General features: G+C 41.0%; 1 protein-coding gene across 1 annotated transcript; it reads left to right on the top strand.

Annotated features, from left to right (window-relative positions):
- Positions 1-14,267: 14,267 nt before the first annotated feature.
- Positions 14,268-54,413, top strand: FAM241A (family with sequence similarity 241 member A). Its single transcript, XM_056116757.1, has 2 exons — positions 14,268-14,493; positions 51,971-54,413. Exons 1-2 carry the CDS (start codon positions 14,338-14,340, stop codon positions 52,214-52,216), a joined length of 402 nt encoding a protein of 133 aa, XP_055972732.1. The 5' UTR covers positions 14,268-14,337; the 3' UTR covers positions 52,217-54,413.
- Positions 54,414-72,089: the final 17,676 nt, after the last annotated feature.

Below are 72,089 nucleotides of genomic sequence, written 5' to 3'. Positions count from 1 at the left end.
GTGACAGCCCACAGGAGCCAGGCGGCTGCGTGTGACGGCAGAGGAAAGCCAGGGTCTGCTTCTCTCGGGATTGTTAGGAACGTGGCAGAGACTCAGCGGCCCACGGAGCAGATGGCAAGGCATGGAGAGTTTTGAAGAGTGGGGTGAAGAGGTACATTTCCTTGGGAAAGGAGACTTGGGGTAAGAAGGAAGGGAGTTTTCTGAATAATAAGAGAAGAACAGAGCAAATGAAGTCAAGGAGGCGAACACCCAGGGCAGGCTGATATGAGAAATCTATTTCAGAGGAGTTGAAAGAAAAATAAATGGAATGCTGTCAACAAAAATGGGAACTGTATCTCTCCAGTCTCGCTGGGGAATGAATTATTGTGGCGTGGGGTTTTTCTAAGCACTGGAAATTCATCCTTTAGTTGGTACACAATTAAAAATAAATGTGACCAACCAACACAGAAACAATTCCTAATCTATCGCATGTTACTCTGACTTCTTGTCTTTGTGACAAGTAACTGTCCTTCCCTTTGTTGTATTTGGGCTGCTGCAATGACCCAGGGTTGTACATACTTTATCTCACCGTTTGTGCTGGGTGCTTGCCAGGGTCCCTGCTCTTGGCTGCAGTACTCGTCCAGGGAAGCGGGAGGGGAGGTCACACTCAAGGTTTGGGTCAATCTGGAAATCCAGTGCTTTGTTGTGACACTGGAGATCACAAACCGTAGTACTGCAGGGATTGCGCTTGGCAACTGCGACCAGGGACTAAACTCTACCTCACGCCTGCAAGGCAGGCTCTGTACCACTCTACCACCCTGGGTTCTATGCTGACTTTTCTTAAATGTGATCATTCTATACTTCATGTGAAAACAACAGAAAAAAAAAAAACCCACCAGTGCACAATAGTTTACAAACATCAGCCTGAGATCAGGTGTTAGGTGGATTCAAAAGTCACCTGGGAAATCTCACAAAAATGCAGAAAAAAATTCCAATTCATGAAGGCCGGAGCAAAGTCCAGAAATCCTGTCTGGTTTAAACCTTCTCAGGTGACGCTGACTCATAGCCACTTTCACAAACCATTAGTTATCATGCTGTTCCATTTCTGTTAGTTCTACAGGAATTTCACATAATGGTCCTAATACTAAGCAGACATGAACAAAACACGGCGTGTTGACGAGTTTGTACTCAGATACAGAGGTCAAATACATCACGATGACACAATGCGTCCATCCAATAATAGGACATTATGAAAATCTATCACTGGACCTCATTCATGGGTCTTACCTTAGTCTGGACTTTCAGGAGGAGATCTGGCACCGATGTAAGTCCTAAAAGCTGAGATATTAGCCTAGCGGGAGAGGGAATGAGGAGAGAGGAAATAGGCAGCTCCTCCATCCCACCCCCAACTCCATAGACACTAAGAATCAGGAGTCGCTGACAGAGAGCAGCGGGGTCTGGCTAGGGGTGTGCCACTGTCCATGTGGTCAGGGGAAAGCTGCCACCACTCAGCATGGAGTGCACATCAGATTGGCATGGAGGTCAGACATCTGACTACAAGTGACCTAGAGACCCAGAAGGATAAGAAAGGAAAGAGGGGGCTGGAGAGGAGGGCATTTGCCTTACATGCAGCCGACCAGATTTGATTACCAGCATCTCATATGGTCCCCCGAGCACCACCAGGAGTAATTCCTGAGTACAGAGCCAGGAGTAACCCCTTTGAATTGCTGGGTATGATCCAAAAAGCAAATAAATAAATAAATAAATAAATAGAAGAATAAGGGAAAGAGGAAAGGTAATTTAGGGATCCATGGAAGAGTTCTTGGCAAGACCTACAGAAGTGCTGAAAATTGAAATGGAAACAGGAAAATAAATTAGAGGAAATGGAAGTCAAGAAGACAATGTGGATAATTAGATGGAAATGGAATATAGGGAAAATGGAAAGCGGATTAAAAAAAAAAGAGGAAAGGAGTTAAAGAAAACTCCCCTCCAGACCACCTAAAGTCAGTAATTTATCTTTTTAAAAGATCATTAATAAAACACCTTTAAGAGAAGCAAAAGCAAAAGAAATTAGAAGGCACACTGTGAAACTAAAAAGCTCCTGCACCGCTAAAGAAATTCTGTTGAAAGGAAAAAGCAACCTACAGAGTGAGATGTCTGGAAATCATTTCTCTGACAAGAGGTTAAAAGGGTTATACAATGCAACAACAAAGAACCCAATTGCATAATAGAATGTTATTCAATTGAAAAAAAGAGAATGTAGAAAAATGAGTATGTAGTTGGCTAGTAGAGCAAATGTCTCCCATTGTTTTGTTCCCAAAAACAATATGGGGCTTAGATGAACTTTAAATGAACCTCAATGGGGCTGAGTGATAATACAGCGGGGCGGGCCTTTGCCTTGCACGCGGACCCAGGTTCAATCCTTGGCATCCCATGTGGTCTCCCAAGCACCACCAGGAGTAATTCCTGAGTGCAGAGCCAGAAGTAACCCCATGAGCATTGCTGGGTGTGACCCAAAAAGAAAAAATAATTAAAACCTCAAAGGGCTGGAGAGATTGCACCGCAGATAGGAAGATAGGGCATCTGCCTTGTACGCAGCCAATCCGAGTTCAATCCCCTACATCCCATATTTTTTCTTGACCACTTCCAGGAGTAATTCCCAAGTAAGCCAAACCAAAAAGAAAGGGGAAACTAAAAAGAAAGGGGGGAGGAGGAGGGAAGAAGGAGGGAAGGGGGATGGAAAGGGAAGGGAAGGGGAAGAGGAGGGAGAGGGAGGGAAGGGGAGGGAAGATGAGAGGGGAGGGGAGGTGAGGAGAGGGAAGGGGAAGGATGCTGAGAGGAGAGGGGAGGGGAGGAGAGGGGAGAGAAAGGGGAGGGGAGGGGAGGAAAATCTCAAATTCTAAGTTTATGAACAGTTGTAATACTGACTCCACAACGATTCAAAGTTTGTCCTTATGCTGAGTGACTCCAGGACACTTCAAATTCATGTAACCGTGCTGTATCTAGGATATTGCTAAGTTTTCTCTTTTGATGTTAACTTACCAGCTGTAATAGCAGCTGCTAACAGAACTACAGCAGTTCTTCCTGCTTCTAAATTTGCTACATCCGATGTTTACTGAAAGTATGGGAGTTAGGTAACCAAATAGTTTCCCTCTCTTCTGAACTCCACAGCACGCCATCTGTAATTCCCTGTGACACCTTCCTCGTTCCACCCAGCTTACTCTTGGTTTAACCACCTGAGAATCAGAAGCTCTCAGTACTTATTGTTCTTGCCCCTTCACATACATCACACAATCACCTTGCAAACAGAAAGTAAACAATACAGAGGTATCCTTTTGCACCAAGATCTCTAGAAGTGTCAGCTGATTATGAATAAACAGACTCAGAGGATCGGAGCAACTTTTCTAAGTAGAGGATATAAAGCTCAGTCCTTCAGAAGACCTTTTGCGTGGTTCCTTGCTCTTAACTGACTAGATAAGATTATTCAGGGGTACAGATATGAAAGAATAAGAGAATATTAAGACAGGGAAAACTGAATATATCCAAGAAAAATTAAACAAAAGAGACCCCTGCTATGATTTGGGGGTAAGGGAAGCAACCGTCAAGGAAAATAAATATAGATAGTCCCTAGGTTCTATATACAATGAATTTCTGAAAAATTTCACAGTTACATGTGAATGTTCTCAGAAGGGTAAAAAAAAAAAAACTTCAAGACGTTTAGATACATCTTACATAACTTAAAGACATGTCTCAACTCTTCATTTTCCTCTTCTCTGATTATTGGGTCTCATAGATGAACAAGTTAAAGCTAATAATAGCATGGTGGTAATGCCAAAATTGTGCCTTTAAGAGACATATTTATGATTTTGGCCTTTGCTTAATTGCAATAAAGTTTATGAGGCTATATTTCTTATACATGCTTTAACAGAACTCAAAGATTTTCTAGCATATTGCCTCTTATGATTGTAAATTTTTTGGTTTTTTGGGGGGGAGGGCCACACCCGGAGATATTCGAGGCTTACACCTGGTTCTTCACTCACTCAGGGATCACTCCCAGCAAGGCAAGAGGAAACACATGTGGTGCTGGGGATTAAACCAGGTTGGCCACATGCTGGGCAAGTGCCATCCCCTCTTCACTATCATTCCGGCACTGTTTATAATAATTGTATAGAAAATTCAATTTAATGATTAAATTGATACTATTTTTCAGCAAAACAAGGCAATTCTTCCTCTATTGGCCCTGAGTAATTATTCTCTGTTGGCTGAACAAAGTGAATATTTTATTTAGGAGTGTGAATGATGTGGAAAGTGAAAATTTGGGGCTGGAATGATAGCACAGCTGGTAGGGTGTTTGCCTTACATGCAGCCAACCCAGGTTCGATTCCAGCATCCCATATGGTTTCCTGAGCACTGCTAGGGGTAATTTCTGAGTTCAGAGCCAGGAGTAACCCCTGTGCATCGCCAGGTGGAACCAAAAAAAAAAGTGAAAACTGGACAAAATTTCAGAAACTCTTGTGTTAAAGGCTGTCTATTGCTTTAATATTTAAGAAGACATCAAATTTTTGTTTTAGTTATTTAAGGGAAACTCTAATGGGTTAGAGAAGCAGAAAGGAGCTGATTAGTCCTCACAATGCCCTAAGATGGGTGTCACCGGGTCTTTGTTCTCTTCCTTCTTTCTGTGCTACATGAATTCTGAAAACAGACTAAACAATCACTATTTCACTGTATCACTGTCATCTTGTTGTTCATTGATTTCCTTGAGCATGCACCAGTAATGTCTCCTTTTGTCCTAGCCCTGAGATTTTAGCAACTACCATATTGGAGGCTCTTTCAGGGTCAGGGGAATCAAACTCATCATTGTTACTGGGTTTTGGTATATTGAATACGCCACAGGGAGCTTGCCAGACTCTGCTGTGTGGGCAGGATACTCTCGGTAGCCTGCCATGTTCTCCGAGAGTGAGAACTAGACAATAAGAGGTCGCACAGTTGCGAATGTTGAGACTAAACAATAATGAATTAATTGCCCCTTCTCTAAAGTAATTTAATTTGGATGAACATCTTTTGTTCTTAGTTTACTTGATACAAGATGAGAATTTTTTTCAGAGTTCATTTTGATAAGAAATGAAGCAGAGCAGGAGAACTCTGAATAGAAATGTAGTGCATTTTCCAGAGTACAAACTGTTGACCCAATCCAATCAATTTAGATGTGACTTGGTCAGCTCAGACACTGATTATGTACTTCACTGCATAGTCAGTCTTTATTAAACAGCAAGTTTAACAGTAGATCTCCCTTCTGGAGACTTAGAATCTAATTGCAGAGAGGATGGTATGAACAAAGTAGTTACTTCACTGTGGTAAGTGCCTGAGCCCCAACGTAAACACGTATTGTCAATTTAATAACAAGCTTGATAAAATATATCACTTCAATCTATCAATTTTTGTCTCTTTCCTTAGCCTTCACAGTATTTGCTAGCCAGCTGACAAGTTCTCTCTCTATTCCTAAAACTTGCCTTGTTTGTCTCTCATGTCAAGATCAGTGATGGCAAATACATGATACTTGTACATCACTTTAGTTCACAAGTCATGCACCCTTTCAAAGAAAAGTTCCCATAAACCATTCCTGGGGATGTTGCTTAGTGGAAGAATGCATGCCTCAGATGTGTAAAAGCTTGGGTTCAACCACGGCACCCCCAAATAATAAAGTTATCACAACCCGTCTTATACACTGTACTAAGAAGCCACTAAAAGTCATTGGCATGTGAAATGAAACCCATCTGCACACCCAGATCTAGGTTTACTTCTTCTAGTCCTGCATTGGCAGATGCAGTTAGAAACTTTCAGCATGGGGTCTAATTACTTCACAGCCAGAAACATATATTCCTTAAGGTCTGCTTTTTCTTCTCTTCTCCCTTCCTCTTCTTTTCTTCTTTTTGTCCTTGTTTGTTTTTGGTTTTTTGTCTTATTCCTGACTCTATGCTCAGGGATCACTCAGGATCAAACCTAGGTTAGTCACATATACAAGACAGGTGCCTTACCCACTGTTATGTCTTTGCTCCCTACTCTTCTTAAAGCTCTCTTAACAACTTTCAAATAGACAATGTACAACTATAACAACCACACTGTCCATGATATCCCCAAAACTTACATAGAGCTGGAAGTTTCTATTTTTGACTGCTATTATCCAATTTAATGACCCCCAACCTTTTACCTGGCAATCTCCAATCTGTTCTCTGTCCCTATGATTTTAGTGAGGTTTGTTAGAATCCACATGTGAGACTGTACATTATGCCTGACTTATGTGACAGCATAATGCCTTCAAAGTCTGTCCTTTTTGTTACAAAAGACAAAATGTCCTTCTTTTTAATAGCTGAAATATTTAAAAATTCTTTCCAGTAAGAACCAATTAGAATATAAATCCATAAAGTAGCAGTCAAGACACTCAGATTAGAACTGGAGGCAAAGTCTAGAAATCACAGAAGTATAAAACAGGAAGAACTTGTTCTGTATTTGCTATTTTCCCTTTATATGGCCATACTCAGAAGTGCTGAGGTTGTGGGGGTGGGGGGGTTGGAGGATTAATTGGGGGTGGGGGGTGGGGGGGGATACAGGCCCATCTCTGGCAGGATTCAGCCTGTCTCTCCTAGAGGGCCACTGGGATCAAATCAGGCAGGGGTCGGAACATGCAGTTCTGGGAACTGACCTCGGGACCCTGCACGTGGTACATAAGTCTCTCCTATTAGAGCTATTCCCTCAGTCCCAGGAAGACATTAAATTGTCTAGTTCTTTTGGAATGATCACTTTGAACAAGAACTGAGTGTTGAAAGTAGGTAAAGAGATATACAGGAGAACCTTTCAGTATCTGTATTGCAAACCATAAAGTCCATAAGGAGAGAGAGAGAGAGAGAGAGAGAGAGAGAGAGAGAGAGAGAGAGAGAGAGAGAGAAGAAAATGCCTGCCACAGAAGCAGGTGGGGGTTGGGGGGAAGGTGGTAGGAGGGAGACTGGGGACATTGGTGGTGGGAAATATACACTGGTGAAGGGACGAAGGGATGGGTGTTGGAACATTATATAACGCAAACCCAATCCTGACAACCTTGTAATTGTGTATCTCACTATGATTCAATAAAATAAATAAATATAATATATAAGCAGTAAAATCTGATAACTTGCTTAGAATTTCAATTAAAATTTATTGTATAGAAATAGATAAATAGATAAATAAATACATTTAAATTGTCTAGTTCTAACTGATCATGAAATTCAGTGCCAGAGATTTCAAAAAAGCTATCCAAATTTCTGCACTCCTAGTAGCAGAAATTTTTGTTTCTCCTTATACTTCAATTTAGAGCTTGTATCATTCTAACTCCTTTAGTGAGTGATTTTTTTAAAATGCCAAGGTGGTTTATGAAGACCAAAGGTAGGCACTGCATAATGGTGAAAATCTTTTGGCTAACACAACTGAAAAGGCCATGCAAAAGCAGCTTACTCTGAGGAGTGACAGCTGAAAATGTCCACCTCTCAGTTAGGTTTCTGTCATATATTCTGTTGGCTCAATGGCATTCTTAGACTTCAAGATGGTCCTCCTATAGTTCCAAGCTTATACCATCACACACCAATCCTACGGACAGGGCTTCTTCTTCTTCTTCTTCTTCTTCTTCTTATTATTATTATTATTATTATTTTATTACAAGGCAAACATTGATTTGTCTAACTTGGTTAAGGCCTTCCTGGTGCCAATTGATCAGTATGGCCATGGGATGTAAAAAAGTTGAAATTTGCTTTATTTCCTTTGCAAAGAAGATATTTTCCACTCTGGAATACGGACTAGAGTCATATTTACTAAACTCGCAAACTGAGAGTAGGAGACAGCGGAATAAAAAAAAAAAAGAAAAATGGGAAGGGGTTGTGGAGCTAGAAGTAGGAACAATAAGAAAAGACAAAAATTTATAAATCTACAATGTATCCATAAACAACTTTTGAAAGAAGAAAGGCTAAAAGAAGACAAAATGCTTTCTAAAAAACATACAAGACACACTCTCTCTCTCCTTCTCTGTCTCTCTCTAATAATCTTTTCTTTTCTAGAAAGAATTAGGGCTAACAGAAGAGATAAGGATCCAGATACATCTCAGTACATGGAAAGAACTTTCTAGCAATTAGAGCTCTGTAGTAGTTGAACAGGTGTCATCATGGAGCAATGACCTTCCTTCCAATCGCTGGGAAAACTTCAAGTAGAGCAAGGGTGTCCATCTGTCAAAAATGTTATGGAAAGGCTCCCTACATGTGGTGGGAAGCTGTACTAAACTCTCTCATATTCCTTCCAACACGGAGATTCTAAATTATTGAGAACAGCATGAATAAAAGATCCAAACCCACTCAAGAACTAAATTATTCAACAAAAGGTAATAGAACTTTCAGTTATGAAGTCAAATCAACCAGACCTTGGGTGCCAGTTATTCCATTTTACAAGGAAAATAGATACAGATCTTTATAAACAATGTCTTTAATTACACTGTTTAAATTCATTTTATAAAAACTACAAACCCAAGAAATAATTTTTTTAACATTCACCTTGCAGGTTTGACCTATATGTCACATAATTTCACTTCTGCCATACATGTTCTTTAAGTTAACAAAACTAGATTCTATATTACTCTTTTTTAGCTTCCAGTTTCTGGGATGTACGGTAACTGAGTAGACTGTTTCTACCAGCCAGACCTTAACATGATAATATGTCTGTATCCTTTAAACAAAATCTTCAATGCTATCACTTTAAAATCATTCACATTTGCATTGGTAAACCATCATGTATACTCAGTCATTTCCCTATTGGACTTCTTTCAACTTTTCATTGAAGTTCTACCTTGAATATTTTTATACAAATATTTTTATTTTCCTCTTTTGAAATATTTCCTGGCTTGGGGTTATGATTCAAAGGGTATGGATATTTTCATGTTTTTTAATGTAGGCACTGTCAAAAGAATTCTATCAATCTGCAGACTACAAATAAGAACTAACCATCTCCCTGAGGCACTGTCTACATTAGAGTTATTTAACATTTTAAAAATTGCTTTACTCATTTCAATTTTGTTCTTTAACAGCAGGAGAATAGAAATTAACTCCAGGGCTTAGGATGTAGTTCAGTAGTAGAGCAAATGATTCACATGTATGAAGGAAGCCCCGTGCATGATCACTGGCACCCACACAAAAAGAATCTGTCTCCAAGAAGGGCAAATGTCTCTTCCTTATTATCTCAGTCAGATGGACTCTGGGAAAGCTAGGGAAAGGTGAGGAATCACTGGTTCCTCACATCTCTCTGACAACTTCTGTAAAGTGAAAGGACAGTAAAGGAAATGAATATTCTCTTTCATTCCCCTTTTATATTTACATGAGTCACTCAGAAGCCAAAGTTTTCCCTAGAATTATTTTAAGATCCCAAATATCTTTTTTAAAAAAGGATTACCTATACCATGAGCTCTACTAAACAGAAAGGAACCAGAACTACCCCCTACAATCAGATGAGAGGCAAAAATCAAAGCACAGGAAATACAAAATTATATATATGTATATATATATATGATGTCAAAAATCCAACTGAAACATTGAATTTGGCCTGGTTTCCACAAATAATATTTGTTTTTCTTGGATTACACTACCAAATGTGTGCAGATCTTTCTGATTTGTTTTTTCTCTCGGGAGAGACGTAGAAATAAGGATGGAAATATATGATATCACAAGGCAAACACCATAACCACTGTCCTATCAGTCTGGCTCCAAACAGCTTTTTAAGGGTCTATCTCACAGTGATTCAATACAAAAGTTTTTAAAAAAATGATATAAAGGCCAAAGATGTGACTAAACAGTAGAGCACATGAATCTTGTATTTGTGAGGCCAGGGTTTGATCTCCACTACATTATAAAGTGTGTGTGTATGTGTGTGTGTGTGTGTGTGTGTGTGTGTGTGTGCGTGTGTGCGTGTGTGTGTGTGCGCATGTGCGTATTAAAGGTGTGAAAGTGAGGGATTTAAAAGTCTTATTCCCATAGCAACTGCACAAGACACATTCACACTACACAGGCCCCTCCTGAGACAGGCATCTGCCTCTTGCCATTTAACAACTCTTGGTAAAATACAAGATAAATAAAACCATATAAACGATACCCATTCTGAAATAAACATGCTATGTTGCCAAGATAATAACTATCTTATACTTCACTTGGGAAACTGGCAGCAATGGTTTCATATATATTTACACGCACATACACATCGAAATCATATTTTGCAATAGTTTGAAATCTCCCCTTCCCATAAGATGTGCTGTGTTATCTGTGATACAATCATAATTATGCCTTTTGAGTAAAATGCTATTAGAACTTATTAGAGAAATAATTCCCTGAACCTCCAGGAAAGATCAAGGATTCTGGCAGTTCAAAGAGATATTCATTCACTAAATGAAAAGCAGACAATGCTAAGAGAAAGGAAAGGTTCTGATCTCTATCTTAGGTGGTGGTCAGGGGATTCTGGCAGCGCTGCAAAAGTCCTCAAGCTCAGAAACAGACCATAATCCAAAAGAATGAAATAGAGGCATCGTGAGCATAGGAACCTAACCTGAGCCTAATGCCTACTAGTGTCCAGTAAATACCTGCAAACTATCTGAGTGATTACACTTCTCAAAGAATCAAAAGATACCTGACTCTCCAAAAAGCCAGAGAGTATACTCCAAAGGACTTCCAGAGTTGAACAAAGCTAAGCTCTAAATTACTTTTTCCCGTATCACTATGTATCTATTCAGTGCCACCTGAAATCTTATGCATATAAAAAATTTCTGTTCTCTCTTAGCTTGATTGAAGAATGTGTAGATGATGAATTTATAAGTTATCAGAATAAGACAACGGAGGGACACGTTAAAAATGTGTCAGTGTGGGGCTGGAGCAATGGCACAGCGGGTAGGGCATTTGCCTTGCAGGCAGCCAACCCGGGTTCAATTCCCAGCATCCCATATGGTCCCCCAAGCACCGCCAGGAGTAATTCCTCAGTGCATGAGCCAGGAGTAACCTCTGTCCACCGCTGGAGTGTGACCCAAAAAGCAAAAAAAAAAAAAGTGTCAGTGAAAGGCCAGTATTCTCTGTGCTATTATATAACTCTGTGCTATTATATATATAATATATATTATAATTATATATTATAAAGTTTTTCTTTAAAAGCAGGTAAGAGCCAAAGCAAAATTTCAAGAATGGAAATATCATTAGAGGAAAAATAATAAGAATTCGAATAATGTTTTGGGATCCCCATGGAAACATTTGTTATTGACTATACTACTTTTCTCTGTACTAAATATTTTACTCTGGGGTTTTAACGACTTTTAAGAAAGGGGGGATTCATTTTACACTAATTGTATATGTAGAGGCATATTTTCTAGTTTCTATGGTCCTGACTAGCAAACACCAGGAAGCAGGTCATTGTAATAAGGTTTTAATTTCCTAAGGCAGGGGATGTGCTCAATCACAAACCTGCCTCCTTGCATGAGTGAATGAGACCATGAGTCCCTTCTCCAGCTCTGCTGGTGAGATCTCAACAACACTGTAACAACCACAACAACAAAAGGAAGGGGGGAAGGCACAACACCACACACACACACACACACACACACACAAACACACGCACAGCTGAAGACATTTTAACAGAAGATTCAAAACAGCTCCTTATAATCGGGCATATTTGCTTTCCATTAACATCTAATCTGATACTTATATCTATGTAGTAGTATATCATAACAAAATTTGCTATCTAAGTGCTCTTCAAATTCTCTTTTACAAAACGAGTAATTGCTGTGTAGTTTCCACACCACCAATGAACCCAGGTCTGAATGTACCTAGTAGCAGACAGCAGATCTCACAGGGTCAGGACTCAGTCCCACAAGACTGTCCCTTCGCCCCTCTGCCTTCTGCCAATATACACAATGCAACCCCCACTCGCCATTGCAAGTCCAGCTTATAACATGTTTCTAATAGTCTTGCTATAAATTAGAGGTTCCCATGACCTTCTTTCAGATTCTTTTCATTTGCTGGAGCAGCTCAAAGGACTCAGAGAAGCATTTCCGTACTTTCCCCCATTCATTATAAAGCATGTAATAAATGATCCCCACAGACAGATGAAGGGGCAGGAAAAGTGCGGAACTTGTGTACTATATTAGGATGTGTCACTCACCGCTCTCCCTGCAGCCCCATGTGATCACCAACCCACATGCTCTCCCGACATCTGTCCTTTTCGGTTTCTCTAGAGGCCTCATGGCATGGACATGATCATGTAACACACTGACCATTGCTTGTGGGTCCCCCTCCATCCCTATGACCCTCCCAGAGGTCAGGGGAAGGGAGCTGAAAGTTTCCACTTCTAACCATGGTGGATGGTTCTCCAGCAAAACCAGCCTTTACCTGTACCTAAGTGCATCCAAATTCATCCCTCACATTAACAAGACACTTGCTGCCGTTCATTACTTGGAAAATGAGATCATCTTGAAAGTTTTAGCATTATGGGAATGGATGTTTTTACTATACATCACAATATCACAGGAGATAGAAAAAATAATCATAAATTAGATTGTTCTCTTTACTACTCACAGGAGAAAGACATGCTCCTATCCATTTAGAAATAGACACAAAGGCTGACACACTTGGCACCAACAAAAGTGCCAAGACTCCGTGCCAAGACTCCAACAATCCACACACTGAGGAACACTGGAAGAAACAGAAACGTGCTTGACTTGCAGGGGAGGGAGGCACCAGGGCACTTGCTGCCACTCATGCATGGGCACAGCAGTGCCAGGCAAGGGCAGAAGAGCCCACTAGACTTGGCCTGTGTGTTTCTCTCTCTCTCTCTCTCTCTCTCTCTCTCTCTGAGACACACACACACACACACACACACAATAACCTTCTCTCCCCACTCAGAAATGCTGCTGCCACACACCCTGTCTGGCTCACACACGTACTCTGCCCTGAGTCTCTGTCCTACACAATCCCTCTTCATCCCAGTGTTATGTTCATAATCATTCTCTCTCACTCACACACGCAGCTAACACACACAGCTCTCTCACTTGCTGAGGGAATGGCCTCTTTCACCCTACACAAATCTCCCCCTGCCCCCACAGCTAATGTCAATTTTTCCCTCAGTCTTTCCACTACCCACAGTCTACTAGTATTGTCTCAAACTGCTTCTCTCACTCTCTCTCTCTCTCTCTGTCTCTCTCTGTCACACACACACACACACACACACACACACACACACACACACACAGTCACTCCCCACCATATCACCGCTCACAGTCTGACAATGGAGCATTTTGCACACAGGCTCTCCAAGGTGCTACACGAACACATTTTCTCACTTCCTCTTGTTATACACAACCCCTCACACATAGCCTGCGAAGCAGAGCCTCAAACACAACCTGGAGCACACACACATACACAGCCTCTCACACACCATACACAACCTTGTAAACAGCTTGACACATAAGCAACTCACAACCATATACAGCCTCACACACATTCAGCCAGTTGATCAGTACCTTGGTTTCACTCAGACACCCGCACACAGCCTCTTACACAATCTCCCACACTGCCCGACAATGTAGCCTTTCACATACACACAATCTGTGGCAGTCTCTTTCACAGACACTCAGTGTACAGTCTCTCGCCTTATACACAACCTTACACACAGCTAAAGAAGAACCCCCCCAAGGCCCCACACACAGTCTCTCTCCCCCCTCACCCACAACCTCCCAGTCTGTTCCTGCAGACCCTCTTTCCACACAATCGCTCTCTTACACACACACACACACAAACCCTGCTTCTTATCACACAGAAGCCGTTGCAGACACGTGCAATGTCAGCCTTTCTCTTGTCCTACAACCTCACACATAGTCTGTCAATGTCCAACCTCAAGCGCGCGCGCGCGCGCGCACACACACGTACACACATACACGTGCACACACACGCACGTACACACATATGCACACACACGCGCGCGCGCACACACACACACACACATATACCCACCCACACATATGCACGCACGCAGGCGGGCACGCGGACACGCACGCGCGCGCGCGCGCTCTCCGCCTTTCACACCCGCGCCGCGGGCCCCGCCCCGCCCGCCGGCCCCGCCCCGCCCCGCTCGCCCGGCCCCGCCCGCCCCGCCCCGTGGCCGGGGGCGTGTCCGGCGCTGACAGGAGGGGCGGGGCGGGGCGGGCGGGTGGCCGGAGTCGGGCCGCGGGGCGCTGCGGCAGCGCCAGTTCCTCCGGCGGGTGCGGGTGACCCGGCTGAGCCCGCGGCCGCTGCTGGCGCTCGGTGCCGGGCCCGGCGCGGGATGTGCTCGGCCGGGGAGCCGCGCGGCGGCGGCGGCGGCGGGGGCGACGGCGGCGAGGAGCGCGACGAGGACGGGGACGCGCCGGCGGGGCGCGAGCGGGAGCCTGTGGCCGGCCGGCCGCGCCGGGGGCAGCGCGCGCCGGGGCCGCGCGAGCAGGTGAGCGGGGAGCGGCGGGCGCGGGGCCGCGCGGCTGGCTGGCGGGGCGTTCCCGAGCGCGGGGCCGAGGGCTCCCCGCGGGGGCCCTGGGCAGGTGAGCGGCCGGCCCGCCGGACTCTCGGGACTGGGCTCGGAAACGGCGGGCCGGGACTGGACTGGCCGGGCCGGTGGGGGGTGAGGGCGGTGGCTCTGGCGTCCCTGAGGGAAGGGGCACCCGGCCCGGCGCGACCCGGAGAGGGACAGGGACGCCTCGGAACGCTCCGAGTGTGCTCGCGGGGAGGCGGCACTGGGCGGGTGACACGTCGGCGCTCCTCGGACCCTGCGAGAAGTGCACGGGACAGAGAGGGACGGATTGAGACACTGTGTGCGTGTGCGCGCGCGCGTGTGTGTATGTGTGTGTGTGTGTGTGTGTGTGTGTGTGTGTGTGTGTGTAAGTGACTGGGCGGGGAGAGATTGAGAGAGGAAAAAAGGTTGAGAGAGGGAGGGAGAGAGCAGGTGAGAGAGATTGAGAGAAATTGAGAGAAGAAAGAGATTGAGAGATCGGAGAAGAGCGAGGAGAGCGAAGAGAGATTGAGAGAGACTGAGAGAGGAAAAAGATTGAGAGACTGAGAGAAATTGAGAGAGATTGAGAGAAATTGAGAGAGAAGATAGAGGGAGGGAGGGAAAGAGAGAGAGAAAGAGAGGGAGGGAAGGAGGGGGGAGAGCGCGCTGAGTGCAGGGCGAAAGCTCACCCTTAAAACCCTCGGAAAGCCCTGAAGCAAGCACTTGACGGGAGTGTGTCTCCGACTGCATCTTGGCGTCTCCTACAGCCTATCAGTGTTGGGACAGTCCCCCCGCCCCCCCACCCGGCCGTGTTGTCGCGTATCCCGAACTCTTTGTTCTTCACGACGTGCCTTCCTAAAGTGCAACTTCTTGCATTCCACACCGTGTCGAGGAGATCAGTGTAATCGGCCGCACAAAATAAGCCTTGGGCCACCTGCGGTTGTATCATTTTTCATCTTTATGATAGTTTCAGAGGTGATGGTGACTGAAGCAAATAACTGGTAGCTATTCTGATTCCTTTCTGATTCCTTTCCTGGTGTTTTTCCCAACTTAACTGTACCCTGACTGTAGTTAAAGGGCTTGGTTTCCGCTTACCATATGGCTGTTCAACTGGAAAAGTGGGGGAAACTGCAACACTAACTGCTGCGGGGCGTGGCCTGGAGGGCGGGGTTGTTGGGGGCTGCTTCGCAGCGATGGTCCCAAAGTAAATTTTCGAAATTTGAAGGGGGCACATAAAATACTTGATTTCATCGCCTGTGCCCTTGACATCATCGGTCCTAAGTAGTTCTAAGGGAAATTACTTTCATAGTAGAGAGGGAAGGTGGAAATAAAGGGAAGTATATATGCTCGCCAGCAGATACCACCTTAAAAAAGAATTTAAAAAAAATTCTTTTCATGGAAATTCATTTTCCTACATTCCGTTGAAAATGTTACTTAGTCAGAGATAAGTACAAGGGTAGGGCACTCACTTTGCATGCAGATGGCATCTCGTTTGGTCCCCCTGAGTATTGCAAGGAGCGCTTCCTGAGTGCAGAGCCATGAGTAAGCCCTAAGCATTCCCAGGTGTGGCCCAAAACAAACAGAAAAAATGTTACCGTGATATCATATTAATCATATAAATTATTTGCATACTCTAAGCCTAGATACAATTGAAAATTACACCACAGATATTTATTTCACGAAGCCAGTTTTTTTTTCCTATTCTTTGTTTGGGGTCCACACTCAGCAGTGCTCAGAGCTCAGTCCTTGCTCAATGCTCACGGTACACCCCAGGTGCTGCTCAATGCAGTGCTGAGACTTCAACTCCAGCTGCTTCCAAGGCAAATGCCTTGCCCACTGGACTCCAGCCCAAAGAAGCCAAATATTTTTAACTTAAAAAAGAAAAAAGGTACAACTCACTAGTTTAAGAAGCTGGCATTGGTGACAAATTATCCCTTGGGAATATTATAAAGGTTTGTTTTCTAGCTTTTGTTTTCCAGCCCTGCTTGATGAAAGTTTAGTGTTTCTCATGCACTGCCAATGCAGTGAGCTAGAGATAATGGAAGAGATATTTGAAGGGGAGCAAATGAAATTAAGCATATGACATATACTAAGGAGTCATTTTGTTTTGCTTCTCTTTAGGGAGACAGACAAGCGTTTTTTGTTTTAAAAACATACTGACTCCAAATCATGAGTGGAATATTTTTCAAAACTTGGTTCATGAACCAGTTATTTGGAACTTAAAGTGAATTCTTCCATAGAAAAAATGATATAAACAGAAACAGAACCAAAGCTAATTAGCTGGAAATGAGGCAGAGGCCATCTTCCTGCTGTCCTTTCTGCTTAGCATGATCATCCTGTGTTCCAGAGTCTTAGCAACCCTGTGGACGTTGAGAAAGAACTGGCAGCAACAGCAGGAGACTCGTCAGATCTGGTTCCAGTGCAGCAAAGGGGTGCCCCTGAGCTAATACCTCCAAGGCAACTGACTTGCATGCCTGGGGCTACTTTAAATAGTCTCTATCAGCCCCTACTTTTCTGTATTAAGATTCATTTCTATTTCCTTTCCACGGTGTTTTGCCTTTGAGATGAACCAGACTACTTCCTTCAGTGATTCCCTAGGTTAAGAAGCCCTCACATATATCCTTTCCATCGCTGCTCTTTTTTTCTCTGAAAGGCTCATGTCTATGATGGCTTTATATTTCCCTTCATTATACAAAACCTTTTTTTTTTTTTGATCCTCCCGTTGATCGTCGATTTGCTCGAGCGGGCCCAGTAACGTCTCCATTGGAGACTTTGTTGTTACTGTGTCTGGCATATCGAATACTCTCGGTAGCTTGCCGGGCTCTCCGAGAGGGGCGGTTATTATCATGATGCCCAATCAATGGCATCAGTATTGGGGTATCTATTTCATATAGTCCTGAAGCACTGCTACTAATACAGGTGTTTAAAATAAAACATCATCTGCATCGCTGGTGACAGTTTGTCAGCAGAGTAGACTCTATCCGAGAAAATTGAGATATTTTTGTCCTTTTAGTCCGAATCTGTCCAGGAAGGATAAATGACAAAGGAGGCCTAATTTAAACCAAATATTGTGGGAAATGAGGATTTGAAGGACTGGACCAAGTCCCCTAGATGCAGGAACTGTAAAGCTTGAGGTGGAAATCCTCAAAAAAGAACAATAAGCAAGGAATAAAGGCAAAACATCCAAGGAACAGAGAGGCAAGGAAAGCGTCTCTCCCCTGTATGTGAAATAACTGTGTGTGTGTGTGTGTGTATGTGTGTGTGTGTGTGTGTGTGAGAGAGAGAGAGAGAGAGAGAGAGAGAGAGAGAGAGAGAGAGAGAGAGAGAGAAGAGTGCACACTGGGTACGCTCATGACTGAATGCAGGTGCTTTATGTCAGCGTCTCTGCCTTGCTCTGCTAGATGGTTAAAAATCACCAGCCCTGAACTCACAGCATGAATTTCCAAGACGCTCCTACAAACCTGCAACATCTAGACGTCCCATTAGCCTTAGATTGACTTTTAGGATCAGATCTTTAGCTTTAAGGTTTTTATTATTATAAAATAATGTGTCACTGTCACTGTCCTCCCATTGTTCATCTATTTTCTCGAGCGGGCCCAGTAACGTCTCCATTGTGAGACTTCGTTGTTACTGTGTTTGGCATATCGAATACGTCATGGGTAGCTTGCCAGGCTTTGCCATGCGGGCCAGATACTCTCAGTAGCTTGCAGGGCTCTCGGAGAGGGGTGGAGGAATCGAACTCGGGTCGGCCATGTTGACTGTGTGCAAGGCAAACTCCCTAACCGCTGTGCTGTTGCTCCAGCCCAAAATAATGTGTACTCAATAAAATTAAAAACAAATAAAATAAAATAATGTGTACTTCAGAACATACTGAAACAGAACTAAAGAAGAAAAAGCATTTGAAATCCTTCTCCAAATAATGTTACTATAAAATCATTAAGAATTGGTACTACTATGTTAATGTATCCCTCTATACATATGTATATCCTCATACACAGAGATATAGTTTAACATGTCTTATATAATACTTGGGCTGGAGCGATAGCACAGCAGTAGGGCGTTTGCCTTGCACGCAGCCAGCATGGCCGACCCGAGTTCGATTCCTCCGCCCCTCTCGGAGAGCCCGGCAAGCTACCGAGAGTATCTCGCCCGCAGGCAGAGCCTGGCAAGCTCCCTGTGACGTATTCGATATGCCAAACACAGTAACAACAAAGTCTCCAATGGAGACGTTACTGGGCCCGCTCGAGCAAATCAATGAACAACGGGAGGACAGTGAAAATATCTGCTATATAATACTTGAATTTGATGTTATTTTCCATGTTAACAAAAGTTCCTTATAAAAAATATTCTTAGGGTTGCATGATCATTCTTTCCCCTAACACTGTTCATTTTAAGTTGCTTTAAACTTCCTTTTATAAATAATGAAAATATTTGATTGTAAGTCCTGATAGATCTTGGAAAAGATTCCTAGAAGTGGAAGAACTTGTGTTAGTGAGTCAGATTCTTTAAAGCTTCTTAAAACATCCTAAAGAACCTTGTCAAGGATAGTTGCTCAAATATACCCTCTGGCACTGGAATATTGGAAAGACAATTGGAACCAATCCATGACAGCAATGAAAAGTATAATTTAAAGATTAACCTTTGCCAATTCAGTGTTCAAAAATTATCTTCTTGTTATAATGTACTTCCAGAAAGTTTTATTAAACTATTAATATAATGTAGAATCTTTAAAATCACATTGACAAGTTTTTCTTTGGGCATTATAAGATATTAATCCCTATTTTATATTAATTATTTAACAGGACTGGGTAAATGTAATTTTTATGTTCTCTGGCCTCCACAATTAGAAAATCACCCTGGCAGGAAAGAGAGATGGAACAATTCAGTTTTTACATACATAAAAAATAACCCATGTTAAATATAGACTGTGATTGGTCTGAGATGAAACCAAAGCTTTTGTTCTCTAACTCCCAGATGAGACTCATAGTATGCCTATTGACCCAACTTTGAGTAGTAAAAGAAATAGAGGAAAGACAATTCAATCCACAGTATTCATCATACTTGTCCTTCAACATAGTAACAGTTATAAGGAAGTTACTTAATAATATATTTCCTTCAAAGGAAAGTGCAAGAAGCCAACAGCTGTTCTTCAGGCCAAGAAATTTGCTGTTTCTTGAACAAACTGGTATGAAAATAGAAGAGACTGTATTTATTTTTGGCTCTCCAAACATAAATCCAGTGTTTGTTTCCTACATACAAACAGTCCTCCTACATGATGAGAGAACCATCTCTGATAAATATGCTATCCTTTCTTAGACTGTGTAATGCAAAACTGGATATTGGAGAAATCAATTTCATTTCACATCTTTTAAAAGCAGTTTGTAGGGGCTGGAGCGATAGCACAGTGGGTAGGGCATTTGCCTTGCACGTAGCCAACATGGCCGACCCAGGTTCAATTTCCAGCATCCCATATGGTCCCCCGAGCACCGCCAGGAGTAATTCCTGAGTGCATAAGCCAGGAGTAACCCCTGAGCATAGCCGGGTGTGACCCAAAAAGAAAAAAAAAGGCAGTTTGTAGACTGAAGAGATACAAAAGTTAAAGGGACATATGTGATAATCTTCAGTACCTGTATTGCAAACAATAAAGCTCAAAGTGAGAGAGAGAGAGAGAGAGAGAGAGAGAGAGAGAGAGAGAGAGAGTGAAATGACACTTTCCTTGCATACAACAGATCTATTTGATCCCCAGCATCACATAGAGTTTCCTGAGTCTTTCAGGAATAATCCCTGAGCACAGAGCCAAGAGTAAGCCCTGAGCAGTGTGTCCCCCAAACAAAAAAACAAAATATATGTTAACTAAAGCAGTTTGCAAGCTAATCTGTAACAAGAGCCATGAGTTTAGATATACCCAGTCCTAAACTTAATTTCATCTGGTCATAGTTTGTTTATTAAAATAAACTTTCAGAATGGAACCTCTGAATTAGTTGTTCTTAACTGGCACCAATTTTGTTCACAAAGAACATTTAACAATGTCTAGAGATTTTTTTTATTGCTGTGACTATGGATTGTCATTGATAACTAGTAGGAAAGTTCCTGAAATGCTTTTTTTTTTAAATGTAGGAGTACTGCTATTTATTCAGCCACTGATTAGCTGATTGATTTGGGCATGAACTCCACCTTACTTTTTTTGATTTTTGATAGTTTTATTTATTTATTTTTCTTATATTTATTTTAAACATCCTGTAAGGAATAGAGTTTTCCTCTATAAGAAAGGACTATCTATGGGGCTGGAGTGATAGCACAGTGGGTAGGGTGTTTGCCTTGCACGTGACCGACCCGGGTTTGATTCCCAGCCTCTCATATGGTCCCCTGAGCACCACCAGGAGTAATTTCTGAGTGCAGAGCCAGGAGTAACCCCTGTGCATTGCTGGGTGTGACCCAAAAAGAAGAAAGAAAGAAAGAAAGAAAGAAAGAAAGAAAGAAAGAAAGAAAGAAAGAAAGAAAGAAAGAAAGAAAGAAAGAGAGAGAGAGAGAGAGGAAGGAAGGAAGGAAGGAAGGAAGGAAGAAAGAAAGAAAGAAAGAAAGAAAGAAAGAAAGAAAGAAAGAAAGGAAGGAAGGAAGGACTACATTATCCAGAATGTCAGTACTATTGAAGCTGAGAAACCCTACTCAAAATGCATCCAGATTTCAGAAGTTTGAATTGTAAAAATTACTTATTTTTTCTGGAAGTTTGCTTTCCAAACAAGTAGCATCCCAACTTAGCTTTTCAATAGCTCTTCCTCATCTGTACATTTCTCTCTCTTGTTCTCTCCCGAGTCCTTCTCTGGCACTCTTCCCTAACCTGATCTCGTTCCTAGCTTTCCTTATGAGTGTCTCATTCTCCCCTTTTGCTGTTCTTCCTCACACATTCCAGCCACTTCTCTTTCTCACCACACATCCCCTAATTAACTACTCTCCTCTGTAGAAGCTGAGCATTAGGGAACAATGAAAAAGTTTTGGAATATGACAGTTCTAACTTCGAATTCTGGCTTTGCTACCTCCTTTATTAGCCTTGTCATCCTAATTACTAAATCCCCCAGAGATACAGTTTCCTCACTGTGATCATTATAATGTTCTTTGCTTCTTAGAAATCTTATAAGGATCCACTGTCATTTTTATATACAAATAGAAGGCACTCAATGAATAGTCACCACCTGTTTTCCCTCTCATCTTTTCCTCTGATTCTCTTCTTATTCCTCTCAATTAACCACATCATAGAATAGTATTTTCAATACATGTACTTTTCGATTTACAGACTACATACTATTTACTGATTAAATAAAGATTTCCTAACCTAAACTCAAATAAGTGAAATGTTTCATATTTCTTTCTTAAAAATTAACCTGCCAACCTAAATTATGTTGCTTTTGTGTAGGCTTTCTGTTGATATTTTTTGTTGAAGTAGGACACTGATCCTTGATACGGAAAAGAATAACAATTCTACTCTGTATACATTATTCTCAACTCCCTATTTGAGAGAAATGCTAAAACAAGGTCAAAAGATAAGACTCAAAGAACAAAGACACTGGCCTTGCTCTGAGAGGCTTCAGTAGAAACTCACTATCTTTATTTGCACCTTCTCTATAAGACTTAACTCCCTATCTCTAATTTCTGTTTTCTCTGAAGTTAGTTTTATCTTACAGTAGCAACATTCAGAAACCTCAAAAGTACCTACAGAACATTACATGCATTTTTTGTTCCCATGTTGAGGGGGCAGTAGGGTGATTATTGATAAGAAGATAAAGAGTAGTTTCATTTGAATATAGAAACTAAATGTCTAATTTGAGTCAAACAATATTTAGTATCTTCTAATCTAATTCCCCTAACCCCCCTCCCCCCACCATTAACTATTTGTTTTCCATTTTATCTATTTGGCATCTCTGTTTATCGTAGTATAGAAAATGAAATGACTGGATTTATTGGTGCTGGTTTTCTTTTTTTGTAGGAGTACTGCTATTTATTCAGCCATTGATTAGCTGATTGAATTGAGCATGAACTCCACCTTAATTTTTTATTTATTTATTTTTCTTTTTATATTTATTTATTGAATCACTGTGGGAAAAGTTACTAAGCTTTCAGGTTTAAGTCTTGGTCATACAATGACCAAACACCTTTCCCTTCACTAGTACTCATTCTTCACCACCAAGAACCCCAGTATACACCCCCTCCCACCCCTCCAAATGCCTGTGAGGCAGATGATTTCTACTTAACGCTTCTCTACATTGATTACATTCATTATTTTGACAAAAGATTGGTGCTTTTTTTTATGGCAACAAATATAACTTGTCAAAGCTATATTAAAGCATTAAAGCTACATTAAAGAAAAAGCGTGGTATAAGTGTTTTGAACTTTATGTAAAGGCTAAAATGATTAATAATGCTTGATTAAATTTGATGTTAAGAAAATTAAATTTCTGACTATGAATGAGCCACAAAGGTAGAGTACATGCTTCACATGTATTTGGACTAGGTTTGATCCCTAGTACCAAAATCACAATAACAATAATAATAATAATAAATAAAATTTCCATTTGGAATTTCCTATATTCCCTTTAATTTTTATAACATCTGTTTGTGATTTTTTTTATTTACTCAAAATGATTTTTGAGTTTCTTTTTTAAATCTTCATTGATACTTGAATATATAAAAACTGTCTATAGAGGCTAGAAATCTAAGTCAGGTATCTAATCATATCAAGTGGCAAATTTTATCAGTCTCATTGAATTCAGAATCTTTAATTCCATAATTTTCAATAACAATATATGTCAAAGCCATTGAAATTCTATGTCTCTGTCTCTCTGTCTCTTTCTTTCTCAGTCTCAGCCTCAGTCTCTGTCTGTCTCTGTCTCTCTCTCCTTTTGGGTATTACGGTTTGCAATACAGATATTGAGAGGTTATCATGTTTGTTCCTTTACCTATTTTCAGTACAAAGTTCTTATCCTGAGTGATCATTTCCAACTCTCTTTGTCATAGAGGTCCCTTCTCTATTCCAACTGCCTTTTTCCCCAGCACTTTAGGCAGGCTTCCAACCATGAACCAATCTTTCTGGCCCTTGTTTCTACTGTCCTTAATACATAATCTCATATTATGTTTGTGTTTTTATATCCCACAAATGAGTCTAATCATCCTATGTCTATCCCTCTTCTCTGACTCATTTCACTCAGCACTATGTCCATCCATTTATAAGAAAACTTTATAACTTCATTTATCTTAGTAGCAGAGTATCCCGTTGTATAGATATACTATACTTTCTTTAACTAGTTTTTTTGTTCTCAGGAACTTAGGTTGTTTCCAGATTCTGGCTATTGTGAATCATGCTGCAATGAACATAGAAGTGCAGATGGCATTTCTGCTGTGGGTTTTCAGGCCTCCAGAGTATATTCCCAGAAGTTGTACTGTTGGGTCATATGGGAGCTCAATTTCTAGTTTTTTGAGGAATCTCCATATTGTTTTCCAAAAAAGGCTGGACCAGTTCACATTCCTACTAACAATCAAGAATATCTTTCTCCCAGTATCCATCCAGTAACAAGAGCATTGGTTGCTCTTGTTCTTTTTGGTGTGTGCCAGTTTCTGTTGTGTGAGGTGATATATCATTGTTGTTTTGATTTGCATCTCCCTGATGCTTAGTGATGCAGACATTTTTTTCATGTGTCTTTTGGCCATTTGTATCTCTTTGAGGAAGTTTTTGTTCATTTCTTCTTCCCATTTTAATGAGGTTGGATGTTTTTTTCTTGTAAAGTTCTACCAGAAGGTACTCAGTCTTATCACCAGAGACCGCATGGATGGATATATTTTAGGAAAAGTACAAAATGTAGACATTTTTAGCCTTCAGCTTTAATTAATCATATCCATTAGTACATGTACGCCTTTCTCTAATTTATTTAATTTTTTCATTACACAACCATGCTCTTTCTCTATAGTACATTTCTTTTAATATATTTGGGAGATATGACTGAAATTCTGTGTACCATTTTTTAAAATTTGCTGATTCCACTTGTGGATGTTTGCCTCTGTGATTTAAAATATTGACTCCTGCCAATTAAAAGGAAAATGAATATAAATTTTAATCCCTTTAGTTTATAATAATTTCGAACACTAATTTCAGAATCAGCAAGAGTCAAAGTGATAGTATAGCAGGTGGTGTGCTTGCCTTGCACGGAGCCAACCCGGGTCAGGAGTAATCTCTGAACACTGCCATGTGTGGTGTAAAATTCTTTTTAAAAAATAGCTTATAGGCAAATTGATTTTTACCTATTTACTGAAACAGTACTTTTTCCTTTATTGAGTCTTTGTAGATAAATGAGAAATAAATAGTAACTGAATGCTATAATTTTGCATTTAATTATAAATAAGTTATTAATATAACAAACATGTTATGAATTATATAATGTTCAGTATGGTTAGGTAAATTGCATAGTTAGCAAAATTTTATTTTTAACATTATCTTTGGGCTGGAGCGATAGCACAGTGGGTAGGGCATTTACCTTGCACACTGACCCAGGTTCTATTCTTCCGCCCCTCTCAGAGAGCCCAACAAGCTACCGAGACTATCCTGCCCGCACGGTAAAGCCTGGCAAGCTACCCGTGATATATTCAATATGCCAAAAACAATAACAAGTCTCAAATGGAGATGTTACTGGTGTCAGCTGGAGCTAATCAATGAACAGTGGGAGGACAGTGCTACAACATTATCTTTGCATATTTTATGGAAATGAAAACTGCAACTATATTATCCAAAGAGCAGGAAAACATATCCAACCTCACTAAAAATAAAAGAAATATAAATTCAAACTATTGGGGATGATTTTGTTTGTTCTTGGCCACACCTAATGGTGCTCAGGGCTGACTTCTGGCTCTGTGCTAAGGGATACCATATGGGGTGCCTGGGATTATACGCCAGTTGACCGTGTGCAAGGCAAGAGCCTTACCTACTGTACTATCACTCCAGCCTGAGGAATGATTTTTTTTTCTCAAAAAAAAAACTGCTTAAGAATAAAAAGATGAATGACACTAATTCAGAATAATTGAGAGGTATAACATCGATTAAGTCATTTCAGAGAGAAATCTGGTTATCAGTCAAATCTGGTATAATGAGTAGATACCATTATTGTCTGCACTTTAGAGATATTTTTAAAACTATAGCACAGGAAGGTTATGTAACCTATTGGAAGCACCGCAGTGGGTTGTGGAGTTGAGCTTCTAAACCATTTTAAAGTCTTAGTTCTAAATCACCAACTCCTATTGGACTATAAGAGCAATTTAGTAGATTATGGATGGGACGGAATAGAATAGTATAGAATAGGAATCATTCCAGTGTGTTACTCACATGGATTTGAGTTTCATTTTGTAGAAGTTTATGAAGAAAAAATTCAAAGCAGGAAGATAAGAGTGTTGATCTGAGGTAGTTTTGCTATTTTAAATGGCCATAGAAGGGCTCACTTAGCTGATACTTGAGCAGACACCTAAAAGAAGAATTACTTCCTTGGAAGTAGCTATTCTTTTATTTTGACTCTGCAGGAGGGCAGAGACAAATGTGACTCTTAGTCTTAGTAATTGTGGTAACATCTTTCCCCAGCCTGTAGTCTCTCTTTTTTCTCACTCATCTCCCCTTCTGATTCTTTATAATTCACTTATGATCTCTATAATTTTGACTGTAAGCAATTACTTTATGAAAAGATGATACAGTAAATTAAATCTGGACTTATTTCAGAAAATTTTATCCTCTAAAAAGATGAAATATCTGTGAGAAGTATTATACAATCACAGCCTACAGTGAATTTATTTAAATAGTGTACTTTCTTTTGAATACCTTGTTTAGTTGCTTGCACTAAGAAATTTAGAGTTTACAGTGCAATTTATTGGAAAAAGCTCAGAATTTATAGTTCGAAGTCTCTGGAGTTCAAATCCTGGCTAGTTGCCTGAATGGGGCGGGGGAGGGGGGTCACTCTAGAGTCTAATAACATCCAGTTTATGACTTTGTTTATGAGGAACAGAGGCTTGAAATTTTGTATTTGTATTGAGCAAATAGCTGGTAAGCAAATTTACATGGGATAAAAATTCATTTCAAAATGGAGTGAATCAGTAAAAATAAGAAAAGGGAATGAAATGACGACAACAGAGTGTTTTTTTCAGAAGAGATTAAAAATAAAATGTGAATTTTCAGCATGTAATACATTTAGGCTTTAATAAGTAATAAAATTTTTCAGCATATAATACATTTAAGCTTTAATAGTACTGGGATCTCCATCAAGTTAGAGTATAGAATAGAAGGAGAAGATGACTCCAGATAAGAATCTGAGGAATTCTAGCAATATCAGAGGCAAGTAAGCAAGCAAAAGTATATTCAAAAGGAAAAGGGAGGTGAAGACATCTAGAATAACTAGCAGGTCTCTGCTTGCACTTCTTGATTGTTCTGTACACTAAAATGAAGGACCAGGAGGAAAAGGAATTTTAGGGCTGGTGATTATGAGTCTGATACAGGTGTTGAGTTTTGATTTTACTATGAAGTGTCTAGGCAGATACATTAAATAAACAAGTTGAGAAATCGGAATAGTTGCATGGATGTAAAAGTCATAAACAGATAATTAAACTAGGAAAAATATTTTTTATAAACGTGTGTGCCATTTGAATTAGTTCAGTAACAGAGACCTAGCACTGTTTTGATATGGTTATTTGAACATAGTTTATCATTATGTATTAAAAGCTGAATGGTTTGTTTAATGTATTCCATAGCACTTAACCTTGATCATCGTAGGCATTTAATTCTTATTTATGAAATTAAGCTAAACTGACTAAAGATCTTCTTTTGCAAGTCAGACTATTCTCTGAGTCAAGGATTGCAAGTTAGTGGAGATCAGTAGTAAAAGATTAGTGCCACTCAGGAAGGATGTGACACTCACCAAGAAGCAGAGTGCGGTTTCCTGAAAGTAAGCAGTTGTCAGCCTTAGCAGATCAGTCAGGACTGTGCACACTTGCCACAAGATTCATCTTGTATAAAAGGAAGGTGTAAAAAAAGTTGAGAGGAAAGGACCATACTTAAGAATGCAACTACTCACTTTATTACTCACTTTAATAAGCAGAGAGCTTATAGTCTTTTACATTATCTACATTCACCTACAACTGTCACTGTCACTATCCTCCTATTGTTCATCAATTTGCTTGAGCGAGTCCAGTAACATCTCATTGTGACAATTGTTACTGTGTTTGGTATATCAATACATCACGGGTAGCTTGCCAGGCTTTGCCGTGCAGGCAAGATACTCTCCGTAGCTTGCCGGGCTCTCCGAGAGGGGTGGAGGAATTGAACTCGGGTGGGCCATGTTGGCTGCTTGCAAGGCAAATGCCCTACCCGCTGTGCTATCGCTCCAGCCCCACCTAAAACTAAAACAAATATACTTCATTTATGAAATAAGATAGGCTGGAGAGATAGATAGTACAGAGAGTTAGGCACTTGCCTTGCATGCAGTCATCCAGGTTTGGTCCCTGGTACAACATATGACCCTCAGAGCACTGTCAGTAGTGATCCTTGAGTGCAGAGCCAGGAGTAAGCCCTGAGCACAGCTGGATATGGCCCACAAAACAAAAAGATAAAAAATAAGATCATACACACAAAGAAATTCTTTGAAAAGACAGTTATTAGAGCTGGAAGATCCCCTTCTCTCAGCGGCTGAAACTACTTGACAAGCACAACATTCTGAGTTCAAATTACAGTGCCACCATGTGAGCTGTGGTCATGAAGACAGTCTTTCTGCAATCCCCAGCAAGAAGGACCAGGGAATAGTTCAGTAGCATAGGAAATGTCAGGGGTAAGTAAGTATGCAACCAGGAGCATACTCTCCATGGCCACAAATGTGCCAAGGCTGACTATTCCATAGTCTGGGGTCCCAGGTGAGGCAGGAGCAAAAAAGGGAAAACAATCTAAAATCTTTCCAAATCAGCCTAAGGGCATACCGCAAATAAAGGAGATATTCATACAAGAACATTAATGTACCTTGGTAAGAACCATTACTATTTTAGCATTGGCGCTCCAAACCAATTCATCACCTGGGGTTAGAGAAGTACCAACCCCTGCATCAATAACCAACAACATGAGGTTCACTGTCTAACTCCTAATCTGGGGCAACAGCTTCACCCCAGAGGGGATAATCTCTGCTGTTTCTCATTTCTTCCCTCTGCCATGCTCCCTCCTCTTTGCTGCATGCTACAGGAAACTCTGTTCCAGGTTGATGGAGTATCTCTGCCCCCAAGCAGCCCCCATGCCAGGTACAGAAAGTTGAGAACACCATGGCTCAATTCTCTTGCCTCACCTCTCCAAGGGAGATTCTACACCAGGAGAGGCAGGCCAAGACCAAGAGCTGACTCCCTGCACCGAATGCCTACCTGAGAGCAGAGGCATCTCCTGGGAATAGGGCCCCTGCCCCCACTCAGTGCACTTCTCTAGGAATTCTGCCCAGTGGGGAGGCAGGCCTTGAGGGTAAAGATTGGCTTCATAGATCTGACTGAGAGGACTAATTTTAAAATTAGATAAATATTATAAATGTCTATTCAAGGGGGGCAGAGCTAATACAGCTTGCCTTGCATGTGGATGACCCTGGTTTGATCCCCAGCACCACATACGGTCCCCTGAGCACCACCAGGAGTGTAATCCCTGAGCACAGAATCAGGAGTAAGGCCTAAGTACCCTGGGTGTGGCTCAGAACCCAAACAAAACAAAAAGCATCTTTACTTGCTGTGATTTACAGAGCTTTTCATAACAGTATCAGTCATTTAATGTTCTGTCTCTAAACCCACCACTAGTGTCAGCGTCTCTCTACTAATGACCCAAGTTTCCCACCTTTTTCCCATCCCGCCAAGAACTGATATTTTTAAAAGAAGTGGAGAGTCCCCATGCTAAAGGTTGTTGTTAAAGCAGTACAGAGCTTGGTGAAGAGTAGCCAAGAAGACGCTGGGAGCTCCATAACACAGCAAAACCAGAGTAGCTCACTCCGGGTTAAATTCCCAGCACTCCATATGGTCCCTCAAGCACTGCTAGGAGGGAGGGAGGGAGGGAAGGAGAGAAGGAGGAAGAGAGGGAGATAGAGGGCAAGGGTTGAGAGGAAGGGAAGGGAAGGGAAGGAGAAAGAGAAGGGTAGAAAGGGAGGGAGGAATGAACCCAAGCTGCTGAGAGTCCACTGGAATCTAGTGGACTACAAAAGGAAGGACGTGTGCATCTGCCAGACAGCGCCACTCAGGAGCAGTTAGAAACAGATGTGGGGCAGACATGAACCCTTTCTCCAGACTGCACATGGACCCATGAGCACAAAGCAGAACTCTCACAGAACCCAGGGGCTGAAACAGCCAGCATACACACACACAGTCAACATAAGTGGCTCTGACCCAGTGACAACTCCCAGGACGCAAGACTAAAACAATCTTCCTGGGTGGTCTTGAGAATAGTATGCATGTCCAAGACTTTGCTCTGAGCAGTCATAGTGGGAATCCCTAAGCTCTAGGCCCTGCTGAATGTGGGTCAAACAAGTAAACTCCCAAACCTCTGACAGGCGACAGATACAGCACATGGCAGAGAAAAAAATCAAACTGGCTCAGGGGACCAAAGCACCTTAAGCAATAAAGAGCCAATGCTAACCCAAGGCCATCCTTAAAATTAAAAATGAAAACGAGGGACAAACTCTGAGTAGAGGCATCAGAGCCTGTGCATTTCCAGGAAAAGCATTTTGTAGAATTAGTCCAGCCACGTCACTAAATAAAGCAGGCAAACAGCAGCAGCAACTGCTCCCCAGGGTGAGAGAGGGGATTCAGCAGGCAGTGCTGCAAAAATATATAAATATAATACCTAAAGTGTCCTGTTAATGAAGGAGAGGGAGTTTTTATTTTTATTTTTAGTTACCAACAAAAAAAAATAGGAGATATAGACATGGGAACATATGGCTCATAAATTCAGATGGGGTTAGGTGTTCTTATCAGACAAAAAGACATCAAGACAGCTATTATAAGTACATTTAAAGAACTGAAGGTTGGGACTGGAGCAATGGCACAGCAGGTAGGGCGTTTGCCTTGCACGTGGGCAACCCGGGTTCGATTCCCAGCATCCCATGTGGTCCCCCAAGCACTGCCAGGAGTGATTCCTGAGTGCAAAGCCAGGAGTAGTCCCTGAGCTTTGCTGGGTGTGACTCCCCCACAAAAATAAATAAATAAATAAATAATAATAAAGAACTGAAGGAAGCCATGATTAAAGAATAAAGAGAATATATATCAGGGCCAGAGTAATAGTACAGTGGGCAGGGCGTTTGCCTTGCACATGGCCAACCTGGGTTCAATCCCCAGCATCCTATATGGTCCTGAGCGGCGCAAGGTGTAATTCCTAAATACAGAACCAGGAGTAACCCCTGAGCGTCACTGGGCATGGCACCAAAACAAAAAAATAAGTAAATAAATTTTTTTTTAAAAAGGAACATATCATCAAATAGAGATAACAAGAAAGTATTTAAGAAGTTAAATGGAAATTCTGGAATTGAAAAGTACAGTAATCCAAATGAAAATCATTTGAGCTGACAGAAAAATAAAAGGTAAAAGATAGACTAATAGATAACCTATGCAATCTGTAGAAGGCGGGGGAAGAGGAATGGAGAAAATAAAGAGAGCCCAAGAAATTGTGGGATGAAAGTAAGCACACCAGCATCATGGGAACATCAGGAGTGGAAAGAAGAATAGTCTGATGATTGAAATGTTTTCAAATATAATGAAAAGCATTTAGAGCTGAGCATCCGAGAAATTTGATGAAATCTAAGTGGGATAAATACAAAGCAATCTATACCCTGACACAGCAGTCAAAATGTTGAAATAAAACAAGAAAAAGAAAAATCTTGAAATCTGCAAGGGAAAAACAAATCCAAGGGGAACACCCATAAGGTTCATTCTTAAATTCCCATCAGAAATATAGGAAGTCAGAAAAAAATGAAGCCACACAAAGTGCTACAAATGAAAAGTTGATAGTGATCTCATACTCATCAAAGTATCTTTAAAAGGAAGATGAGTTTTCATTTCCATATTTAAAAAACTGATAATTTATTGAGATCTATGAAAATAATTTAGAAGGGTGAAAACACATGATGCAAATAGCACACTGAATTCAGGCCAGAAGGGGAAACATAAGCAATGCCAGTTCAGTTCCTGGCACATATGATGCCCCAAGCACTACCAGGAGTGACCCCTGAGCACAGTCAGAAGTAAGCTCTGAGCACTGTCTGGGGAAAAAAAAAACAGTAAATGCATAGAACAGTATGTATATAACTATATTGCTGTGCCTGTACTTGAACATATATTTAATAATATTGGCACAGAAGAGGTCATTATTGGAAATGACATAAAATAGCAACGAAAAATTCATAGAAGGGATCACAGGAACCAGAAAGGAAAGTATTGGGAAGACATTATAAACCAAAGAAAAGATAGGTCTTCTTTCAAGATACTTCCTCATAATTGTTTCTGACTAGAAATCGGTACCATTTTTCTGCACACATAAGTCTACTTAGAAGGAAAAAGGGCATGATTTAGAAAAACTGTGTGTATGCGTGTGTGTATTCCAGGGAGGAAGATACAAGCTAAAATAAACCCTTGAATAATTACAGTTTATGTTTTTATGAGATGCTGTGGTTAATGCAATAATGAAAATGTTATTTGGGGATTTAGTATTTTAATTAATTTATAAAGAACTCTTTGTTAGTGTTCTTCACAAATGATTTCCCTGGAATACAGTAATTTGGAACTTTACTAATTTTGGTTCAGTTACGTCTTACCTCATTTCAATACAAAAGCATTAATTAACCATAGAGAGAACATTTCTCTTACATTTAAGAGGCCCTCCTTGCCTTGGTCTCAAGTTTTCTATATTAGATAAAAATTTAAGTTTTGATCTTTTAAGCCTTCAGCTCATACTTTATGACATAGGAGATTAAAAATGGAAATTAAGATGCAGAGACAGCACAGAGGTTAAGGAACATAGCTTGCACCCAAATCAATCTCAGGCACCACATAATTCCCCAAATGTTGTAGGTATGGCTCTTAAAGCACCCTAAGTACTGCTGGGAACCATAGAACCCAAGCATCACCACCTCCTCAGGCCCTGGCATTGAACCACCAACTAAGTTGGCTAAGAATTTCCAATAGTGTCCCCAGGCCCTCTGGGTACCAAATGGTAGACCAAAAACAACAACAACTACAAAATTTTAATAATAATGAATAAAAATTGAAATAGTATTCCCTAGGGGCAGGAGCGATAGCACAGCGGGTAGGGCATTTGCCTTGCACGCAACCAACACGGCCAACACAGGTTCGATTCCCAGCATCCCATGTGGTCCCCTGAGCACCGCCAGGAGTGATTCCTGAGTGCATGTGCATGAGCCAGGAGTAACCCCTGAGCATCGCCGGGTGTGACCCAAAAAGCAAAAAAAAAAAAAAAAAAAAAAAAAAAGAAATAGTATTCCCTAACTTTGTATAGTGCCAGAGCTGTGAAATGTCTCAAGTTCAATCATTCAGAATCAAAATTCTTTCATAAACTTCTTACTCTCTGTATATCCATGTACACAAGCTGTCTCAGACTCATCAAATACTTTTCTCATAAGTGTTATTTTTAAATCAGATAATATCAGAAACAAACATACAAAGTTTAATACAGATTTTTTTTATTAGTGAAACACTATGAGGTACAGTTGTAGACTTACAAACTTTCGTGCTTGGGTTTCAGTTATACAATAATCGAATACTCATCCCTCCACCAATGCCCATTCTCTACCACCAATGATTCTCGTAGCCCTCCCACCCTCACCCCCACCTCTGTGGCAGGGCATTCGCTTTTGCTCACTCTTTCCTTCAGGGTTTTGTAGTTTGCAATAGAGGTATTGAGTTTATACAGATTTTTATTGCCTTCAAACTTGCATGAGAATGGAGGATGCAGAGACCAGGGGATGTGACTAAATAGAGCTCATTTAGGGGCAGAGAGTAGGCTTGAATTAGTGACAGGTTTCATAGAAACTTCTAGATAGAAGTGCCTAAAATATGGCTGGCATATTTTAGAAGAGTATAAAAGTTAAGGGAGGGGGGGACAATTTTTGGGTTTTTTTGCAACTTACAGGTTAATGAGGAATATTACAAAAGAGAGTCTAATTTGAATGACATGAATCAAATAATCACATAAACAAAATCCAAAATGCATCTGTGGTAAGAATTGACTATTTGGTATACTAAGAGCATTTAATAAGGAGAATTCTGTGGGGAGAGGACAGGATAGGTTTCCTTAAGCTCTGAAGAATAAATAGGAGTTAGTAGATGAAAAAGAAGAGGGAGAGATCTCAAAGGATATGAGTAGTTTGCAAAAGCCCCAAAGTTAGATCCACAAGAGCTGCATCCCCAATGCACATAGACCTCCAAGCACTGCCAAGTGTGGCCTTGGTGGCTCCTGGGTATGAAGTAATGTGGTCCTTGTGGCCCCCAGTACCACTGGCCCAAGATTGCACTGCATCAGCCCAGCCATCATGCCCAGACTGTGAGATCAGCATGACCAGACAAATGTAGCTGGAAATGACCCTTGGGCCCCAAATATTGCATTGAGTTAAAGAAAGCAAGTAAGTTTTAAAGAGTCAAATTAGGATAATAAGGTTAAAAGTAGAGAAAGTGAAGGAGGGGGGAGGAAAATGTGAGATGAGGATAAAATGAGGATGAGTGAGATAGAAAGGATCAGGTAATTTGAGAGATATTTAGGATCTAGTGTTAAAAAATCAATAGGAATTAATACGTGTACATAGGAAGTGAGGGGAAAAGTGTTGCCAATTGTTCCTCAGTTTCTGACTTGTAGAAATTATTGCTGGATTTTATTACTGAGAATCTGTTTATTGAAGACAGGTCTTAAGCAGGAAAATCATGGTTTTTGGCTTAGTTGTACAGACTGTTGAAGTATATTCATGATATTCAAGTGTAAAAAGTAAAGTAAAGTAAAGGCCCTCCCATTGATCATCGATTTACTCGAGTGGGCCCAGTAACGTCTCCATTGGAGACTTTGTTGTTACTGTGTCTGGCATATCGAATACTCTCAGTAGCTTGCCGGGCAATCCGAGAGGGGCGGAGGAATCAAACTCGGGTCGGCCATGTTGGCTGCGTGCAAGGCAGACGCCCTACCCGCTGTGCTATCGCTCCAGCAATGTCAAAAGTACTTTAATGTATGGTTCTATGCATAGAAGAAAGATCTGAGATTGATATGGTCGTGAATAATTTATTGGTGGTAATTGAACTGTAAGATTGAGATGAACTTATTTGGGAAGAGAGATTAGAGTAAAAAGAGATGGAAGTGTAGGCCCCAAGGTTGAGAAACAATAGTTAATAACTGGGTTCATGATGATGAACCCAGAGGAGATGGACAGGTATAGCCAAAGGGATTTAAAAACAAAAACCAGGACAAGGTAATCCCACAAAACTAAAGAAAAAAAATCATCATCACGAATACTGTTTAGATGTTGAATAAAGCAAGAATTGAAAAAAATGCATATTTGTTTTATTGACAGGAAAATTCCTGATAACCCTTACAAGAGCTGTTTGGTGGTAAGATTTGGACAGAAGCCAGACTGGAATGAATAGTTTGAGATATGAATGCAAGATTGCTGGGAGCACTCTTCATGGGTCTCTTGCACCAAGAGCTTTTGTTCAAGACTGTTTTTGTAAGGATGTATATTAAGTAAATAATAAACTTAGTGTCTTCTCTTGAGCAAAGGGCAGATTCCCCCCCCACCACCACCCCTCCGTGTGGAGTAGAATAAAGATAACATCTCCCTCTGTGGTAAAGGTCAGCCAAAATTACCTACCACTTATGATTAAAGATTAAAGTTTCACAAGTTCAGAGTTTCTCAGATGTGACACAGACCTGCTACAGGAGACATCTACCTGGGCACTCTATCACCCTGTAGGGCTGTACAAAAACACAGCACAAAACTCAGGCAGCTTCCTGTGGCTATGTCTCTGACCTTTGTCTCTGACCTCTGTGTCCTGTTCTTCTGTCAGCAATCATGAAACTTTACAGACTGATTTGTTCATCTGTTTACAGTTCTTGAAGAAGAAATGAAAACTAGCAGAATGATTTGTCTCAGAGTTGGGTTAGAAATGAGAAAAAAGGACAAGACTGGCTTAATGGAGAAGGTGGCATGGAGGTTTTAACAAGGGAGGTGAGGGAAGATCTAAAAAGTTTAAATATTGATTAGGAAGAGCCATTTGAGAGGACAGATTGACTACAAATGGGAGGAAATAGAGGGACATAATAGAGGCTAGGAAAGGAGGTGATCCTAATCATAGGTAAGAGAAACTAGACCGAGAAATATAATGCCTTGTTTTTTTATTTGTAACAAACCAGGGAAGATGGGCATAAACTTAGACGATCTTTTTACTAGCACTATTTACTCTAAGAAGCAAGAGTCTAAATCATAAACTGGAAGAGATGGATAAAGATGGAAAAAGAAGCAGAAGGCAGTTCAAGTTTTAAAAAGAAGAGTTTAAAAGTAGTCTGTGTTGGAAATTGGGAGACTAACACCTAAGAATAGCCAAGATAAGTACCAGGAGGTTCACTCCATGGCTTGGAGGCCAGCCACACATGCTGGGGGAGAAGGCAGCTCAGATAGGGAAGGGAGCACCAAATAAAGGGTGTTGGGAGGATCCTCCCAGGATGAGAGATGCATGCTGAAGTAGACTATAGACTGAACATGATTGCCACTCAGTGCCTCTTTTGCAAACCACAACACCCAAAAGGAGAGAGAGAACAAAAGGGAATGCCCTGCCACAGGGGTGGGGTGGGGTGGGGGGTGGGGGAGGAGGGATTCCAGGAGCATTGGAGGTGGGGAATGGGCACTGGTGGAGGGATGGATACTCAATCATTGTATAACTGAAACCCAAGCACAAAAATCTGTAAGTCTACAACTGTTTCACTAATAAAAAAAATTTTTAATTATAAAAAAAGTAGTCCGTGTTGGGAGCAAGAAACAAGTGGAGCAGAGGAGTGAAGTAGGAAAGGCGTGTATTTGAATATTTATTTGGAGTCATTCATGGGAGTAGATGAATAAATAAATGGAAATGAAATAATGCTGCAGCAAGAAGATTTAGGAGTTGCTAATTTGTTCATTTATTTATTCATGTAATACCTCAATTCACAGACCATGTGCTATCCAAAAATTATTTCCCTTGACATAATATAAAAATTATGCATATTGGATATAATGCGTTTTACCTTCCTAGTTACAATTTCCAGAAACTTATTGGTTCTGGTTCTGCTTAATGGCAAGAGAAGCCAATCGAACGTGACAAAGAAAACCCAGCATCCAAACTTGCACTTTGAATACTCTGTGGTATTTGAATATTTACATTACCTATCTATCCATATATTGCATAATTTTTTAAACCTTTTTAAAATTTATACACAAAAAATTCACATGGATAATCCCATTGTTTAACAGTATTAGTACATTCTTTGCATTAATTTTTGCTAGTAACAATTAAAGCAAATTAATTCAGTAATTGATGAACACTATAATTAAGAATACAAGCTTTAGAATTAACTAAAAATCCTTATTCTAGTAAATAAGGAGTAAATGGCATAATGAATATAAAGTATATATTGTATTGTAATACACAATAACATATAATAAACATATGGTCAACAGTGTTGCTAGTCAAATAGTACAACAGGTTAGAGTTCATGATTTGCATGCAGGCAGGTTTGATCTCCAATGCCACATGGTCCCCTGATACTGCCAGAAATTACCCTTAAGCACTGAGCTTAGAGTAACCCCTGAGCACTACCGAGCATAGCTCCAAAACAAATGATATTGTTACTCTTTTATCATCTCTAGTCGGAACTCAGGTCTGTAGCAAATATTAAACTCCTACTAGATTCTGAAAGATAGGAATTTATTATCTCTTATTATTAAAAAGAGAGAAATAGATACACTAATTTGATTCAACTTTCAGACTACAACAACCATGCCATTTCTTGACTTCGGATTGGCTTCATGCATAGCTAGCTTTCCTCCCATGATAATAAGTGCTCTGGATCTTATCAGCCTGTTAATGATCTGGAGAATAGGAGGTGAGCTGTTTCTTTTTTTCCCCTTCAATTGTTGCAGCAGAAGTCTTAGATATAAGGCCAGTAAGATTGCTCCAGGAGGATGGAGCCTCCTACCCACATATGCATGTGCTGTCCTGAGTTGATCTTAGAAACTCATTGCCTCCACCCCTAGCACACTGCAGCCAGCCTGACCACCTGCACCAAGTCAAATAGCCTCCAGGCCCCAAGCACCACTGGGGATCTCCCCACACTTAAAAAAAAGTCTTATAGGGTCTCTCTTCGATTACATGTTAATTTCTTGATCATCCTATGTCAAGGAAATGAAGTGAGTCCATGTGGCCAGGCCCAGAAGGGGAATGAAGACATTGTCCATGGTGGGGGTAAGGGGCGGGAGGGCAAAGTTAAAACAAGGTGAGACTAGCAGGAAAATGTGGAATAAATACTAAAAGGTAAAGGTAAAGGCCCTCCCGTTGATCGTCGATTTACTCGAGCGGGCCCAGTAACGTCTCCATTGGAGACTTTGCTGTTACTGTGTCTGGCATATCGAATACTCTCGGTAGCTTGCCGGGCTCTCCGGGCTGGAGCGATAGCACAGCGGTAGGGCGTTCGCCTTGTACACAGCCAACATGGCCGAATAAATACTAGACAGACCAAACTAGCTTATTTTCAGTCCTGCGTGATGTAATACAGTGCAGTCATATAACATATCATACTGCAACATAGGAAAGCAGTTCACAGTGGATCTTAAATTCTTACCAACTAAAGAGAAAAATCTGTGTAGAATGTTGTTTGCACTTTTCTTTAAGTGAATAAACAGATTCTGCCATAATAATGTGCACAGGTTGTTCCATGGGTAAAGAATGTTCCACAGAAAACATCCCACCTCCACTTATTTAATTAAAATGTCATAACACTAGAAGAAAAATATAACTGAATTTAATTAGCATGAGAAAGACAATCACAAAGGTATTAATTATCTCCAGAAGCATGTTCTCATGAAGAATAGAGCAAAAATTACAAGACAAATTCTACTAAATATATAGTAGTAATAAGTTACCTTATTGAGTGAATATGCATAGTCTAAAAATTGTTTTATCTGTTTTATCATCACAACTCTTTTTTGTTGTTTTTTTGTTTTGTTTTGTTTTTCAGCCACACCTGGTGGTGCCCAGGGTTACTTCTGGCTCTGCATTCAGTAATTATTCCTGGCGGGCTCAGGAGACCATATGGGGTGCTAGAGAACAAACCAGCTCAGCCACATGCAAGGCAAATGACCTGCTCGCTGCATTATAGCTACAGCCCCGTATCATGCTACTTTATACATGGGGAAACTGAGAATAAGTAGTTAGGTAATTTGCCCTGTATATATGACAGAATGGAATTTGTCTACCAATGTCTCTGGATTTTAATAGGTAATGTGACTACTTATTCTTCCTTATGAACTAAGAGTTTTATTTTGAAGGATCCTTCTCTTTCAAAATCCTATGATTATTTAAAAGTTTGTCTCTAATTTTTCATTGTTAATTTTGGTAGCTTTTAAGATGGATTTTGTAGTGTAGAGAATCAAACCCAGAACATCACACATGCAAGGCAAGTACTTTACGGCTGAGCTACATCCCAGGTCTTTAAGGTGGATTTTGAACCAGTAATAACACCCCTAAATGGATATAAAGTAACAAAGTATGAGATTAATACCCAAGAATAGCTGAGATCAGCACCAGGAGGATTACTCCATAACTTAGAGGCCAGCCGGGTATCCTAGAGGAAAGGGCTATTCAGATAGAGAAGGGAGCACCAAATAAAGGATGTTTGGAGGATCCTCCCAGGAGGGGAGATGCATGTCGAAAGTAGACTATGGACTGAACATGTTTGCCACTCAATGCCTCTTTTGCAGACCACAACACCCAAAAGGAGAGAGAGAACACAGGGGATTGCCCTGCCACAGAGACGGGGGGATGGGGGGATGGGGGTGGGAGGGATATTATCCATGGTGGTGGAAAATGGGCACTGGTGGAGGGATGGGTATCTGATCATTGTATAATTGAAACCAAAGCACAAAAAATTGTAAATCTACAACTTTAAAAAAAATAAAATAAAATAAAGGGGAAAAAAAAAAAAGATACAGAATATGTTGTTTAAAATGTGAAATTTAATTCCTGTTATTTTTGGGGGGCAATTTTTTAAAAAATTAAACAATGCAGTTTTGCCTTTATTAAATGTTCATAATTTGTTGCATGGTCAAGTTTTTTTTTAAGTTTGATTTTATGTACTCCAAATTAAATTAACAAAAATCTATTGAATTCAAAAAAAAAAAATAACACCCCTAAATTTCTGTTTCCTTTAATCATGGAACCAAAAGATATATATATATATTACTAATTTAATGAGAATCATTTTCAGTGTGTCTGCCAGTTCTATTGTATGATCACAAAAAAACTTATGCATTTGACAGCTGATCATTACACTGGATCCGCACATACCAAGAATAAAAATTGGCAAGGGCACAGAATTATTAAAGTTAGAGTCAGGGAGGGAGTACTACATGCATTTCTTCCTTGTGTACTGTTGTATGTGTGGAGTATTGTTCTTTAGTTCTTAAAGCATATCTCCCCATTCTTGCTTGGAGTCTATTTTTTTTTCACATTTGAACTTGAATTCTAGTCAACTGAAAGGATTGTGATATACTAAACTGCTACAGACATACTAAACTCTACAAATAGCTCATTTAAATTTTTATATAAGGTGAGATTAAAATCTGAGCAATTTAAAAAATAATAATAAAATAAATAAAATCTGAGCAATTTTCAAACCGACTTTCAAGTGTGCCATAAGCTGTGAGAGTAGACGTAAGGCACACATACACACACATATATATATACACACATATATATACTATATAGAGAGATGTAAGAGTAGATGTATAGTAGAGTAGATGTAAGGCAAAATATATGTGTATGTATATATATGTATATATATAAAATATATACTGGTGTTTATTTCTGTGTTCAGTTTAACTCAATTCTATATGATAATGAAAATGCGTTTAGTTTTTCTTTCTTCAGACATTTAGAATTTAAAAATAGCAATGTTAGGGAAATGCTAGATATTAATAATAAAATAATAACTGGAGGGGGATATAGTGTAGGGACTAACGGTGTGGGTTCTGCAGTAAGAACATCTGGCTTTATATCACAACTCCTTCAGTTACTAAGCATAAACCAACCATCAGACATTTCACTTATCTGCACTTAGTTTCCTTATCTGCAGATGGAGGTAAACAATGGTACCTCCCTCCTAGCCTGTTGGAAAGATCAAAGAAGATACTGGCTGTAAAGCAAATTGTACGCACTAAATATTCGTTTTTTTCTACTGTTATGTCAACTCTACTCTTGCTCTGAACCCACAGATATCTGGGATAAAATTGAAGACTCAAGAATGCCTCTGTTCATATTAGTCTCTGCTCTTAAAAGATTATGGTTTAGACCGGAAACTACTGTTGTTTACAAGGTTGTAGTAAAATGGGTACCTCTTTCACTGTTTGTGGGACTATCATTTGGTTCAGTCTCTGTGGAAAATAAGAAGACGACCTGAAAAAATTAAGAGTAGTACTACCATATGACACAGGGATTTTCCTCCTTGTCATCTACCCCAAGAATCCTAGACATTAATTCAAAAAGATAATATGCATGCCTGTGTTCATTGCAATGCAAAGTACAATAGTAAGATCTGGAAACAATCTAAATCCCCAACAACAGTAAGTGAAATTACAGTACATATACACAATGGAAAACTACTCATCTCTAAGATGAAATCTTGTCTTTTGCTACAACTTGGATGGAACTATAGGGTCTTATGTTAAAAAGAAAAATAAGTTAAAGAGATAAGGATAAATGCCAGATAATCTCACGCACATGATAAATAAAGAAACAAAGTAAGCAAATGGACAGTATCCAATGAAAATAGATACTGTTCATGGACTTTGATTATGGAACTGACATTACCAAGTGGGTGAGGAGGAAGGGAGGAAAGGCAGATTAGAAGGACATAAGGACAGGAGGAGGCTCTTGGGCACATTGGTGGTGGTGGTGGTGGTGGTGGTTGAGGTGCAGTAACTTTGTGCATCAAAAGCATAAAGATTGGCACTATTATAACCAGGGTTCTTCAGCAACAATAAAACATAGACAGCTGAGAGGGTGGAAGTACATGCTTCGTAAGCTCTGCATTGATCTCCAGGACCAAACAGTTTCCATAACATCAACAGTAGTGACTCCCAAAAGAGCTCAGGGGTTGTATCCAGCTGTGCGCCCAAACAAAAACTAAGCCAACACAAAAGATAATAATACCCACAACAGAAATACAAGTCCTATTTTAAAAATCTACACATTGTTTTTGAGACTGCCCTAATAAATACTTTGAGGAAAAAAATAATTTTGTTTTACAATCTATTAAGATGAAGATATTGCCACAATGCTTGCTAACTCATGATAAATTCACTTACCAACAAAAATTGGGAGGGGGATTTAGGGCCACACCTGGTGGTGCTCAGGGCTTACTTCTGGATCTGGCTCAGGGATCATTCTTGGTGGGGCTCAAGGAACCATATGGGGGCCAGGGACCAAACCCAGGTCTGCCACGTGTAAGACAATCACCCTCCCCATTGTTCTATCACTCCAGCCCGTATTCAACTAATAGTTACTGTGCTTCTATGTGCTATTACTTCCAGGACATTATCCCTGCTCTGGACTATTATTATAGGCTATCAGAGTAAACACACACACACACACACACACACACACACACACACACACACACACACATTTGGTAGCATATAAGAGCTTTTTGCACAGCTTACATAATAGGGAGAAATAATCACTCACATTTGCCTTGCATTGGAATACCTTGCAGGCGCGTCATGTGGTGGTTTGAGGCTAAGCTGAGTGCTGGGGTTTGAGCTGAGACTAGATGAGTAGCAAGCCTTAGCTAGCAAAGGTGGGGGTTGGGAGGAAGAGAGCCCTAAGCAGAGAAAACAGCATGTGCTATTCTGTGGCAGGCAAGAAAGAGTATGGCCTGTTCGTGAAAAACAGCTCATGTGGCTGAAACAAAAAAAAAAAAAGAGGGGGAAGCTGATGACAGGATGAGGACAGAGACCCAGATAAAAGCCAGATGAGCAGGGCCTCAGAGATCACGTTAAATATCTTTGGCCTAGATCCTGAAAGCATGGTGGAAATTATTGGATTTGCAGTTTGAAGGGACCACTGTGGTTGCAGGGTATAAGGCACGTAATGAAAAGCAAAAGCAGTGCTAAGGAAATACCGGAAGGGCTGGAGAGATGGAGATGGCTTAGAGGGCTGGAGCACATGCTATGCTCTGCAAATTAAATACCTTTTGTTGGCCCTTAAATATTCTACATAACAGCCCCCAAGTATAGGGAAAAGGAGATTGATGGGACAGATATACTTTGGGGCAGAGCCAAATACTGGCAAAGGTTTGACAGCACTTATGGCAGTGTGCAGCTGGGAAGGTAGATCCCTGATTTTATAATCTGCCAATTTTGGAATATTTTATAACTTCTAATACTGTCACTGTGCAAGCACTCACTTGTGGAAAATTTCAGATTACTATCTTGCAAGGTTCCTAGCTGTCAGACCTTTACCTGCATCTTTTAGAACTCTGCTATTTGGAAAGATATCATAGATACAGAAAATATTGTAATGAAATTACTTGTAATTAATTTTTATTTGGAGGGGGTCACACATGGCAATGCTCAGGGTTACTCCTGGCTCTGTGCAATTACTCCCGGCACTGCTTAGGGGACCATGTGGGGTGCCGGGCATGCAACTGCCCTACTTGTTGTACTGTCACTCCCACCCAATTTCTCTTGACTTTAAAAAATAATGATCATCTTTGTATGAAGAAGAACAGTAAAAACTTTATTTTTCAGAGTTGAGGCTAAGGACCAACCCAAGAAAAGCGACCCAATACAGAATTCTGGTTACCTCTACTTGTGACTCAATAAAAAAGGATTTCACATTAGATCAACAATTTGAAAGTAACGAAGCCTGTCAAAATTCGAAAACAATCTAAATGCGTAACAACAGACGAGTGGATAAGGAAATTACGGTACATGTGCAATGGAATACTACTTATCTCTAAGATGAAATCTTGTCTTTTGCTACAACTTGGATGGAACTATAGAGTGTTATGTTAAAAATAAGTTAAAGGGATAAGGATAAATGCCACATAATCTCACACACGTGATCTATAAAGAAACAAAGCAAGCAAATGGATAGTATCCAATGAAAATAGATACTGTTCATGGACTTTGATTATGAAACTGACTTTACCAAGTGGGTGGGGAGGAAGGGAGGAAAGGTAGACTAACAGTGACATGAGGACAGTAATGGAGGCTTTTGGGCACATTGGTGGTGGTGGTGGAGGTACAGTAACTGTGCTTCAAAAGCATAAAGATTGGCACTGTTATAACCAGGGTAATTTAGCAACAATAAAGCATATATAGAGGGTAGAAGTGTATGCTTTGTGAGCAGCAGCTCTGGATTGATTCCCAGGACCACAATTTCCATAACATCAACATTAGTGATCCACAAAATGCTCAGAGGTTTTATTTAGCTGTATTCTTTGTTATATCAAACTCAGCATTTGATAATTCTGTCATCTAGACCGAAGAACTGTATCCTTTTAACTCAGGAGATCACTATTTAAGAGGCAGAAACCATTCTAGACGTGAATAGGTGCAAATTGGGAAACAAAGCCCTTTGTAAGGTTTTGGTTCTGGTGGGCATGCTTTGGCTCTACTATATAGCTGCCCCATCAATTATTTTGTTGTTAGGGCTTCTTTGCAAATTCATCTTCACTGTACACAAACTTGAAAATTTTCTTTCACGTGCCACCAATGTTAAAAAAAAAAGTTCTAACACTACTATTTTATTTTCCATATTTTTAAGTTTCTTTTCTTTAGAATTGTTTGAACCCCCATCCAATTTATTTATTGCTAGAAACCTTGGATGTTTCCACAGAATTTCACCTGTAAAGGAAAAGATGCCACTTCTAGAAATTCTCCCACGTTTTCACTCTTCTCTCCTTTGGATTTCCCAGATTACCAAGTACTGTGACGGGTGGCAAAATTTTAGTAATTATTGAATCTGACTAATTTGTAGAGAAGGGTTGTTTCATTGTACTGTTTTCTTTCATTTTGTATATGCTTGAGGTTTCTCATAGTGAGCAGCAGCTTGCAGTTCGCAGCTTGCCCGGACCAGTTCTTCCTGAGTCACCCACATCCAGACTTGGTCCCACCTGCTGTTTCTGGGATCTGAGGGGATGTGACCTAGTGCTGCTTACTAACTAGCCTCTAGGAGTTAACGAATTCCCTGTATTGATTTTACATATTTCAACACCTACTTCTTCCCCCCTGAAAAACCCACAAGCAGTTTGTAGAAGAATATAAAGTAAATCTTCAGAGAGTATCATATCAGATTAGAGCACTTTCTTTGTACCAAAACCACAAAAACATCACACACGAAAAAGTCTTTAAAAGCTTTTGCAGCAACAGAAAACCCCAAAGTACTGTGAGTGCATAGATTAAACAAAATTGAAAAGAGTGAATAAGGAAAATAATAATAATAAAAAAATTAGAAAAAAGTAAAAAAAGCAAGAGACCACAGAGCCCATGCTGTGAGATCCGGAGTTTGGTCCCTGACACTGTGTGCCCACTCCCTTTCCCCCAGGACACCGGCTGTAACCCCCTACAACAACACAAAATAACTAAAAGTAATTATAACATAAACTATAGAATTAATAAAGACACCCTATTTTTCCACTTTACCAAATACTGTACTCTATATAAAATATCCTTGATTAAGAAGAGAACATCTTTAATGAACTGAAAGTTATTCTGATTACTGCATTTTTAAAAATTAGGTTTTTCACTTTCCTCTTAAATGAATACTTTATACTCCATGTGTAGAATGTAAAATTAGACATTTTTCATTAAAAATTATTTATTGATGGCTGAAATTATTAAATGCTAGCTTTTTGTAAAGATATAAGTTTGATTCAGACTTGAAGAGGCCTCAGAACTTCCTCAAATTTACATGTCTTTATGGGGACATGTGATATTTTCTCCTTTTAATTTATTGGTTTTGCTTTTGTTTGGGGACCACATCCAGCAGTGCACATGGGCTTGCTCCTGGCACTGTGCTCAGGAGTCACCCTTAGTGGCACTCGGGAAATCTTCTGTGGGGTTGGGGACCAAACCGAGCTTGACAAAAGAGTCTTAACCTCTGGACTATCTCTCTGGTCCCTTTTGTTCTATTTTAAAGCTACTGGCCCAGACTGCATACTTAGGGTTATTTAGTGGTTAATAACTAATACATAAAGCCTTACATTGAAAGGTGTTTTTCTCTTTTGCATTTGGGTCTTTCTCCATTTTGAACCTACTTTGACCAAGACTGTGTTCAATAAATACGATTTGCATCATGACTCTTAAAAAAATAGGTTTAATAAATAATTATGTCAACTACTTAGGTGACAGACTTTTCTTTCCTGTTTTGGTTTTTTGTTTTGTTTTGTTTTGGAGCCACACCCAGTGGTGCTCAGGAATCACTCCCACTGGGGCTCAAGATACCATTTATGGTGCCAGGGATCAAACTGAATTGGCTGCATATGAAGCAGACACCCTAACTCTATACTAGCCCTCTGACCGCCTCCCACCCGAGACTTTTATTTTGTATGCATTGGACTTTCGTGAGAGCAGTAATTATTTTAACAATGATAACTTATTATAATTAATTTGGTTTAACATAGATAATTGTTAAGTAGGCAATGAAGCATGGAAAAGACAAGAGAACATGAGCGATAGCACAGCGGGTAGGGCGTTCGCCTTACAAGCGGCCAACATGGCCCACCCGAGTTCGATTCCTCCACCCCTCTCGGAGAGCCCGGCAAGCTACCGAGAGTATTCGATATGCCAGACACAGTAACAAAGTCTCCAATGGAGACGTTACTGGGCCCGCTCGAGCAAAACATGAAGACAATGATTCCAAATTAGGGTCACCAGCATCATAAGCATCACCTGTGGGAAATGAAATTCCCAGGCTCCAAGCCCCGGCCCCAGCTTACAGTCAGACTCGCTGGAGGCTGTGCTAGTCCTCCTGGCCAACGTTTAAAAACCATGGCACTGAACAATGCTTTTATGGCACAGCGACTGCCACAACCAGTTGGGACAGTAAAGAGGTGGAATTAACTCCAGAAGACTGGGGGAAAACAATGTGTGGACCAGTCTCAGGCTCCCAAGCACTGGTCTCTGCTCTTTCGGTCCTGTGTCTCTGGGATCAGAGGAGGGACCCCACCAACCTGGAAACCAGGTGTCGAGTTTGAATTTGGTATCTCAGGAAGACCCCTAGAGATTGGTTCAGTAAGGGGTGGAAAATCCCAGGCTTAAATTAGCAGCTGCCATTGGCCGGAACTGCTATAGTGAAGAACTGTTGCTAGCCTGCAGCCAGAGGATGAAATTAGCCACGAGAAGCAAACAAGGAGGAGCAAGTGCCTTTTTCCTTCCCAAGCTGTGCAGTGACTCTCAGGCCCTGTTTTGACAGAGCCAAGCAGGGAGGCAGACAATTTACAGACTTCCAAAGAGGCAGGACTGAAGCCGAGAGACAGTAGCATATTAACTGGTACAAGTCTTAATTGGAGCTCACTTACAAAATTATTCCTATCGGAAAACTATTTTGTTGGATGAGATTCATTTGAGGCGTTTGCAGACTTTGGACAGCAAACTACTCTGGGGTTTACACTGCAGTCTTGACTGGGCTGAGACTGACCGATTTCAGTAATAATCGCTGAAGATTACCTGCTTGGTAGTAGCACCAAGACATGTTCTAGTCAATTGAGGCTAGGCTCTTGAAAGTCTTTATATATTGTGAGGATGTGATGAGAAAGGAACCCTCATTCACTGTGAGTGGGAATACTTGGAGGCTTATCCTCTATGGGAAAGAGTATGGACACTTCTCATGCAAAAGTAGAATTTCCATATATCCAGTGATTCTACTTCTTGTCATCTACCCTGAGAACTCAAAACATTAGCACCATCGCACTGTCCTCCCGTTGTTTATCAATTTGCTCAAACGGGCACCATTAACGTCTCCATTGTGAAACTTGTTGTTACTGTTTTTGGCATATCGAATACGCTACGGGGAGCTTGCCAGGCTCTGCTGTGTGGATGGGATACTCTCAGTAGCTTTCCGGGCTCTCCGATAGGGATGGAGGAATCAAACCCGGGTCAGCCGTGTGCACGACAAATGCCCTACTTACTGTGCTGTCATCCAGCCCTCTTCAGATCAGACTGTAAAAACATTAACTTGAAAAAAATATACACATATACACGTCTATGGTCATTGCAGTGCTAAGTACAACAACCAAATGTCCAATGACTATTATATACATGTGCATGTGTGTGTGGTATTTGTATGTATATACTATGCAGCTGTAAGAAAACACAAACTCTTGCCTTTTGTAACAGTGTGTATAAAGCTAGAGAGTATCATGTTAAGCAAAACTAAGTCAGAGGAACACAGACAAATGCCAGATGGACTCACTCATGCGGTATACAGAGGGGGGGAAAGCAGAGGAACAGATAGTATCCAATGACAAAAAACCCTTGGACTTTTTACAGAATTGAGGTTCCAAAAGAGTGGAAGGAGGAGACTTGGTAGGGGAGGAAGATGAGAAGTGACACAGGCACTTTGGTGATGGTGGAGGTTCAGTGGTTTTGTACACCAAAAGCATAAATGTAAACACTTGTAAGCATTTACCTAAATGACTTAATAAAAAAAAAAACTGGTGTGTATATAGGTGGGGAGACATGGTTGGAATAAAGTGCAGTGTCAAAGGATTGGACTATAAAGAAGCTTAATTAATACAGGACAAAAATTTGGGCGTTGCCTTAATATTGGTCAGAAGCCAAAAGGTTCCCTTCTATAGACCAGGCAAGCTGGTAGTGGAGAGCTTGATTATACTCTACAGATGTTATCACTCATGAAGCTGTTTTTCTGAATGCCCCAAAGACATCAGAGATACTGAAGAACTAGGCAAACCTGTCCATCTGAAGATGTCAATGTAGAACCTGCAGTTCTTATTGCTCTCACCTAGAATTCCAATTTACTTCTTTCTTTACTTTCTTCCCTTTTTCAAAAATCAAAGATTGAAACACTACTCCTTACATGACCTAATATGCCCTCAGGGCTGTGAGACTGTTCTATGAAATTTATTGGCCAGAATAACTGAGATGTGGAACTCACATTTCAAATACAGAATTGTAGAGCCCCCAAACCAAACTAGATCTTGGGTAAAAGATTACTCTCCTGGGAGGAGCCCTAAAGGTACAACATAGTTACTTTTGTTAGGGATTTTCTTCTCAGGTCAGCTTGCTCTATTCCACACAGACCTAGGACAAACCTCGGCAGCTGGAGGTAGCTAGATCTGAGTCCTGAGTCACCTTCCTGTTTTCCACAAGATTGTGGAAATCAGTAACTGACAGTTGTAAGGATTGGAGACCTGCCCAGAGAAATTAAGAACTGCAAACTCCTAGTCAAGCACACTTGCCTTGTCATTGCCTTCACACAGGAGTCAAAAAGCAACAGTCCTCTTGTTTTGTCCTTTGTACATGTGTGTAGATAAAATGATGTGCGTCAGGAGACCAGCTCATGAAGGAGTTCATAATTTGTTCTAAAGCCCACAAGCCTGGTAGATCACCCTCTCTCTTCTCCCTGCTCTTTTCCTATTAAAAACCCTCCTTGTAGACTAACACCCAAGAACAGTAGAGATAAGTACCAGAAGGATTACTCCACAGCTTAGAAGTTGGCCTCTCGTGCTGGGGAGAAAGGCAACTCAGATAGAGAAGGGACCACCAAGGAGGGAGTGCTTGGGATGGGAGATGTGGACTTAAAGTAGACTATAAACCAAACATGATCACTTGATCACTTGACTTCCCATTAATCATCGATTTGCTCAAGCGGGCGCCAGTAACCTCTCCATTCGTCCCTGTCACGTGCTAGTGTAGACCAATGGCATCCATTCATTCTAGGAACACGAAGAGCCTCAAACCTATCATTCAGGGTCTTGACGAAGAAATCTGAACATCTTGTAGGTGGACGGCCACGCGGTCTTTTGACGTCCTGTGGAATCCAGTCAGTAATGGCTCTAGTGCAGCTGTCATCTCCAAATCTCATTATGTGTCCAGCCCATCTGATTTTCGACACCTTGGCAAACGAGACAGTGTCCCTGATTCTTGATCGTCGACGGATGTCGGAACTCTGGATTCTTTCTCTCATTTGAGTGAAACGTGATATTCCAAGCATAGCTCTTTCAATTCCTCTTTGGGAGACCCTAAGAGCATTCTCATCCTGCTTGCATAGGGCCCAGGTCTCTGAGGCTTATGTTAATGCAGGAAGAACAGTGGAATCAAAGAGATGTGCCCGGAGCCAGAGGTTCTTTGTCCTCTTAGCTGTTTCTTCAACACTCTTGAAGGCGTTCCAAGCCGCTCTCTTCCTCCTGCACAACTCAGGTGCCAGGTCATTCGTCATGTTGACTTCTCGACCTAGGTACACATAACTGTTGCATTCAGAGATGGTCGTTCCATTGAGAGCAGATGGAACGTCAGGAACGAGACTGTTTCTCATAAACATTGTCTTCGTGAAACTGAGCTGTAGTCTTTCTACACGCACGGTCGAAGTCGGCCAGCATTTGTGCCGCTTGGCTAACCAAACATGATGGCCACTTATTACCTCTATTGCAATCCACAACACCCAAAAGGAGAGGTAGAACAAAAGGGAATGCCCTGCCACAGAGGCAGGGTGGGATGGAGGGGACGGGGTGGGGGTAGTGGGGAGGATGCTGGACCACTGGTGGTGGAAAATGGACTCTGGTGTTGGGATGAGTACTTGACCATTGTATGACTGAAACACAAGCATGAAAGTTCGTAAGCCTGTAACTGTACCCCATGGTGATTCACTAATAAAAAAAATTTAAAAATAAAGAATTTTTTTTTAAAAAAATAACCCTCCTTGTAAGTGCAGACAGATGTTGCTTTGAAGACAAGTCAACCATCTTTCAAGTTGCCCACTTGTTGCCAATAAAACTCTTTTTTGACCAATAAAAAAAGAAAAAGAAAACAGGACATTGGAAGACAAAGTTGTTCTGAAATCTCTATCAATCAGAGCAATGTATACATGAGTCTTCATTGAAACTTCTGTCTTTATGTAATTCTGGGAAAGCAGAAAATGATGGAAATGAATCATCTCCTTCTTTCAGTAGATAGAACAGTATTTGGCAAGTGAGGATTGTTGGAGCTTGGCAAAGGTGACCCCAAAATGTTCCAAAATGATTTATTTTGAATTTGGGTTGCTTTGATTGAAGACACTTAGCCAGTACATGAGTGACACCAACCCCCTCTGTTTTCTAGAAAGTAGGAAATAAATCTTCCTGGGAAGGATACTTTCATCCCAGCACCAAGAAATGAAAAGACATTCTCCTCACCACAGACAGGGCTGGAGCGATAGCACAGCGGTAGGGCATTTGCCTTACCCGAGTTCTATTCCTCCATCCCTCTCGGAGAGCCCGGCAAGCTACCGAGAGTATCTAGCCCACACGGCAGAGCCTGGCAAGCTACCCATGATGTATTCAATATGCCAAATACAGTAACAACAAGTCTCACAATGGAGACGTTATTGGGCCCGCTCGAGCAAATCAATGAACAATGGGAGGACCGTGACCATGACAGACAAGGCTTAGCTCTTCACTAAATTGGTGTACAAACCTGAAGCTCATTTGCCCTTTTAGTTCCTCTCAATGCATTGTTAATTTGTCTAAAAGGTAGAAAATTACCTTTGGGTTATATCAGAGATCTCATTCATGAGCTTCTATGCATGCAAGATTAAGTGTTCTCTTTTCTCCTGTTAAATCTGTCTTGTGTCCTTGTGTTATCAATAGACCAGCCAAAGAACCCAGTGGGATAAGGGGAAATTTTCCCCTTCCTACCAGGATCCAGTCACTGATGAGTCCACAAAAAATGAATATATCGGTGCTTTCCCTATTCTTGATAAGTGGGCTCTTGACAGTAGGAACAGTTGTTCCACTGATGAAAAGGAACAATAACAAGTATGCACTGTATGATTAGCAGCACGTTCAGAGATTTAAAAAAGAACTATGACAGTCATTTTGCATGGAAACATTCACCTATTTCTCATTTTATGTTTATGCTCTGCTTTGTTTTGTCCCCCTCTTTAAATTGAAGGATATTGAAGAATCACAAAACCGTCCTGGCGAGCCGATTACTGATGACTACAAAAAGATGGGAACACTCTTTGGTGAACTGAATAAAAGCCTGCTCGACATGGGCTTCACGAGGATGTATTTTGGTGAAAGAATTGTGGAACCAGTAATAATCATTTTCTTTTGGGTTATGCTGTGGTTCCTTGGCCTGCAAGCCCTTGGACTGGTTGCTGTTCTTTGCCTTGTTATTATTTATGTGCAGCAGTAAGATACATTTGGCATTTGGTAGCCATCAATGTAATCAGTGAGGTTAATATATTTCACTACAAGAAAACAGAAAAGTTTGCCTTGTTTCAAATTGTGTACTGTTTTGTAATTAAATTTTTAAGTCGATGTTTAAAATGAACTCAACTCTTGATTATAAGAGGGTTGGAAATGACACATTTTGTAGTTTATTCAAAATTCTCATTTTCTGGAGGTGATCTGCGCCCAATTTTAAATACACCTGTCCCCATAAGCTGACCAGAAAGTGAGTAAAGAAAAAAGCAGGGTATGGAATTCAAATTGGGCAATATAGGTCTTGTAAAGAGTTCCAGTACAACATTCTGGAAGAAAAAGAATGAAAGAAACAGTGAACAAAAATTGCACCGGATTTGGAGAAGCCACAAGATAATTCTGTATTATTTGGGATATACTTGTATTTCTATTGATCTTGCTTAGGTTGAACCATGGAAAATAATAAATCACTATACACTGTCTCAATATTTTGATGAAAATCAGTAAAACTAGTACATTTTTCTAAAATTAAAAAGAATACATTTATTATTGCTGGAAAATTTCCCAATTTAAATGTAACTTTTTTATAATGTAACACTTGGACTTTGAATCACTTCACTATATTATTTGAAGTTTTAGACAATTTTGGTGCTAATTACTTTTGTGAATTTTTTAAGTCTTATAAGCCAGACCCATAGTTGACTCTACCCTATGGTAATGGCATATTTTCTTGTATCTAATAAGTTGCATATTTTTTTCCAAGAAAGACATTTTCAATTTATTTCTTTTTTCAGAAATTTATACTTTGTAGTTCTTTTATAGCAATTATTCTAAGATATAATAAAATCTATTTCTTATCTTGACACGGATTTTTGTTTGTTTAGTTTGTTTTGGGTGCCAGGGATAGAACCCAAGGCTTCATAATTGTGAAGCCATATTCTAGGCCAATAGGAACTTTCTTCCTTAAAAAGTGATTTGTGGGGCTGAAGAGATAGCACAGCGGGTAGGGCGTTTGCCTTGCACACGGCCGACCCGGGTTCGATTCCCAGCATCCCATGTAGTCCCCTGAGCACCACCAGGAGTAACTCCTGAGTGCAGAGCCAGGAGTAACCCCTGTGCATCACCAGGTGTGACCCAAAGAGAAAAAAAAAAGTGATTTGTATAATGACTGAAAGACTTTACTATTCCTTATGGGGGTGGAGGTGGCGACTGGCTTATTTTCTTTGATACATTTTTGGAAAGTTCAGTATTACAATATAAAGCCAAATGCTTGAATTTGGATCTTATTAGTAAATTGTAATAATATTCTTCTCAGGCGAACTCCAGGTCAATAATTGACCAACTTGTTATTAAAATGTCTTAAATTCAGCTCTTCGGGGTTTTATATTGAAGAGAACATTTCCTTAAATATGCTTTGCAAATGAAAAAAGTGGGGTTTTTTTTGTACCTTATTAACGAATCTAAAATCTTTACACTTTTTCTCAGAGTTTCTGTATAAAATAAGAAGAGGTAGTTAAGAAAATTATCTAGAAATTCAAGTTATATAAGAGGTAAATAGGATAATGGGATATTTTAATCTTTGGCAGGGCAGTAGCTAAAATATGTAATGTATTTATCCCACTTTGTAAACTTTTTCCAAATTCTGTTTTAAAGTTTTTATTCTTAAATTTTTTTCTCAGTGTCTTTCATTCAGAAGCAGAAAATTAAGAAAAGTTGTTCAAATTAGATTTCTAAAATTAAATAATCCAAACCAAAAACATCAGAAGGTACTAAAAAGTATTGTACATTTATATAAATACAACTTTTAAAATTTGATTTTTTTAATTGTATTATATTGTGTTTTATTGCATTTGCATTTTTTTACAATAACCATTATGAGTTCAAGTTATTCAAAAAGGGGTCTTTATCTGTGCATGTAGAATTGTGAAGATTTTAATGGATATAATGTGTTTATATATGTGCATTAAATATTTTAAATGCATTATTTCCTAATGCTACAGGGAACTTTAGTTTTTCCTCTAAGAATTAAAAAAAAAAGTGTGTACAATAACAGCTCTCACTCCACCAGTGCCTAATGTTGAAAATATTTTAAAAGTAAATTTCAATAGTAATTATTTAATATACTGTCATTATTGTGCATTTGCACACTGCTGTTAATAGGTATAAATTAAATTATATTTTAAAAATGAGATACTTTGCTTCTGTTCTTTCTGAACATATTATTGGTTAGAGCAGTATACAGCCTGTTGGTTTTGCTTTCATAGGGAATGCTTTGCTAATTTGATGGAAACAAAATACTTCTCATGAGATATAGCAAAATGCAGATTATACAGATGCACTGAAATGAAACAGGGATTTTTTTGTTTGTTTCAATTTCTTTGGCTCACAATATAATCAAGAAAATGTTCTCAGTCTCTTTGAACACCAAAAGCAAGCCAATTTTAGAAACATTTCTTACTTATAAAATTACCATACTATATGGTTAATATATACCTTAAATGGTGTGTGCATAATTATATGAATATATAATTCGTATATTATATATACAAATATGTATAATTCATACCAGCAGTCCCTCTAATCAAAGGGAAAAAGATCAAAATCTTTGACAGACAACAGATGAATGAATCAATCTTTTTTTGAAAGTAAAAACTCCCTCCTAGGCAGAACTCAGTGCTCTTACAGCCTTAGCTGTCACTGCCTCTGCATATACCCATTCCTGGCCACCCCTCAAATCACTTTCAGTGCCAGAATATGTTAGATCCAGCAAGAAAAAACAACTGGGTCCATTCTCCCCCCTAATCAACCTTTAGTGAATCATATTGGTTCTTAAAATTGGCAACAGTAGAGGCTGAAGAGATAGTTCAGTAAGCTAGAGCATGTGTATTACATACAGGAGGCCTGGACTGGGTCCCCCAAGTACCATCAGGAACAACTCCTGAGTACCAAGCATGTAGCAGTGCCTAACACCTTGTGGGTATTGCCCTTTCCAAATGTATAGCACTGTTGTCCCATTGTTCATCGATTTGCTCAAGCGGGCACCAGTAACATCTCCGTTGTGAGACTTGTTGTTACTCTTTTTGACAATTCGAATATGCCACGGGTAACTTGCCAAGCTCTGCCGTGCGGGCAGGATACTCTCGGTAGCTTGCCAGGCTCTCTGAGAGGGATGGAGGAATTGAACCCGGGTCAGCCACGTTCAAGGCAAACGCCCCACCCACTGTGCTATTGTTCCAGCCCTTCCAAATATATATAAATTAAATATATATATAAATTAAGAATTGGCAATGGTAAGTATTTCACAATAAAAACTGGCAAACACAACAAACCAAGGCTCTTTTTTAACTGCCATGTCAGCTCTTAAACATTGATGAGTACACCACTGACCAGCCACCCTGGAGGCACATTCCTATTTCGTAACCAGATAAAAGGAAGCATACTGAGAGAATCACCATCAACTCTGCCAGAACCATATCAGGGTATTTTATATGTGGAAGTTCGAGACTATGGTTCTCTTCTGACCAACATCTGTTTAATCACTTGTTTTGATTAAAGAACATCAATGTCTGAGCTGCAAAGCCACTAATAGACTACACAGATGATCAAAAAAGGAGAAACGGTTACAAAACAAACAGCAACTTACAGCATAAGAAAAGATTTATTGTGAAGTAGGTCAAAAAATACAAAGCATGTGATTGATAATAGGCAATTTAGGACTTTGTAGATTACATTTTAATGACTACTTTTCAAATGTTGATTTCCAGTTTTATTTTAACTGGTTATGGAGGCCAGGGAGATAATACAGCAGGTAAGGTGCTTGCCTTGCACACAGCCAGCCTGAGTTCGATACCTGGAACCCCATTTGGTCCCCTGAGCACTACCAGAGTGATCCCTGAGCACAGAGTCAGGCCTGAGCACCGCTAGGTGTGGCCTCAAAACTAAAGTAATAAAAGCAAAATAGTTTCATTACTGATTTGATGGCTTTACAAAGTAAAAGAAAGAAAAAAAATTAAAAACAGAAACATTCCAACCTGTTAGTATATTTGCTAACTGACTTGGCTACAGTCAAAGAAAATAACTTATAAACTATGACTTCAGGATTATTGATGTACCTGGGACATGCTGTGGCTCCTGTTTCCCTACCCAGTGCTAGTTTGTGGGGTTTACCAGAACATCACAGTCTGCACCCACAGTTAAGAGCCCAGTACAGATTGAAAGACATTCGTTCCATCCCTTGCCCAATACTTACACTCCCGATTCCTACCTCAAATTCCGTGTGTCCAAAGAACTCAACTCCAAATCTTTTCTTCTTCCTATGCTTCCCTTCTCAGCCAATGACAGTCTTCTCCACTGCTCCATGTATGTAATCAAGCACCTTCTCCATTTCCTAAACATTACTTTAGTCTTTCCCTTTCTCCCAATTCCCCCACCACCAACTTAGCTCACACGACCATGACTTACCTAGACTGTTATTTCAGAATGTTATTTGGCCTTCCTGTCTTCATTTCCCACTTTGTAGTCAAAATAGTCTTAAAACGTGATTCTGGGGCTGGAACGATAGTACAGCAGGTAAGGCACTTACCTTGCACACGGCTGAACCAGGTTCCATCCCCAGCACCCCATTTGGCTCCTCCGAGTCTGCCAGAAGTGATCCCTGAGTGTAAAGTCAGGAATAAGCCACAGCACCAATGGCCCCAAAACAAAAAAAGAAAGAAAGAAGGAAAGAAAGAAAGAAAGAGAAAGAAAGAAAGAAAGAAAGAAAGAAAGAAAGAAAGAAAGAAAGAAAGAATCATTCTGATATCCTTGACCTAAAGCACTTGGTGACTTCTTGTTGTCATTAAGACAAATCCCTTATTAGGTTTAAAAAGCCCTTCATAAGATGTGTTCTCACCGTCCTTCACGCCCTACCGAGGTCACCAGCTGCCCCCCACGAGCGGCTCTCCGGCACGGCCACGGCCCCAGAAGCACAAGGACTTAACGCAGAAAACCAGCAGCTTGGAGCAGAAAAGCGAACGGACTATGTGTTAAACCGCGCCATCATGCCTGCCCGGAGGGGAAAGGGTGTTGCCCCATTCGCCCTCTCCTCTCTGGAAAGAAAGATGGCGGCCGCATGGGAGCCTTGTGGACAGCAGGTTTGAGCCGGGGGTCGGGGGCGGCAAAAACCTCATGGGAAGGGGGGCGTTCCGGTCCGTCCTTCACGCCCTACCGAGGTCACCAGTTGCCCCCCATGAGCGGCTCTCTGGCACGGCCACGACTCCAGAGCACAGAAACCAATCTCTTAATTATCTGACTCTCAGTAGAAATACTTCCAGGGTTAATAAGTAAAATAGCAGAAATCCAAAACATCATTTAATTCTTGAACCCAGCTGTAGAAAGCAAATCATTTCACAACGCTTTTTCAGCATGTCTGATTTGGGGGGGGGGGTGGTAAAATCTAAATAATAATGGTGCATCTTTTATTGAAACAATGAATCTAGTCAAAGTAGATAGAGTGCTAACTAGAACTCATCTGCCTCACAGGAATAGGGAGGGGTGGGAGGTGGGGTTCTATTGGGGTTCGTGGTAAAAAGTAAGTATTGGTAAAGGGAAATGTGTTTGATATTTACATGACTGAGACCTAAACCTGAAAGCTCTGTAACTTTTCCCACAGTGATTCAATAAATAATTAATAATTAAATAAATAAAAAGATGTGTTCTCGCATTCCTCATCTCCCCAAATTCCACCCCTCTCCCTTTCCTTGACTTTATGAATTTCCCCGCATTCCTGAAGAGAGACATGCTGCTTCAAGTTCAAAACTCAGCATTGCTGCCGCTGGCTGGCTCTGGGGAGGCAGGGGTGTGTGTGCTGGGGTCTGGGCCATCCAGCGGGTTCTGTGCTCAGGACCTGATCCTGCCACCAGGGTTGCCCATGGCATTGCTCAGTGGTGGTGATGGAGGTGGAACCCAAGCCTCCCATAGGCCATGGCACACACCTGAGCTACACCTCTGGCCTTTCACCTTCTTTAGCCCTCCCATCAAACTGACCAAATTTGTACAGCTTACGCCTTCTCCAGATGGAACCCCGGTGACCATGAGTCTCTACAAGTATAGCTTAGGCACGCAGGAACCAGGACATTTTTTCCAAACCGCGCGGCCGCTTATGCGGCCACGCAACAACATCTTATATATACAAAGTGATCGATGGAAAGTAAATCATCCAACGTTTCTCTCTGAAAATCAAGCTTAACTCTTTTGCAGATTACAACACTCAAAAGGAGAGAGAGAACAGAGGGGAATGCCCTGCCACAGAGGCAGGGTCGGATGGGGGGCATGGGGGGAGGGAGGGATACTGGGATCCGTGGTGGTGGGAAATGGGCACTGGTGGAGGGATGGATATTCAAAATAAAAAATAAGTAAATAAATAATTTTATAAAAAAAAAAACTTGTACAGCTTAAAACCTCAACTCACACATCATGGCCCTTGGGTGAAATTTTGGGTGAAATTCTTTAAAACCAGCTTTGGTTCCTCTTGTGCTGTGGGAGAATTTAGTTCTTCCTTGATCAACCTTTGTTATGTTACACTGTAAAAGTTAATTTGTCCATTTTTTTTCCTGTATACAATATGCCCTATTGCTGTGCTATCGCTCCAGCCCTCGATAGCACAGCGGTAGGGCGTTTACCTTGCACACAGCCAACCTGGCTGACCCAGGTTCAATTCCTCCGCCCCTCTCAGAGAGACTGGCAAGCTACCAAGAGAATCTCACACGCACAGCAGAGCCTGGCAAGCTCCCTGTGACATATTCGATATGCCAAACACAGTAACAACAAGTCTCACAATGGAGATGTTACTGGGCCCGCTCGAGCAAATCAATGAACAGTGGGAGGACAGTGCAGTGCTATATATAATATGCCCCACAAGGGCTGAGATCACATCTGCCTGCCACAGTGCTCGGAACATACAGAGTACTCCAGATATTTGTCAGGTGAATATATCATCTTCATTATCCCTTCCCTGCCTCTACTGCATTAATAAACAATTGGTTCTCCTTTAGACTTCTTTGACTCCAAACTTACTGTGTATGGACAAAAGTGAGTTGATATGTACATGCTACAATTAATAAAGATTATCCTATTTTAGAGAGGATTATTACTATCATTTGCATATGGTACAGGTCTTGCTACTATGCACTTGCATTTTTAAGGGGGAAAGTCTACTTCCAGTGCTTTGCTTGGCTGAATCACTAATTCTAAAAAAGAATTTTTTTTTTTTTGGTTTTTGGGTCACACCCAGCGATGCACAAGGGATACTCCTGGCTCATGCACTCAGGAATTACTCCTGGTGGTGCTCAGGGGACCATATGGGATGCTGGGAATCGAACCCGGGTCGGCCTTTGCGTGCAAGGCAAACACCCTATCCACTGTGCTATTGCTCCAGCCCCAAGAAGAATATTTTAAAATATTTTGGTCACTGATGCTACCCCAGTGTCATTTTTATAAACCAAACGGTGAGCAAGATTTACTGAATGTTTAAGCTTGGCATTTTAGGCTTCAGAAATTCCAGTGGCTTTCTGAATCCTAAACAGAATATGCTAGTGGCTTCCCAGGTCATATGTGTTCCCTAATGGGTATGAAGCACTTTGCCAGTCGTTCTAATAAACAATGCTCTTTCACAACGCCATATCCTGAGTCTCTTCTCATCCACTATGTCCACTATGTCATGCTCTTCATATCTACTCATTGCTGCCACACCAAGTTTGGACTTGCCCAGTCAACAACACACCAGAGAGTGAGTACAGGTGTGAAGAACACAAGGATTAGGAATACCGTCAGAAATTAGAGTATACTTTAGTCAGTCCTCATAACTTCCAGTTCCTCATACACAGACTCAGCCAACCTACATCCAAGATTGATTCCATCCATGGAATCCACATTGTATCACTGTATCACTGTCCTCCCGTTGTTCATTGATTTGCTCGAGCGGGCCCAGTAAGTCTCCATTGGAGACTTTGTTGTTACTGTGTTTGGCATATCGAATACATCACGGGGAGCTTGCCAGGCTCTGCCGTGTGGGCGAGATACTCTCGGTAGCTTGCCTGGGTCTCCGAGAGGGGCGGAGGAATCGAACTCGGGTCGGCCATGTTGGCTGCGTGCAAGGCAAACGCCCTACCGCTGTGCTATCACTCCACAGATAGGAAAAAATATTCACATATAAGGGGGTCTACACATTTTAAAGCTGTGTGTGCAGGAGAGATAGTATAGTCGGTGACACTTGCCTTGCTTGAGACTGACCCCAGCTCAATCCACGTACCCCAGATGACCTGCCCAATCTACCAGGAGTGAACCTTGAATGCAGAGCTAGGAGTAAGCCTTGAACACTGTTGGGTGTGCCCCCCCCCCAAAACAAGCCTATATTGTTCAAGTACAGAGCACATCTGTTTTCCTCATCTCTCTTGCTGGAGGAGGAAAGTGATGCCTAATTAAATGTTTTCCCAAGGCAAGAAAGTAGTAAGAAAATGAACATTAAGATCAGTCAGGGCAGCTCAGGCAATAGGACGACTATTGGGGTACGTGACCCAGGTTCAGTTCCCAGTACTTAGTCTACTGAGCATCCTGATGCAACCCTAGGAGGTGCCCAAGCGTTGGTTACCATGGCCCTGGAGTTGCCTGTGACCCCAACATCACGGGATCACAAAGAGAGCGCTGCTCGAGTCATCAGCCCTTGTCATTGAACCACCTGCCCCTGAGATGTCCCCCACCACATACTCACACAAGGAAGACCAACCTGGGTAGATCAAGCCAAGATGCTGGGTCCCTTCAGATCCTACTTTGGGCTTTAATCCTTTTTGCAAAGTGATTTTAATTCTTAAACTTTTGCCCATGTTTGCAAACAAATTTTCTCCCTTGGGTGGGAAGGGGACATGGTTTAGGGGTCCCTAAGTGACTCTCAGTGACATTCAGGATCGTGCTGCTAAGGTCCCACCGCACTGAGGGCTACCAGGCACCTGGGCAGTGCTCAGGGGGAACCATGCGGTGCTGGTAACTGAGCTGGCGCTTTCTGCATGCCAGGCTCACACTGAGTCCTTTGAACTCTTTCCCTAGCCCTAGAATCCAATTATGAATGGCAGAGCAGAGCTTGTAGAAGAGATCACAGCCACCCCTCCCCCTATTGCTTCTGATTTATGACTTCACAAGATTTGGCGCTAATCATGACTTTCCCATTTATTTTTAGAACAAAGGATCTCAGCAGCCAGACTTGGTAATTCAGTGGACAGTTGCAAAAAGCTTTCCTTAGTCTTGACCCAAAATATTCACGGATTTGGGGGGGGGGGTGGCATGGGAGCCTAAGGAGTAATTTCAGTTGCTATTTTTTAATCACTGAAAATCTTAAAAGTGAGCAAGAATGAACAAGACAATGGCCCCAAGCTAATTATATATTAAAATTAAAGCAATTTTAGACATGAATTCCTTCTTTGGTTATAGAAAGATATTAGAACAATGCAGAAACTTCCCAATTAAAAGAACTCTTTAGATCATACCTGGAATTTAATGTTGGTTCTACCATTTGCTAACTGTACAATCATGCAAGACACATCCACATAAGTCTCTTTATACCCGCAAGATCCTCATAACTGAATATTAATTTTGTCTTATCTTACTGTAGTGCATAACACATAGCAAACTTTCAATAAATGCTCAGTGATGAAGTATGTGTCTCAAACATTAGAGCACATGGTTTGCATGTTCAAAGCCCTGGGTTCTACCCCGGTACTGAATTATCCCCCACCCCTAGCCTCCAAATACCTAGCCACAAGTGTCCCTACAATAAAAAAAACAGGTTCAATGAATGTCTATCATTATTATAAACTGACACATCCGAGAAAAATTCATTAGCCATGGAAAGCTCATATGCTGAGAACTATAAATGTCTGATTTTTCATACTGACTACAAGAGCAGCTAATACAAGGTGTTACAAAAATGCAAGGAATCGCTATTATCATACTGTGGTCCTCCGTTCTTCATGATTGGAATCTTCATGCATTAATCTTACTAATGTTAACTATCAGTGTCTCATGAATCAAAATGATTTTAAGAATAAGAAATGACGAACATAAAGAATTGATGAACAGAAATGTAGCGCTCTTGGCAAGCACATCACCTTTTACAAGATGCCATATGGAATATTGTGATTTATAATAAACATATATTTTGTCTTCATATCTTTTCTGGCAGATAGCTCCTAAAATCCTAGGAAAGGCCTAAATGAGAGTAGCCATAAAAGTGTTCTTTTTTTATGTTAATGAGGTGACTCTTGATCCTCAATAAGAATAGGGGCTGGTTGTTAGGAAAACCAGACAATGTTGAGAGGGTTGGAACTTGGGGGCTTGTGGATATTCTAGCCTCTCCCCCCCCCCCAAGTAAAAGATGCCTAGAGTGGTGAAACTTTTCACCTCAACCCCTGACCTCAGGAGTTCGAAGAGGGACTGGAGGTTGAATCAATTGCCAACACCCTGAATTCAAAAATCATGTCTTTGAAATAAAGCCTGTATTAAAAAGAAGAAGTACTGAAAAAGGTTTAGAGCTTCCTGGCTTGTGAAATCCTGAAGGAGCGGGAGAAAGTGGCGCCTGCAGAGGACATAAGAGCCCACGCCCTTCCCCTCTTCATTACCCTGTGACCTGCGTCTGCTGCTTCCTAAGTTATATCCTTAATAATAAATCAGTGACCTAATAAGTAAAATGTTTCTCTGAGTTGCTCTGACACATTAATTGAACCTGAAGAAGAGGTCATGGGAACCTCCGAGAGAGAGTGCGAGTGAGTCCTCTATACATGGAATCTGATAGTAATCTCACAGAAGACGGTGTCATTGAGATCAATTTTAAAATACCCAGCAGGTACTTGAAAATTCCATGGTGGTGGTGTGGAAAAACACCCTGAGATGTTAGAACTGGGTCCGGGAGCTCCAAATATGTTGTTTTACTTTGTTCGGGCCAGACCCAGCAATGCTCAAAGCTATTCCTAGCTCTGTGCTCAGGCATGACCCCTGGCAGTGCTCAGGAACCCAGGGCGGTAGGAAAGGTTCAGGGGACTAGGATCGTCAGCATGCAGGTAACTGCCTTGAATACCTTTACACTCATTCCATGATGTTTTCTTTAACAACTCCTTACCACAATCCCCTACAATGTTCTATTGTTTCTTCACCCAAGTAAATTTAGGTATAGAATCAGATTTACTGGTGTGCATACAAATTTGCATAGATGTGAACATTTATATATTGAAATCAATTCCAAAAATACTTTTTGTGAAATTGAAAACAGTATCTTGCTTTCTTTGCTAAGTGAAATTTTATGCTAACTTCTTGGTCTCTGCTTCTGTATTTTAATGCTAAATATATATTAGAGGTTGTACACTAGTACCTTCACATTAAAAAAAAACACCTGTAGGAGCCAGAGTGACAGCATAGCAGGTAGAACTTTTGCCTTGCATGCAGCTAACCCAGGTTCAATGCCTGGCGCCCCATCTGCTCCCAAGGCCACCAGGAGTAATCTGAGTACAGAGCCAGTAGTAATCCCTGACCACTGCTAGGTATGAGCCAAAAACAAAGCAAAAAATGTATGCATGTGCATCTATGTGGATACATTCTGTATACAGGTAGATGGCATAGGCCAGTAAGGGCTAGAAACTAAAGGTAGTGTTTAAGAGAGTATTATTAATCTGCTCACAAATCTTATCATTATGAATTCTGTGAAAGCATGCAAAAAACAACATGAGCTTTCTCTTTTGTCAACAAGTCTTCAGTTGTTCCATCCTGCTGTGTTCCTCTTCCACACTTCCTTTTCTTTCAGGCAATTCTTCCTTGATGTAAAGTGGAAGTTTCTCAAGTCAGATGTTTGTGGATATGAATAATTTTTAATATGCTGTGGTATATCTTTAGTGCCATCTCCTCGTGCATTTCAAAACTGGTTCTCCCACATTTTCCTTAACTCTCAGTTTATACTTTCAGATATCTTTACAAGATACTCAGACAGAACTGATGTTGGCCAATACAACTCTCCTTGGGCATTTCTCCTTTTTCTAATTAGTAAGAATAAGAAATACACAATCATCACAATTGCCTTCCTCTGTCCTGGAAATATACTGTGCTTTTCCTTTCCTTCCCAAATCTCTGACACCAAATCAATGAGACAGACTTGTATTTCACTAGTAGTTCACAAAACCCCTAGGTTAACAAAGAAGACATTACTTTTGCAATACTGAAAATTTTAGGAATAAAAAAAAAAACCTGCACTGCATTGCCTATTTCAGTAAATCATACAGGCACTTAAGTGATCCAGTTTACTGGTACTTGGCATAGCTGCCTCATCTCTGCAAAGCAAGTAAGGAAACTGCTACCAAACGTTTACCAGGTGAATCACTTCTCTTCGTCAGCGTCCATCAAAAATTTTCCTATCAAACCCAGAGAAACAGCTCAATGGATTGGAGAGTATGCTTTGCACATAGAAGCCTCCATCTTAATCCCTAGCACTGTGTGGGTCTCCTGCACACCACCGGGAATAACCCTTGAGCACTGAGCCAGGAGGGACCCACGCAAACAAATAAAAAATCTATGTTCCTATAAGAAAAAAATTTACAAATGAATTCTCAAAATAAATGCAAGCATCATATTGCACATTACTATTGTTCTCCAAAGAGTGAGGTTAGGACACCACCATCTGAACTCTGCTTCCCATTCACTGCTCCCCGCTCTCTCTCCCTTCCTCCCTTTCTCCCTCTCTCCCTCTCCCCTCTCTCTTCCCCTCTCTCCCTCTCCACTCTCTCCTTCTCTCCCTCTCCCCATCTCCCCTCTCTCCCTCTCCCTTCCTCCCTCCCTCTCCCCTCTCTCCCTCTCCCCCAGTCCCCTACCTCTCTCTCCCCCTCTCCCCTCCCTCTCTCCCTCTCCCCCTCTTCCCTCTCTCTCCCTCCCTTCCTTCCTCCCTCCCTCCCTCCCTCTCTCCCTCTTCCCTTCTTCTCTCCCTCCCTCTGTTCCCCTCTTTCTTTCCCTCTCTCCCTCTCTCTCTCCCTATTCCCTTCTCTCTCCCACCCTCTGTGTGTGTGTGCACATACACATGTGCATGGAGAAAACTTTGTTGTAGAAGAGCTGTATGTTTCAATAGCAACTAGTCGGGGCTGGAGGAATAGCACAGCGGGTAGGGCGTTTGCCTTACATGCGGCCAACCCAGGTTCGATTCCCAGCATCCCATATGGTCCCCTGAGCACCACTCAGATAATTCCTGAGTGCAGAGCCAGGAGTAACCCCTGTGCATCGCCAGGTGTGACCCAAAAAGCCAAAAAAAAAAAAAAATAGCAACTAGTCTTCAGAAGATGCCTGGGAAACAGACAATGGTTTTGTTGTTGTTGTTGTTCGTAGATTTGGTACATGTTATCACAGCAAGACTAAAATGAAACTTGCTGATTCACCATCTGCTGCCAACGTTTTCTTTAAACCAGAGCAAGGATCACCAACATGAACTAATGTTTGGCTTAATGTGTGCTAAAAAATAAATATACTATAAGAAAAAAAGGATAAAAATAAGTATAAATATGTATATATACAGACGTTAAGTACTGAGGAAAATTAGGACACACCACTCCAAAATCAGCAGTTTGGTACACTAATGGTTATTTTGAACAGAAGGCACTTAAAAACAGCAAATGCAAAAAGAAAGGGGGGGAGCTTTTACAGAATTCCCCCCCCCCCCCAGCTATCTAAAGATAGATCCTCCTGGGTCTGGATCTGAGCGATAGTGAAGTGGGTAGGGTACTTGCCTTGCACACAGCCAACCTTTCTTCGATCTCCAGCACCACATATGTTCCCTGAGCCTTCCCTAAAAGCAGGGCCTGGAGTAATTCCTGAGCACTGCCAGGCAAAAACATAATAAATACAGATCTTCCAAAGGAAACTCATTTATTACAATTCCCCTCCTTGGTAGCCGGAGAACATTGACACTTGTCCCAGGAGATGAAACTAGAGGTTGACATCACAGTCAAACCAACTTTGTCACTCACTGTAATAGCTCACCGATTTCTTCTAAGGGCGCATTGGTCTTTCTAAAAAACATGTACCCTTCCCTAAGCTGCCCACATCACCCATTACTACTACTCCTTAAGTTCTCAGTTCTCATTGCTTTGTGGACAGAATCTATTTTTCCCCCTTTGATGCTTCCACAAATATAATTAATAATAAAAAGTTAATACACTTGAGTATATTTCTTCTGTTAATCTGCCTGTGGTTGGTTTATTTCATTGGCTCAGTTATAGAACTTAGGATGGTAGAGGAAAGTCTCAGAATTTTACCTTTCTTACAATATAAAATTACTTGACTATTTTCACCCTTAGAAAACCTAGAGGTAGAAACACTCCAGTAGTATCTAGCACTCCAACACCGAGGCCTTTGTTTCTAGGTTCATTCTCTAATACAAGGAACCCAGGATCCCTGGAGAAATGGTCAGTCTAGGTCTGAGCAGATCATAGAGGGAAATTAGATAGATAGATAGATAGATAGATAGATAGATAGATAGATAGATAGAGACAGATATATATGCCTCTTGGAGAGCCCGGCAAATTACCCATGGCATATTTGATATGCCAAAAACAGTAACAATAACGGGTCTCATTCCCCTGACCCTGAAAGAACCTCTAATATGGCAGCATTGGGAAATACGAGTAAGAAGAGCTGCTAAAATCTCAGGGCTGGGACGAATGGAGATGTTACTGGCGCCTGCTTGAGTAAATCGATGAACAATGGGATGACAGTGATACAATGACAGTGACAGGTCTGAGCAGAGAAAAAAAATGAATATGAACCTTAGATAATGTGTAGTAAGTAAGTAAAGTAAAGGCCTTCCCGTTGATCATCAATTTGCTCGAGCAGGCCCAGTAACGTCTCCATTGGAGACTTTGTTGTTACTGTGTCTGGCATATCGAATATGTCACGGGGAGCTTGCCAGGCTCTGCTGTGTGGGCGAGATACTCTTGGTAGCTTGCCGGGCTCTCCGAGAGGGGCGGAGGAGTCGAACTCAGGTCGGCCATGTGGGCTGCGTGCAAGGCAAACGCCCTACCGCTGTGCTAGTAAGTAGTTTATAAAATAATATCTTCCTTGATCTCTGCTTCTGCTTCTGCCTCTGTCTGTGTGTCTGTCTGTCTGTCTGTCTGTCTCTCTCTCTCTCTCTCTCACACACACACACACACACACACACACACACACACACATATACCCACCCAACAGAGTTTAAGAACCAATTGAAAGAACTCCTAGTACTAAAATTGAAACCATTTGAGGAAGGACATAAAATAAGTTATAACTTAAAGTACAAAGTTAAAAGCCACAATCTCATTTTGATAGAAATAAATCATAAAATAACTGTTGGTGATTAGATTAATTTGTACAAAAAGTTTTGTATCTATTGTTGCCTGTTCAAGAAGGTGGAACACAGCTCCCCACCCAAAATTAATGACATTTCCTTTCCTTTCCAAAGAGTAGGACATAGAAGCGGGTGGAAAGCCTGTCAAACACCTCCTCAGCCAGGCCATCATCAGAAACAAACTACGTCGATGGCATGTTTCCTTGATAGGACACAATGAGACCACATGTGGGGGCTTTCAGTCAGGACTTCAGACTGAACATGGGGAAAACATTCAACAAAACTAAATTGAGGATCGTTCTACAAAACATCTCACTGGTCTTTCTCAAAAGCATCAGGTCAACAAAACCAGTGCCCTGTGGGCCCCCAGGATATTCCAAGGGAGCCCCATGGGGGCAAAGTGGTAAGACAGGTGCCACAGGAAGGAAACTAAGTCCCAAGGGACCTGGTCAGAAAAAGCTTGAGAAACACTGATCAAAACCAAGGGAAATCCAAGAAATTATGGCAGACAAGTGGAGACTAAGGAGGCATGGTGATTAAATCCAATGAAACAGAAAAGAGAAGACTAAAACATTTCAGGAGGGGTGGACAGGGGAAATGTAGACTTCAGTTGATGATATGGTATCAGTAGAAGCCCACTGGAGATGATAAAGGTACAGTTCCTTTAAGTGTAAATATGGATATCAAATATTAATAGTCAGAAATGCTAGATACTGGCTATCTAAGAACTTTATGAAAAAATCTTGGCTAATTTTCAATAAATCTAAAATATTGTAAAATTTAAGCTATTCTTAAATTTTAAAGTAATGTTTAACAATTTCTACCTGAATCCTTCATCACTCTGGCAATCTCCTGAGTATGAATGTACTGTGAGGCATCAGAAACAGTTTAAGTCTTTAACGGTGCCTGTTTTTCTCCATCCTCTTTTTTTTCATGTTACTTATAGAGCTCCAACATAAGGTTCACTTTAGAGCACTCTCCTTTGAAAAAAAAATCGATCTGTAACTTTCCAAGTGTTAGATTAATAATACTCCAGAGGAGGGAAGCAGGAGAAGAATCTAAATATATGATCTTGAATCAACAAGCAGCCACCGTCCAAGAGTCTCTGGGTTTGACATAAACTAGGATACCTCCATAGGCTCCTATTAGGCAGGGCCATATGACCAAACCCCCCCTAAGTGATCAGCCAGTGACTGAAGCCAGGAGTTTGCTGCTCAGAGGTTCTCAGCCTCCTGGTACCATCTGACCTGCTCTGGAACCACCCACAGCAATTATCTCCTTTGAACACGAGCCTCCAAAGAATAGTCTTCCCTTCAGGGCCAGTCTACCTATACGAGAGTTACCAGATTGGCGGGGAGGGGGGGGAGGAATCTTTAAAAGTTTTTCCAGAAGCCAGAGCAATAATACAGTGGGTAGGTCCTGCACTGCCCTACACATAGCTGACCAAGTTCTGCCCTCAGCACCATATTTGAATGCCCAAGCCTGGCAAAGAGGAATCCCTGAGTGCAGAGGCAGGAGTAAGTTCTGAGCATCACTGGGTGTGGCCCTTCCGCCAAAAGCAACAAACATCAGTCTTCCCAGGGCTGCATTACAGACCGATATCAGCGTGGCCCTGTGACCTCAGAGGCCAACAGAGAGGAAGCTCAGCCTGGCAACCTCCACTTGCATTTCTGCCTAGGCAGGGGACAGCCCAATACTTCTGCATGTCACTGAGGGGCTCCTGGGGGGAAATGAACAGGTGGTGGATTGTCTCTGGGGTGAAAAGTTTTGTTGGGTTGGATAACAACTTCTCACAGCAACACCTGTTCTCTTCTCATTAGGACACCTTCTGGTTTATGATCATTAGAAAAGATTTCGAGTGTCTCTAGTCCAAGATCTTGCCGCTGCTGTTGTTCCAAGCACAGCTTCTCTAATTGGCGAAGGTTGGTTCTGAAGACTCTGTACACCAGACAGGTGCCAAACAGAGAAAGGGATTGTACTTGCAATGTACAATTGACTTGACTCCTGCCTTTCTAGGAATCAGGCTTGGGTTCTCCTGTTTGTAAATGACAATTTAATTCTTAAAAAGGTAAACAAATAAATAAAATAAAAAATAAGGGGGGCTGGAGAGATAGCACAGCGGGTAGGGCGTTTGCCTTGCATGCGGCTGACCTGGGTTCGATTCCTAGCATCCCATATGGTCCCCTGAGCACCACCAGGAGTAACTCCTGAGTGCAGAGCCAGGAGTAACCCATGTATATTACCGGGTGTGACCCAAAAAGCAAAAATAATAATAATAATAATGATAAAACATCAGAGTTTTTAAAAACTTTTTGGAGGTGGGAAGAGAGACTACAGCGACCTTAGAGGTTGCTACAGCCCTACAGGGAATGATCCCAGGAATGGCCCCCAAACCGGGGGGAGGAATCAGCTTTGATTAAATGGTCATAATTATATATTAAAATTATCTGTGTGTTTATTTGTATTAATATTATTTTATATACATTTTCCAGGAGATCATAATATGTTAATAGTGGTGAACTGTGAATGGTTGGCATGTCTTTATTTAATCTTTGTTGCTTACTTTATTTTCTATGGCTGCAGTGCATGTTCACTGTTATAGTAAAAGGCTATTGTTTACATTTCTGCTAATTTATATGTTGAATGCATTAAATTTCTCTATCTCCTACGTGTTTTCTGTCTGGCAAAAAAAAATGTATGTTGTTCCTCTTTTTTAAAAGATAATCTATTTAAAGATGAAGGCATGAAATTTACATACAAGTGGTACTACATGGAACGTATCATGCTAAGCAAAATGAGTCAGAGAGGGACAGACATAGAAAGATTGCATTCATCTGGGGAATATAAAGTAACGAATTGGGAGACTAACACCCAAGAATACCCGAGATAAGTACCAGGAGGTTCACTCCATGGCTTGGAGGCCAGCCGCACATGCTGGGGGGAAAGGCAGCTCAGATAGAGAGGGGAACACCAAGTAAAACGTATTGGGAGGATCCTCCCAGGATGCGAGATGCATGCTGAAAGTAGACGATAGACCGAACATGACTGCCACTCAATGCCTCTTTTGCAAACCACAGCACCCAAAAGGAGAGAGAGAACAAAAGGGAATGCCCTGCCACAGGGGTGGAGTTGGATGGGGGGGTCGGGGGGTGGGAAGGATGCTGGGACCCGTGGTGGTGGAAAATGGGCACTGGTGGAGGGATGGGTACTTGATCATTGTATAACTGAAACCCAAGCACAAAAATTTGCAAGTCTACAACTGTACCTCATGGAATTTCACTAATTAAAAAAAAAAGCCCGCTCCTCTCTGGAAAGAAAGATGGCGGCCGCACGGGAGCCTTGTGGAAAGCGGGTTTGAGCCGGGCTCGGGGAAGCGGCGGGGACCTCATGGGAAGGGGGGCTTTGTGGGCCGTCCCCCACGCCCCACCGAGGTCGCCAGCTTTCCCCCACGAGCGGCTCTCCGGCACGGCCACGACTCCAGGGCACAGAAATCAATCTCTTAACTAGCTAACTTTTAATAGAAATTCTTCCAGGGTCAATAAGTAAAATAGCAGAAATTCAAAACCGCGCGGCCGCTATCGCGGCCGCACGACATCATTTTATTCTTAAACCAAGTTGTAGAAAGCAAATCATTTCACAACGCTGTTTCAGCATGTCTGATTGGGGGGGGGGGGGTCGTAAACTCTAAACAATAATTGTGCATCTTCTATCGAAATAATCTATCTAGTCAAAGTAGATAGAGTATTAACTAGAACTCATCTGCCTCATAAGAATTGGGAGGGGTGGGAGGTGGGGGTCTATTGGGGTTCGGGGTTAAAAATGAGTATTGGTAAAGGGAAATGTGTTCGGTATCTACATGACTGAGACCTAAACCCGAAAGCTCTGTAACTTTTCCCACAGTAATTCAATAAATAAATAAATTATAAAAAAAAAAAAAAAAAAGCAATCTAAATTAAGGTTGGAGAGATAGTACGGGGGTTAAAGCACTTCTTTACAGACTGCTGACCTGCGCACCACATACAATTTCCCTGAGCAGCACCAGGGGGGACTCCTGAGCACAAGGCCAGGCACAGAGCTGTGAGCACGACCAGATGTGGCCCCAAAACCCAAAAGGGGAGGCCAAAAGCAATTTGAATGATAGAATCTTTGCAATTTGTTTATCACCTTCCTGAGATCTTTACAACAATTTCTCTCTATATCTAATTCAATAAAAGTAAGTTTTACCCTAAAAAAATAATAAAATAAAGGATAATCTATTTAAGGAAGTCAAAAAGAACCACAAAAACATGTGCTAAAGTGTTAATAAACTGAGTTTCTATTAACAAAATAAAATATCTTCCAAATTTTCCATGAGGTGTTGGCCTTCCTGATGGAAATTTCCAAACTCTTTTCCTTGCTACTATAAAACTTGCCTGAGTGGTCAGGTGTGAGCACAGATGGGAGAACGAGGTGATGCCTGAATAACACAGAGGATATAGTAAGAACCAGC

Source organism: Sorex fumeus, unplaced genomic scaffold (assembly GCF_029834395.1).
Source record: "Sorex fumeus unplaced genomic scaffold, SorFum_2.1 ptg000033l, whole genome shotgun sequence".
Lineage (NCBI taxonomy): Eukaryota > Metazoa > Chordata > Mammalia > Eulipotyphla > Soricidae > Sorex > Sorex fumeus.
Note: the sequence above shows the minus strand (reverse complement) of the source record. Positions and strands in the feature narration are given on the sequence as shown.

Coding starts and splice junctions, on each gene's coding strand:
- FAM241A (XM_056116757.1), top strand. CDS start 14,338: ATGTGCTCGGCCGGGGAGCCGCGCGGCGGCGGCGGCGGCGGGGGCGAC. Junction 14,494..51,970: donor CGCCGGGGCCGCGCGAGCAG/GTGAGCGGGGAG, acceptor TTTAAATTGAAG/GATATTGAAGAATCACAAAA.